The following is a 72,089-nucleotide window of genomic DNA, read 5'->3' on the forward strand; positions in this document are numbered from 1 at the left end:
GTGACACAACTTCTTCTCTCATTTTTTACCAAACCGTTGATTGACGCCACCTTGTTTTGTGAGCTTACAATGTTGTTGCAGTAGTATAAATTTCATCCGAATTTCGAAGTGAGATTCAAAATTGTAGTACTCCCTCCTTTTTCTAAATAAATGGTGTTTTAGGCTTTTCATTTTATTTAAAAATAAGTGGTGCTTTAGGATTTTAAAGAGAAATTAACTTTATTCTTCGAAAATTACTCTTATTTGTATAATTAAGAATCATTAAGTAACTTTTCTAGGAATGACATAACTTAGAAAAAGGGAAAATTTAATTAAGGGTAAGTTAGTAAAAATACTACTAATTTTTTAGGAGTGAGCAATTTCTTAAGGGGTGTGCATACGCTAAAAACATCATTTATTATGAAATGGAGAGAGTATTAAATTTGTTTGAATATTGTATGAAAGTTGTATGCAATGTTGTTGTAGTTGTATTAATGTCACGACCCAGCCCCGTGGGCCGTGACTGGTGCCCTACTTAGGCACCCAAACGAACTCGCGAACCAAATCAGTATAGTACCACATAATCAGATGTAACAGACGTTACTCGTACCGATAATCACAAGCAGACGTCATACAAACGCGATCCTAAGCGGTCACCCGTGTCAAACATCACATCAGAATCAAGTTGGCGGAATGTACATCGCCCAGACACACTCATGCAAACATGTGGGCCATATCGCGCGGAAGTAGCCTACGGGGCCGCTTAAGGACGCAAATCGAATCATATACGATACAAACCGAGTCACATACAAACGGACCGGACCACGACCCACAAATATGACTACGAGCCTCTACAAACAGAACCAAACATACGAACATATGACGGGACGGGGCCCCGCCGTGCCGAACAAGAGTAAAATGTACAGAATATACAACAGAAAAGGGTATATACCAAAAGTATGAGCTTCGGATCGAGGGAGCACTCCAGACAGCAGAACAGAGGTCCTAAACTGGTGGCGTACCACGCGATGCGTCTGTACCTGCGGGCATGTAGCGCAGCCCCCGAGGAATAGGGGGTCAGTACGAAGGAAATGCGAGTATGTAAAGCGGGAGATACAATAACTCGAATCATACTGGATTCAGGAGATACAGAAACAAATACAGAAGTAACCGATCAAACCTGTGCGAAATGCAAATGTACAGAATGCAAATAAAAATCATGCATAAAGCTCAGAATACGTGGTCACCCCCGATGCTGGTGCCACAACACATCATACTCCAGAAGCTTTCAAATCTCCGTACATCTCCGAACACATCATAACATCACACACATCATATCATCAGAATATATCAGAAGCCATATCACATCATAACACCATAGACGGTAACCGGCCCTATGGCCAGGTCTCGGAAACCGTAACACATCATACTGCCGAATATGTCATAATGCGCACGATCACAAAACCGGCCCGGGCACCGGCGAACGAAACCATAGTAATTGGCACGAGCGGAGTAGTGCGTAAACCATATGCATATCAAAAGTATGTTCCCGGACTCGACACATAATTTCATATACATATACAATAGCCTCGTAAGGCTTAAAACGAATATCGAGTAAATCTTAATTAGTATACAAAAGTTCGGACTTTTAAATTATCAATTTTTCTCAAAACACATTGTAGGTCGTTCTTCGGAAAATTTATTATCATTCATAGCACCGGCGCTCAAATAACCTTATCGAACATTTTAAACGGACCTTAGCATCATAGGCAAACATTTCTTTTTCATATCGGACGGAAAAGAGTCAAACAAACCAAATAAGGGAGTCTCGGGACTTGTGGGCCCACCTCGGGTCAAGCCAAGGCGGCGAACATAAATTACAGACATTAGGCTCCATAGAGTTATTTATGAAAGTTTCGAAGCGATTTGGATTCATTTGCGAAAGATACGAAAGTCTACGCATTCTTATATCCAAAGGTAAGCATTTGATTCAATTGCGCTGAATGAATAGTAACCAAAATCAAACTCAGATTTCTAGGAGCAAAATTAGTCCCGAGGTTCTGTTTTCGGCCTAGTAGGTCTAGGACATGCCATATGAAGAATAGGTATGCTTTACATACCTTGCGGACGTCTTACGCTCGCTTTATCTCCAATCCCGTTTCGTCAAAAATCTGTAAATGGTCACCTTTACCAGTAACTATTCATGAGAATTAACATTTCAATCTTAGGTTCACGTTTGACTACCGAAATTTCGGCAGCACTTCCCCCATATATATAACATCCCCGAGAATCATCTCGGCTCAAATATCAACAACAACAACCCAACAACATCAACAACCATCATAAACTACATTATGGCACAAAAAGTCTCCCTTCTACATAGTTCAATAATTTCCATCCAAACTTCATATAATCAAACTAATACCAACATTTTCCATATTCATTAACTACTTCAATATTATTCCAACATATTCCAATAACGTTCCAAACGATATTCATAAATTCAGGCATTCCCACCAATTTCCATATTCTATCCAAAGCTTCTACAAATGCAACAACGCTTCCAAATCACATTGTTTTCCTTCCAAACTCATCAACAACAATCATAATCCACATCCAAGACTTTAATCCCATACTTATATAAAAATCATATAAATTCACATAATTTCTCATAATCACATACAAGCAATTCCAAGGCCAATTCAAATTATTAAACCTTTATTTGCATTACTAAGATCACAACAACACAACTAACAAACTAATTGAACTTGAATTCATTCTCTTCCATGTCAACATGGATCACGGCCAACATGCTTTTCACACACACACACATGCCATGCACACACACACACCACACTTTCATAATTCTCATCTAATTCTAATCATCATAACATATAAATTCATTCCATAACTTCAAACATAAAATTCATACCTTTTCTTCAAATTTCAACTTTCCGCAAACGTCGCTCGTTTGCTAAACTAATTATGCCACGTTGAAGAGCGTCTTGAACTTAGTAAGAATTCAAGAAGAAGGGAATTTTTGGATCAAAGTTTGTTGGCTTGAAGATTTTTTTTTTTTTTTGTTTTTTTTCTTTCTTTGGCCGATTGGCCTTGTTTCTTTTTCTCTCAATTTCTTTTGATTTCTTGAATGTTCTAATGGATGAGTTTGCATGGATTCATCCATTTATTCTTCACAAGCCACATGCAAAGCACATGACTAATTAATAAAATCATGGGCTTGGGCCACTATGTGGCCGGCCACCCCTTACAATTTGGGCCTCAATTTCTTTTATTATTTTGAGCCCAATTTTCCATGGATCATATTTTGCAATTTCCGAAATAAATTTCTAAAATTTCAATTTTGCCCTTAGGCCTTCTCCAATGTTTCCACATTCAAACTTCCGTAACCGGCATACACATACTAAAAAAAAATCCAAATATGGCCTCCTTTCTCATAAGTCAAAATTATTTCGAATTTTCCGAATATGCAAAAATGCCGGATATAACATCCTCCCCCCTTTAGAACATTCGTCCTCGAATGTTAAATTAACCTTATAGTAAATCAGAATAAGTCGGGGAGGTCCTCTCGCCAACTACGTACTCATATTTGATTAGAGCACTTGTAAGGGCATTTCCTTTCCAACTCCTTCCATCATTCTCTGATATTACTGCATTAGGGCTGCTCAAAATCTTTATTAGTCCAGCGGTTTGCATAATCTCAAATAGGACATATGACGAATAGAATCTTTATCAGAACCAGAAGGTCAGGCGGATGTCGGACGGAGTCAGTTCCGGAATCAGAAGTACAAAAGTACGACAGACAGAAGCATAATCCGACGTTATCTTAAGCAGATTCAAAATTGGAGCCAGGCGTACAGAAACATATCGGACAGGCCCATAATTAGCATCAGATGCACTGAACTATATTGGGTAGGTCCGTAATCGGAGTCAAACGTATGGACGTAGACCAGACAAATCCGTGACCGGAGTCAGACGTACAAAAATATATCAAACAAATTTATCGTCAGAGTCGGACGTACAAAAGTATATCGGACAAAACATATTCAGGTTCGGAAGTGCGGAAGCATAGCAGACAAACTCATACTCCGCCATCATATCAAACAGATTCATAACCAGGGCCAAACATACAGAAGTATATCGAACAGATCGTAATCAAAGTCAGACATACGAAGATATATCAGACAGATTTGTAATCAGAATCAGACGTACGAAGCCACGTCGGACAGATTCGTAGCCAGAGTTAGGCGTACAGAGGTACATCAGATAGAAGTGTAATCGGATTCGGAAATATAGAGGCATAATAGACAGGGCTTCATCGAAATCAGAGGCGCAAAAATGTGGCATACAGAATCACTTGCAAAATTTTCCTACCAACGATTTATTACTCACTCTACTCCTTGTAGAGTTTCTAAGCACCCCTCATATTCAAATTTCACTTAGGTTAACCCAAGTTCTCATTTGGCCCTTATTTCCATGTTTATAAAAATTTTCGACATACTTCCCAGGGGGGTCACCCATCCCAGAATTGTTCTGGTCCTAGCACGCTTTACTTCGAAACTTTTAGGCGTTCTGATGCATTACTGCTAGGATAACTGTGTCAACCATCCCACACGAACTTTGTCACGTAATTTAGGGCAGGTCGGTGCCTTAAGAAAATTTTCGAAAAATCTTTCATAGCGGGTCCCACTCCGACCTAAAGGGATCGTTTGCCTCCTGTCTATACGGTCTACCGTCTCGGCCATCCAAATTCCTTATATTCGCCTGTATATATGACTATCTCAAGTGGTTCCACTGATTCGGGTTCTTACCTTACTTTTACCAACGCGCAGAATAAGAAGATCACATAAAACAATGGAATATCGGTCTGTCAATACACACATTCATCAAGAAAGATTAATAATATACCTGGGTCTACGTCTGGCGATGCCTCTGGGTTCTGCCGACCAGTCAAAGCATATACGCGGTTCAAAGGACCGCTAAGATCGAACCCCAAGACGGCCTGCCGCGGCCCGCCGGAGTCGCGGCATACCCTCGCCCCGCAGGCGCATAGCCGAAGGAGTGGATGATGAACCGAAGAATCGAGCCGTCGGGCCGTGCCGCACCACGAACCGCCCACCCGCGGACAATATCGCATAATATGGCCCCCGGCGGCCGCAAGAAAAACAGGGCCGTGGCCGGCCTCCCCCGGGGGTGCGATCTCCCTATGAACACCGGGCATAGGTGGCCTAGTCCGACCTGGGACCTCTACTCGCCTGAGGACCTGAGGCTCTGGAACTGTGGTCTGTCCTGGACGGTCCCGCGCCATCAAATCGCCTACCGGTAGACTGTATGTCCTGACCTGATGGAGGGAAATATCCACCAGACTGATACTGAGGCTGTCCGCCACGGAAATCTCCAGAATATCCGGCAGACCTGGCCCTCTTGGGCGGCCTCCTATCACGATCTCTACTAGGCCGGTCTCGCTCGGTGCTTGGGTCCTCCATCCCCCGAGCGTAGGCTCCGTAACTCGGCAATATCCATATCCGGTCGCGTCGCCATCGATATACAGCGTCAACCAAGTAACGATCCAGCCCGAGCACATACCTGTGCATCCGATCAGCCATGTCCGCCACTATGGTAGGAGCATACCGGGCCAGAGAATCAAATTCCAGATTATACTCACGAATGCTCCGACCCATCTGCTTTATCTGTAAGAATCTATCAACTCTCGCCCTCCGCAACTCTGGGGGCAAAAAGTGGCGAAGAAAAGCAGCCTCAAACTCGGCCTAAGTAGCTGGGGCAGCACCCTCGCCCCGGGACAGCTCCCAGGACTCGTACTAATGAGCAGCAACATCTCGTAACCGATGCGAGGCTAACTCGACCCGACTCGGTCTCGAAGCCCCCGACCGGCCCCAATGCACGCCTCCCCCCGAATAAAGTCTGGGGGTCCTCCTCGGGCTTAGACACCGAAATACCGCGGGGACGCACGTCGAAGTCGCGGACCCTCGACCGTCACGTACGTCATCATCCTCGCCCCTCGGTGCGTCCGTGAGCACGTCCGCTACTATAGTCGTCGATAACCGTACGGCCTCTCCTCAACGTCCGTCCTCAACACCAGCCGGGGGCTGGGGCCTGTGAAGCTAATGGTGGATCTGCTCTCGGCCCCTCCGATAGCGATGCAGTAGAGCCATCTGACTGGGGCACCACATCAGGCATGGTCGGGGCGCGGGCCCTAGTAACCCTCTGAGCTCGGCTAGTCTCTCCCGTCTCTGGCACTGCCTTGCCCTTCTGGGCAGCCGTCGCCTTCTTCGGAGGCATTATTGAAAAATATAACAATCGGTCAGAAAAGTCATCCTAATAGCACAGCTCTATCGCATGATCTAAGATCCAAAGAAAGGTAACACCCTAGATGTCCTGTAGCCTCCTGTTTATAGATGTGGTGCACAACACACCGATAAACAAGACTGCGAGACACGAACGCGTAGACATTCGAGGACGGACTGCTCGATACCACTTTTGTCACGACCCGGCCCGGGTGGGCGTGGCGGTGCCCTACTTAGGCACCCAAACGAACTCGCGAACCAAATCGGTATAGTACCACATAATCGGATGTAACGGACGTTACACGTACCGATAATCACAGCGTACGTCATACAAACGCGATCCTAAGCGGTCACCCGTGTCAAACATCACATCAGAATCAAGTTGGCGGAATGTACATCGCCCAGACACACTCATGCAAACATGTGGGCCATATCGGCCAGAGTAGCCTACGGGGCCGCTTAAGGACGCAAATCAGAATCATATACAGACAAACCGGAGTCACACACAAACAGACCGGACCCACGACCCACAAATATGACTACGGGCCTGCCTACAAACGAACCAAACATACGAACATATGACGGGACGGGCCCCGCCGTGCCGAACGATGTAGCAAATGTACGAGAATATACAACGAGAAAAGGGTATATACCAAAAGTATGAGCTCGGATCGAGGGAGCACTCCCGGAATGCGGAGGTCCTGGCGGTGGCGTACCACGCGCGTGCGTCCGTACTCGTGGGCATGTAGCGCAGCCCCCGAGGAACAGGGGGTCAGTACGAAGGAAGTACTGAGTATGTAAAGCAGGAGATACAATAACTCAAATCATAACTGGATTCAGGAGATACAGAAACAAATACAGAAGTAACCGATCAAACCTGTGCGAAATGCAAATGTACAGAATGCAAATAAAAATCATGCATAAAGCTCAGAATACGTGGTCACCCCCGATGCGGTGCCACAACACATCATACTCCGTGCTTTCAAATCTCCGTACATCTCCGAACACATCATAAGATCACACACATCATATCATCCGAATATATCAGAAGCCATATCACATCATAACACCATAGACGGTAACCGGCCCTATGGCCAGGTCTCGAAAACCGTAACACATCATACTGCCGAATATGTCATAATGCGCACGATCACAAAACCGCCCGGCACCGAGAACGAAACCATAGTAATTGGCACGAGCGGAGTAGTGCAGAAACCATATGCATATAAAAAGTATGTTCCCAGACTCGACACATAATTTCATATACATATACAATAGCCTCAGAAGGCTTAAAACGAATATCGAGTAAATCAGAATTAGTATACAAAAGTTCGGACTTTTAAATTATCAATTTTTCTCAAAACACATTATAGGTCGTTCTTCGGAAAATTTATTATCATTCATAGCACCAGCGCTCAAATAACCTTATCGAACATTTTAAACGGACCTTAGCATCATAGGCAAACATTTCTTTTTCATATCGGACGAAAAAGAGTCAAACAAACCAAATAAGGGGAGTCTCGGGACTTGTGGGCCCACCTCGGGTCAAGCCAAGGCGGCGAACATAAATTACAGACATTAGGCTCCATAGAGTTATTTATGAAAGTTTCGAAGCGATTTGGATTCATTTGTGAAAGATACGAAAGTCTACGCATTCTTATATCCAAAGGTAAGCATTTGATTCAATTGCGCTGAATGAATAGTAACCAAAATCAAACTCGAATTTCTAGGAGCAAAATTAGTCCCGAGGTTCTGTTTTCGGCCTAGTAGGTCTAGGACATGCCATATGAAGAATAGGTAAGCTTTACATACCTTGCGGACGTCTTACGCTCGCTTTATCTCCAATCCCGTTTCGTCAAAAATCTGTAAATGGTCACCTTTACCAGTTACTATTCATGAGAATTAACATTTCAATCTTAGGTTCACGTTTGACTACCGAAATTTCGGCAGTACTTCCCCTATAAGTATAACATCCCCGAGATTCAACTCGGCTCAAATATCAACAACAACAACCCAACAACATCAACAACCATCATAAACTACATTATGGCACAAAAAGTCTCCCTTCTACATAGTTCAACAATTTCCATCCAAACTTCACATTATCAAACTAATATCAATATTTTCCATCTTCATTAGCTAATTCGATATTATACAAACATGTCCCAATAACGTTCCAAACGATATTCATAAATTCGAGCATTCCCGCCAATTTCCATATTCTATCCAAAGCTTCTACAAATGCCACAACGCTTCTAAATCACATTGTCTTTCCTACAAACTCATCAACAACAATCATAATCTACATCCAAGACTTTAATCCCATACTTATATAAAAATCATATAAATTCACATAATTTCTCATAATCACATACAAGCAATTCCAAGGCCAATTCAAATCATTAAACCTTTATTTGCATTACTAAGATCACAACAACACAACTAACAAACTAATTGAACTTGAATTCATTCTCTTCCATGTCAACATGGCTCACGGCCAACATGCTTTTCACACACACACACACGCCATGCACACACACACCACACTTTCATAATTCTCATCTAATTCTAATCATCATAACATATAAATTCATTCCATAACTTCAAACATAAAATTCATACCTTTTCTTCAAATTTCAACTTTCCGCAAACGTCGCTCGTTTGCTAAACTAATTATGCCACGTTGAAGAGCGTCTTGAACTTAGTAAGAATTCAAGAAGAAGGGAATTTTTGGATCAAAGTTTGTTGGCTTGAAGATTTTTTTTTTTTTGTTTTTTTTCTTTCTTTGGCCGATTGGCCTTCTTTCTTTTTCTCTCAATTTCTTTTGATTTCTTGAATGTTCTAATGGATGAGTTTGCATGGATTCATCCATTTATTCTTCACAAGCCACATGCAAAGCACATGACTAATTAATAAAATCATGGGCTTGGGCCACTATGTGGCCGGCCAACCCTTACAATTTGGGCCTCAATTTCTTTTATTATTTTGAGCCCAATTTTCCATGGATCATATTTTGCAATTTCCGAAATAAATTTTCAAAATTTCAATTTTGCCCTTAGGCCTTCTCCAATGTTTCCACATTCAAACTTCCGTAACCGGCATACACATACTAAAAAAAAATCCAAATATGGCCTCCTTTCTCATAAGTCAAAATTATTTCGAATTTTTCGAATATGCAAAAATGCCGGATATAACAATTAAATTTGCAAAAAACCTAACATGAACTTTATACAAAATTTTTACAGCTATATAAATATTTCATTCCATTTTTATACACGAAAAATGAGAAAATTCTAAGCCTTGAGCGAGATATACAAATTTCATACACAAAGTGTTGAACAAAATTTTTAAGCCTTAAAGCGAGATATACATATTTCATATAGTTCTTATACACAAAAATTTGAGTGAAATATTTAAGCCTTGAGCGAGATATACACATTTCATACACAAATTTTTTAGCGAAATTTTGGAGCCCCTGACTAAAAAATTTCGTATATATTTTTCCAAGAAATTTATCGCAATGTTTTGTAAACTTAAAAGTATCGTCAAGTTTTGTTATGTAAATATAAATATAGATATATACGCCACTCTCCCTTTATCAGAATAACTTTTCGTAAAAGCTACGGAGAAAAGCGCATTGTGTTTGACTAATTCCTTTGAAAAGTGTTTATTTCAATATTTAATAAGCAAAACCGTGTTTGACCAATTTTTTCAAAAAATGCTTTTTAGTGTCAAGTCTATATATAATATAAAGCTAGGCATAGACAATCCTATATGACACCTCTTTATGGCCTCCATTGACATTTATCTTCACATTTTTTTCCTTTTTTTGAGATATTTCTCTATCTTTCCATCATTTTGTAATTAATAATTAGTCATCTTCTACCTTATTTAATCGATAAAGTTCTTTAATTACCTTATTCTTTCCTTATCAGTTATATATATCTTTTAGTTTTCTATAATTAATTAGTATCATTTAATTAACTAACCGTTTTGATTTTGGTAAGAGGAGAGTTTTTTCTCTCCTATCTCCTTTCTTACCCTCCCAAACGGTAAGATCAATTCCCCTCCCCCCCTCCCCGCCACTCCAATTGGTGACCGAGCATCTCCTTTCCGTCTTATCCTCAGTCGCTGCCGCCGCTGACCACTGTGGTACATTTTCCAATCGGCCATATCTCCCTCTCTCATTTTCTCTTTTCTTTTCCTTTCTTTCTTTCCTCCTCTACCCTGCAACAGGAAACCCTTCCCCAGTAGGTTTCCGGTTGGATCTGCACAGGTACTCAAGTCTCCGGCAGAGTAAAGCGGTGAACGGTGATTTCGGCAGCGGCGGGGAACAGTATTTTCCGGCGATAAACAGGGATTTTTGGCAGTGAAGAGATTCTTTTTACCTGGAGTTGGTACCTTCGGTAGCCCCTATCCATTCTGTCTTTTAGCCATATAAATTTTGCCTGCTCTACTTTACTGAATATTTGTTTCACTTTCTTGCCTTTAACTCTAACTGGTGCTTTAATATTGACCCTTATTTGTCTTGGATAATCCTTTTACTAGTGTATATTTACGTTAGTGGCTTTAGTGAGGGTTAGTAGACTAAGGTTATGTTCTCGGTCGGGCATGGATGCTGGGGTGGGGGGGGGGGGTTTAGGGAGCTTTTAAGTAGAGAGTAGGGTCTTGGAACATTGGGACTTTAATGGGAAAGTCCATAGTGCAGTTAAGATTCTTAAGAAAAGGAGGATTAATATTTCTTGCGTCCAAGAGACTAAATAGGTAGGACCTAAAGCTAAGGATGTAAACGGGTATAAGGATGTGGACGGGTATAAGCTTTGGTTCTTAGGTATGTCGAGGGATAGGAATGGGGTAGGCATCTTAGTTGATAGTGAGCTAAGGGATCAGGCGGTATAGGTCAGGAGGGTCAATGACAGGATGATGGCGATTAAGTTGATCATTAGAGGGTTCACCTTGATCATTATTAGTGCTTATGCACCGCAAACAGGCTTGGACGAGGAGGAAAAGAGGCGTTTTTGGGAGGAATTGGATGAAGTGGTGGGAGGTATACCGCCTACTGAGAAGTTATTCGTAGAAGGAGATTTCAATGGAAACATTGGATCGGTTTCGAGAGGTTATGATGATGTGCACGGGGGGTTTTTACTTCAGAGCCAGGAACGGAGGAAGAGTCTTACTTCTGGATTTTGTAAAGTCTTTTGATTTGGTGGTAGCCAACTCGAGTTTTCGAAAGAAGAAGGAGCACTTGGTAACCTTCCGTAGCTTGGTGCTGCGACACAGATAGACTGTTGCTCCTTAGAAAAGATGATAAAGGTCTATGTAAAGACTGTAAGGTCATTCCAAGTGAGAATCTTACGACCCAGTATAAGCTATTGGTGATGGATTTGGAGATAAAAAGGAAGAAGAAGAAGAGGGTCATCGTTGACTGGCCGAGGATCAAGTGGGGGAGTTTGACTCTGTCTAGTGCCCAAGAGATAGGGAAGAAGTTGATGGCTTTGGAGGCGTGGGAGAGAAGGGGAGATGCGCGCAGTATGTGGGATAAAATGACCAATTGCATTAGAAAAGTAGCTAGAGAGGATCTGGGTGTCTCAAGAGGTCGCCGTGGTGGGCACTGAGGGGATTGGTGGTGGAATGGGGAAGTCCAAGGTGAGGTGGAAGAAAAGAAGCATGCGTATTCGAAGTTGATAGACAGCAAGGACGATGAAGAGAAGCGGACGAATAGGGAAAATTATAAGATGGAGGGAAAGGACACGAAGTTGGCAGTGTCGGCAGCAAAAGTGGCAGCTTTTGAATGCCTTTATGCAGAACTAGAGGACAGAGGTGGCGATAAGAAGTTGTTCAGGCTTGCCAAGGTGATAGAGATGAAGGCACGCGACCTGGATCAAGTGAAGTGCATCAAGGATGAGGAGGTCAAAATGTTGGTAGAGGAAGCTCTCATTAGACGGAGATGGCAGTCATATTTCCATAAACTCTTAAACGAAGAAGGGGACAGAGACATAGTGTTATGAGATTTCGAGTCCTCTGAGAGGTGTCCCAATTTTGGAAATTGTAGAAGTATAAAGGTTGATGAGGTTAAGGGTAGTGTTCGTAGTATGCGCAGGGTAAGAGCGACCGAACCTGACAAGATTCCTGGGGAATTGTAGAAGAGTATAGGCAAGGCAGGCTTAGTGTGGCTTACTGGGTTGTTTAATATCATTTTCAATACGGCGAAGATGCTCGAAGAATGGAGGTAGAGTACAATGATTCCTTTGTATAAGAATAAGGGCGGCATTCAAAGCTGCAACAACTATAGAGGTACCAAGCTGCTAAGCCACACTATGAAAGTGTGGGAAAGGGTGGTAGAATTGAGGGTGAGAAGAGGCGTGTATATTTCAGAGAATCAGTTTGGATTCATTCTGGGGCGCTCTATTGCTGAAGCCAGCCATATTGTTAGGAGATCAGTGGAGCAGTATAGGGAGTGGAAGAGGGACTTGCACATGGTATTCATTGACCTAGAAAAGGCTTACGACAAAGTGCCAAGAGAGGTTCTATAGAGATGCTTGGAGGCTAAAGGTGTACCTGTGACATATATTAGAGCGATCAAGGGCATGTATGATGGAGCCAAGACGAGGGTAAGGACTATAGGAGGAGACTCAGAGTACTTCCCGGTTCTGATGGGTTTGTATCAGGGATTAGCTCTTAGCTCATTTTTATTTGCCCTGGTGGTGGATGGATTGACGCGACAAATTCAATGTGAGGTACCATGGTGTATGTTGTTCGCAGATGACATAGTCTTAATTGACGAGACTTGTAGCGGAGTTAATGCTAAGCTAGAGGATTGGAGACAGACGTTAGAGTCTAAAGGATTCAAGTTGAGCAAGACCAAGATAAAGTACTTGGAGTGCAGGTGTTACACTCCGCACTTTCAGAGCATAAGCATGACACGTACATCACCGTAGTAATGGAGTATCGGAGACGTCCCATAATGTTTTAGAAGGCACAATCCATGGGAAGTATGTAACAATAAAGTAAAGCATGAATTAGGATCTCGTAAGTCATAATCGGGAAAGACAATTTTGAAACCCAAGAACATGGCCATTATCAAGTATAATAAATGATAAATATCATGTACGGAGAGTTTCGGAAGATTTCGAGATCAAGCAAATTGAAGAAAATAAGTCTGACGATAATTTGAGAAATGTTTGGCAGATTTTTAGTCAAATTTGGAGGGGCATATCTCCTAGTATATTAGGAGTTTTAAAGTGTTTCAAAATCCTAAAATGAAGTTCACCGAGTCTAGTTTCTAACACAACAAACTGCTCATCGATAGGACATTGGAGTAGAGAATTATGAATATTGAAATACGAGTGACAAAGCAAAAACAGGACTGCTACAGTACTGCTACATTACTGCCGACCCAACTCACTATAAAAGGGCTAAAACCCCCCTTTTTCTTCATAAAAAATCCTCCAAATGTTCCAAAATTTTCAGCAAACAAGAGGGGGCTTTGGTGCCATACAAAAGCTTGAATTTTGAGCAAAATTCAAGCTACGGAATACTAATCGAAGTCCGGACAACGTGTAGACGCGATTATGATTTCAATTTGTGTGGAGTTATCTCTCTTATTCCATATTACCTTTAATATTTATATTATGGTGTTATTCATGCCTTACATACTCAGTACATTATTCGTACTGACGTCCCTTCTGGTGGACGCTGCGTTTCATGCCACGCAGGTGTATACAGATGAGTAGAGGATATTGCTAGAAGATGTTCCAGCTGTATTGGCGAGCTCCATTTCCTTCCGAAGTGTTGCCGAGTCAGAGTATCTATGATATGATATATTGATTTATTTTAGAGACTTTGCAGACAGAGTCACGTATATAGCATGTCAGTCTTGCAAGCGGCTCTGCAAGCCGATGTATCATTATGCATTATGTTATAAATTTCATATGATTACAGATTTTACTTGATTTGAAAAAGACAAAAGAATGTTTGTTTTGAAAAGCTTTCGTTATGCACTTCATCTCGTGATTTAAGAGCCCAGTGAGATTATGAATATAATGAGATCCAGCGGGTTCGTTCGGCTCTAGGTAAAAAGGTCGGGTGCCCATCATACCCTATCAGGACTGGGGTGTGACAAATTCGTATCAGAGCAGTTCATCCTAGGATTGTCTGCAAAGTCGTGTCCAGTAGAGTCCTGTTTATAGTGTGAAGCGTGCCACATTTATAAACGGGAGGCTACGAGGCATCTAGGGTGGTTACTCTTCTTTCTCATCTTAGATCGTGCCATAGAGCTAAATCATAGGATATGATGTCCCTGATTCTTACCCCAAATGTTTTGATTATATTGCTACGAGAAAATTGCTTTGTATTGAAGTTGTTCGTTCGAAAGGTATGTTTCCAGTTTTATTAATATGGATAGACGCTGATATAAGAACTTAAGCAGGATATTAGGGGTATTTATAATTGTTTTATGAGGCATTGGATGTATTTTCTGGGCTGTGTGCAGGAATGAGATAGTAAGAATTATAGAGGAAACTCTGTCGAAATTTTTACAAATTGAATTGTTTGCATTCTATAGAGAAAGAGTAAAGGGAAAATGTGACCATCAGCCGTTTGGTAAGTCATTATTGAAGGAACAATTATGGGATGCTTTCAAAGAGAAGTTTTAGAATGATCTTAATTTGATTTAAGGGAGGAATCCTGGAGGTAAAAATGATTAGTAGTTAAGAAACTAGGATGAGTTGCATTCGAGATCTCGAGGATTGGGACCTATTGGAAACATAAAGAAAGTTGACATCAGGAACTCAAATACAGTATTACTATTTATAGATTAGATTGGTTAGTAAGTGATAACAAAGAGATATTGATATGGAAAGGAAGTTATGTGATTGGCGACTATGAGAGGAAGTTTAATAAATTAATAAGGTTGGCCAAGGGTAGACAGTGATGGCATGCGACAACGGACTTGGGATAGAGATATGATTATATAGGAAACAAGATGAATACACGAGAAATAAACATACATACGAGCAAGCTATGCTATCGTAAAGGGAAGTAAGAAATGAACGAAGGAAAAAAGAAAAAGGTGTATTTTGCAAAAATTGCATGATGAGAACAAGAATCGGCAGGACATTAGAAGGATTATGACGCATGATTATGATACAAACAATTAGTTAATAGAAACTATGGGACACTATGAGATAAATTAAGAAAAGGATAAATCGTGAGAATATGAGAGAAAGTACCGACTTTTATTGGTATGATATAAACCCAACTCGGAATCGAGAACCAAGAATAAGAGGAATCTCAAGGGTACTGGGGAAAGGATGTCTATGAGTACTTATAAGTTGATGAAAATGCGATGAAAGTATGATTAATGATATATCTCTCGATATATAGGCTCGGGTGAAGGGCGAGCTTCGATGTAAGGAACTCTTTAAGTGGTGGCTTGACGGATAAGGTATGTAAGGTGCTCGTTTGCTTCTTTATTTGGCACGAACCCAACTAGAACATGAACATGAGCGTCCCGTAATAAACCCACTCCATTCCCATGCTTTGTCTATCAAATCTTAATGTCCTATTATTTGATTAATTCTTGGAAATATTGTTTTACTCATCATCGATTACTCCTTTGGACTCGATACGAATTCCATAAGCTATTTGGGGGCTATCGACCTCATGTCCCTCCGAAAGGCCAAGATCAGATTATTGACATCTCATGCAAAAAAATCAGCCTCAGAACATTGCGATTTCCTTTCGCATTGTGGAAGGAAAGCAAAGTCCTGCTCAGAAGGCCTCAGGACAATGCGCATTTCATCTGCATCACAGAAAGAAAGTGGAAGGTCTCAGAACATTGTGCTTTCCTTCCGTATCGCGGAAGAAAAGCGGAATCCTGCACAGTTTTCTTTCGGTCCAAACCAGTAATGGTATATACATATGAATAAATGTAATGCATTATTTTACAGCTGAAGGAGCACGGTATAGTCAGGCATTATATAAGGAGCCTAACGAATTCTAAAGTCACCATTGATTCATTAACCTAGGGGACTATTAGTCATGAAGGAAGGAAGTGGTTTGAGTTGTGCCCAATATGTGTGGGCATTTGACTTGATACAAGAATTCAATTAGTATAAGAGAAATAAGTCAACCCATGCGATAAAAGTAGCTCCAACATTATATGGACTAGAAGAGTTAAAGGATCGCTAGGGTCGGTCAATTAACTGCCAAAGACGGTCAATACTCGAATGTTATTGGTATATGAGAACCTTTTTAGACGAATTAGAATATTCCCAAGTACAGAAGGAGGAAAGTATCGGTTTGAAGGAGTTAAAATTCGAGATGAACTAATAGAGCAAGGATGTGCTAAAGGAAAGTGGAAATGGACTAAATACAAGTATATTGTGAGACAGACATGGGAAAGGAGGCATAAAAAGATAGTGAAGGTTTAGCAAATTAGGGAAATAAGTTTTGTCAATGCAATATGTTGTATTCCGGGCTATGATTTTAATCGCACGTACCAGAGAAATTTTTGTTATAGTTAAATATGCAGCAAACGTACTCCAAAAAGGTAACGGAGGAAGTGAGAAGGCCTACAAGTGATCAAGGATAAGTATCAGGGACAGACGGGGTTACTCAAGAAAAATCGCGGCGTTGGAAGAGATGAGAGTTTTAAAAGAGGAATATTTATAGGAATCTCTATGATCATCAAAAGAAAGAAAGACAGTATGCCTATGGATAGCACGACAGCAGTACTACCTGAGATTTGAAAATATCTCCTTGCGTCGGGAAATTATAAGTCACCGTTTGTATCAAATCGTGAGAGTATATGTCATGGGACCATATAAATAATCGTCCTGATAAAATGGCTAGTAAAATGGTGTGGAGACAACAATAAATATTTGAAAAGGAATGGAAGCTAGTTAAGCCTCAATTAGCCACTACTATAGGAGAACCAAGGACTTAAAGAGGGAAGCACACTTGTATTGAAAGGAAGTTGTAATTAAGTAAGATTTTATTTTAGTCTCATGCTAATGAGTTATTTTGTCATGATGTTAAGATTAGAGAAGAGAAAATTGGAGGAAAGATTCAAACAAGGATTTCAAAAAAAAAATTAATAGTGGATTAGTATGTTGTAAGTATAATCTTGTGATAGGGGACAACAACGATGATAAGAAAATGTTGTATACAAGAGTATAAGGAATGGTGCTGAGGATTCTTGTATGGGTCGAATGGAGTCCTATTTGAATATAGATCCCGCGGCTATGGTATTTTTGACCCATTGGATGAATAATCTGAAGTAAAGTAATTAATGAGAATAATAAGCCATTGGCAAGGAAATGCTATTGCAAGCCATCGGGGCGCTACCATAGGTGGAACTATGATGACATTGTAAGGAATTAAGGAGTTTGACGAAAGCAAAAAAAAAAAAAAAAGGAGATGGAATGATATGAATATAAGATCGATTAATACTAAGCGCATAATCTAAAGTAGCACTAGAAAACCAAGCAAGGGAAAGTGTCACAGCTAAATAAGAAAGTTGCCCCCTAGTAAAGAAATAGAGGGTTGCGAAATAGGACGAACTAAGTCAACGGAAGGTGAAGTCGTGAAGACCAGATCGCAGGAATTAAGAGATCTGCTTGATTGGTAAATCGAAATGACAAATAATTGCGTCAAACTAGGGGAAAGACTTATTAAGTGATAAACGGGCAAAGGTTAAAAGAAGAAGGAGAAACCCAAAGCAAGTGATCAAAGGATATTGCGTGAGAGTAGATCAATCGGGTGACAATAAAACATCGTAGAACAAGCAACATGATGGATATTATTGGAAAAGGAACAAATGAAGGTTACAGATAAAAGGAAGAATGAAAATATCCGAATTCGCCGCATGATTAAGAATCTTGGTTATTCTTCGACAAATTTCTGAATTCATCTCTAATTTATTAGTCGAACTAAGGATCAGAAACTTTAAGAGTAAATTGAAGGAAATAAATCATTAAAGAAGAGATTTGAGAAGTTTTTGATATAAGTACAAGAATTACTGATAATTGAAGGAAAGAGAAATTAAGCAAGACATTTCCGTGTTATACTAGTTGAAAGATAAAATATCGCAAAGATTAATTTGACTGCTATAGAAGGCAAAGGATGCCAAAATTTATCCAGTCTCGAGGTTACCTTAAGGAAGTAAGAATAAGAATAAGTCAACTCCAAGAAGACAAAGGCTTAGGACATCTGTGAAACGTAAGAAAGATACGTGAAGATCGTAGAAAACAAGAAATTCTGAATAAAAAGAAGATGAGATCAAAATTGGATAAAAGTATGTGGTAAGTACGGGATGAAAAGGCATACAAGAATGTAAAAAACGAAGGCTGAAGAGGCAATGAGAATGATAAAGCATAAAGAGTTAGTAGCCAGACAGATAATAAGAAAAGAGACGACCTTGAGTACCGGCGTATGTTTTGGTCACAAAAGAAGAAGAATAGACTGCGTAATTTGGATAAATTCGATTTCAAACGAGAAAGTAAGTAAAGTAATTACTGACAAATACAGGTAAGAACATTGATATCTACCTAGGAGCGAACTCTACCTTAACATTCGAGGACGAATGTTTTTGAAGGGGGGAGAATGTTACACCCCGCACTTTCAGAGCATGAGCATGACACGTACATCACCGTAGTAATGAAGTATCCGAGACGTCCTATTATGTTTTGGAAGGCAAAAGCCATGGGAAGTATGTAACAATGAAGTAAAGGATGAATTGCGATCTCGTAAGTCGTAATCGGAAAAGACTATTTTGAAACCCAAAAAAATGGACATTATCAAGTATAATAAATGATAAATATCATGTATGGAGAGTTTCAGAAGGTTTAGAGATCAAGCAAATTGAAGAAAATAAGTCTGACAAAAATTTGAGAAATGTTAGGTAGATTTTTAGTCAACTTTGGAGGGGCATATCTTCTAGTATATTAGGAGTTTTAAGGTGTTTCAAAAGCCTAAAATGAATTTCGCCGAGTCTAGTTTCTAACGCAATAAACTGCTCATCGATAGGACATCAGAGTGGAGAATTATGAACTTTACAAACTGAGCTGACAAAGCAGAAACAGGACTGCTACAGTACTGCCGACCCAACTCACTATAAAAGGGCTAAAACCCCCCCTTTTCTTCATCAAAAATCCTCCAAATGTTCCAAAATTTTCAGCAAACAAGAGGGGGCTTTGGTGCCACACAAAAGTGAGAATTTTGAGCAAAATTCAAGCTACGGAATACTAATCGAAGTCTGGACAACGTGTAGACGCGATTATGATTTCAATTTGTGTGGAGTTAGATTGGGAACAAGTAGATATGGAATATCTTGATACCTTAGTAAAAATAAGATTATGAGGCTACGAATAATCTTAAGTGAATTGCAAGACAGGAAGTAAGTTGGAAGTCGAGAAATTATCTTTCAGGTATGTTAAGGCTAGTCCCCTTCTTTCTAACGGCATGATCCTTTCGTTATAAACCTTTGTGTCATACCATAATATCATTGGTTCCGCAAATGCTAGAAGTCCACGAATTTCATGATCCTTATGATGTTATTGAGCTTCTAAAGCATGATTCTTTTCCTACCAAACCATGTATGAATTCCATAAAAATTTTCATTTCCAAGAATGTTAGATATTCATGACTCTCAAAGTTTTTATGATGGTAAAGATGAACAATTTTTTTTATGATAACCATGATGATGATTATGAGGGATTTATTTATCCAAGCTCCAAGGAATATGGATTTCATGTTATTATGAGATGATTTTTAGTCATAGAGATTTCCATGTACATGAGCTTTATACTATTATGAGGTGATTGAGCTTACTTTGTAATTTCTTAATTTCCTTCATTGTTGGTAATCTAACCTTATGACGCTTGTTCCTTCAAGGTGGGATAAACTGTTATATCCCGTATTTTATACGTTCGGATATTTCAAGGTAGTCGTGGCAAAGTTAAGGGAGTGACCATCTTCCAAAATTATTTTAATGTACAAGTTGGTTATGAATATTATTTATAAACATTAGTATTACGGAAATATTGAGAAGAGGCTAAGGGTAAAAAGGAAAATTCGCAAAGTGGCCCATGGTAACATTGTGGAAGGCTAGGAGTAAAACGAAAATTTCACAAAGTGTTCAAGAATGTTCTTGAAGGACCAAAGTGTTCAAAAAAATTCATGAAAGGTCCATTTGGCCGTGTGTGTGTGTGTATGTGGGACCCACTCTTTTATGGCCATGTGATGAATATATATGGACCAAAGTGTACATGGCAAGACAATTAAGTCATCTTTATTTTTAAGAAAATTCTACAAAAATGGAGAAAGGGCGTCATGTGTCTATACTCTTATTTGAGGGACTTAATCATAAATATGGATAAGTGGTGAAAGACACACACACACACACACACACACACACATATATATATATATATATATATATATATATATATATATATCATTTTAATTCAATAAATTTGGAGAAAGAAAGAAAACAAAGAAGAGAGGGAGAAGAGAAGGGCCATTCGGCCATGGTAAGGAAAATTGAGGGCCAAAAATCTTTAACAAAAAAATTATTTCTTCTAGTATTCCAAGCAAGTTGAAGGCCCTAATTAACATGGAGTGGTCATTGGAACAAGGAAACCATTCATTCTTGCAAGGCACAACTCTAGCCAAGTTGAAGAACTAAGTGGAAAAGGTAAGGTTTCAATCTTCTTTTATATGTTATGGATGGTTGGTATATATTGTAGAGTGAAGAAATGGACGAAGTATATGAAAATATGTGTGTTGGTGTGTGGCCGTATATGTATAGTGTTGACTGTGTATGTGTGATGTTGTGTAGAAAGAATGGATTAATTTTATGTAGTATGTTGGTTGTTGTTGTAATGTATAGAAATGGATGGAAAATTCATGAAAATATGCATGTATTTGTTGTGGCCGAATGTAAGGGTGGTTTGGAAAGTTAGGATGAATTGATTTTATTTGATATTTTAGTTGTTGTGTTGTGGATTTCATGATGAAAAATGACGGTTTGATAACTTGAAATGAAGTTGTAATCGTTATCGGAATGTTGAAGAAGTTAATGCGACATTAGCTTGAATTCTTACATTGCATGAGTAATATTGTTAATGCATGGTTGTTGGTATGGATTGTGAACCTAGAATAAGAAAAATGTGTGGTTAATACTTTTGTTGAAGTTGGAGGATTCGGTTAGCATTGGATCATTATGAATATTATAGTATTGCTAGAATAATTGTTGGTATTGTTGTTGATATGTGGCCGAGTTCCATTCTCAGGTCTATTGTTGAATTGGCCGAGTTAGATTCTCGGGGATGGTGTATTTACAGGGGAGATGCTGCCGAAATTTCAGCAGGTTATAAATGAATTTTTTTGAAGGATTAAGATAAGTATATGGTGATGAGTCTAATGATTATGTCAACTCTCTTGAATGTAGACTAACAAGTTTAGACGAATAAGCGTAGCTAGTAAGGCGCGACACAGGTATGTTCAGGCTCGTCCCTTTCTTTCAAAGGCATGATCTTGATGTTATGATTTCATAAGTGTTTCCATATTTTCCTAGTTTTCAAAGTTAGATGTTTATGATTCTATGGCATGATTCTCTTCCGTTAACTCGTAAATGATTTTCCAAGAGTTAGCAAATTATGATTCTTAAAAGCTTCCTATGATATTAATGATGAGATATTTTCTATGCTGCGCATGATGACAATGATTTTGATTCTAGAAGTTCCAAAGCTTATGATTTCAATACTATTATGAGAATATCGAGTTTGTTGTATGATTTCCTTGAATTGCTCATTGTTGTTGATCGCACCTCATGAATTGTCCCTTCGGGGTGCGATATATTGATGATGATTATTCCATAATACGATCGGAGGTTACCGACCTTACGTCACTCCGATAAAGTTATAGCGTTTGGTTGGGCTCTTATGCATGCTTATGATGGCTAATAACACCGTGTCTATATGGCACGGGCAGTCACCGCTAAGGCGGGCAGCTATGGATATTACACCGTGCCTAGTTGGCCGGGCAGTCACCGCTAAGGCGGGCAGCTATACGGATACACCATGACCTTTTGGCATGGGCAGACACCACCAGTGGGCGGCTATGGATGATTACACCGTGTCTATATGGCACGGGTAGTCACCGCTAAGGCGGGCAGCTATATGGATACACCAGGCCTAGTTGGCCGGGCAGTCACCGCTAAGGCGGGCAGCTATATGGATATGTATACAGGAAAGTAAAAGTGAGCATGCATGATTCCGCCTTAAGAGGCAAGCAGTCACAATCGTCCCTTTTCTTATACCTTCCATATGTTCCTTACTATGTTGTTGTTCATGTTCTGTCCATTTTATTATGTTATCATTTATGCCTTACATACTCAGTACATTGCTCGATCGACTCTTCTTCTATGCGTTTCATGCGAGCGCAGAGACCCGCATTATTTGAAGCTATTATAGAAGATGTTCCAGTGAAGTTGGCGAGCTCCATTTGGTCCTGGAGTGTAGCCGAGTCAGCATACTATGCTATGATGTCTTGTTCGAAGTTAGAGACTTTGCAGACAGAGTTGTGGTTATCGGTTGTCAGTCCAGTAAGCGGCTCCACCGGCCGATGTGTCATATGTGTGTTGTGTTATAAGTTTCATACAATTGCAGATTTTGTTTGAATTGAGTACAAAAAAATAAAAAATAAAAATAAAAAATAATTTTTTTTGAAGGTTTTACTACGTTTTCATTTCTTATTACTGTAAGAGTCTAAGGAAATTAAGTACGCAATAAGAGTCAGCGGGTTCGCTCGGCTCCGAGTATGGGGTCGGGTGCCCATCACACCCTAGTAAAGTCGGGGTGTGACATAAACGACGATGATTGATCCATAATATAATCGGAGGCTACCGACCTTACGTCACTTCGATATGGTTGTGGCTTTTGATTGGGCTCTGATGCATGCTTTATATATATATATGTATGTATTTTATCACACCACGCCTTGCTATAGTCGGCCAGGCATGGCACATAGATGTGCACACCACTGCAGTGGGCATGTTATGATATTGCCCCGAACGTGGGAGGCCCGAACTCGGGCTTATGATGATAACACTGAGCCTTAATGGCCGGGCATGATACTATATATATATATATATATATGAGATCGAGCTTTAATGGCCGGGCATGGTACTATGTATATGTATAGAAATATTTTTTTTAAAAGGCTAAGCATGCATGACATCCGCCTTATGAGGCATTTAGATGTACATGTTATCTCTCTTATTCCATGTTACCTTTCATATTTATATTATGGTGTTATTCATGCCTTACATACTCAGTACATTATTCGTACTGACGTCCCTTCTAGTGGACGCTGCGTTTCATGCGACACAGGTGTATACAGATGAGTAGAGGATATTGCTAGAAGATGTTCTAGCTGGATTGGCGAGCTCCATTTTCTTCCGGAGTGTTTCCGAGTCAGAGTATCTATGTTATGGTATATTGATTTATGTTAGAGACTTTGCGTACGCAGTCACGTATATAGCATGTCAGTCTTGCAAGCGACTCTGCAATTCGATGTATCATTATGCATTATGTTATAAATTTCATATGATTATAGATTTTACTTGATTTGAGTCAAAAAGAATGTTTATTTTGAAAAGCTCTCGTTATTCACTTCATCTCGTGATTTAAGAGCCCAGTGAGATTATGAATATAATGATAACCAGCGGGTTCGCTCGGCTCTAGGTAAAAGGGTCGGGTGCCCATCATACCCTATCGGGGCCCGGTGTGACGGCGGGTTCGATGGCTACCTCATGAGGCTGACGTGGAAGTGAGGCTTGATACCCAGGTCATCCAAAAGAAAGGAAGTTTCAAGTAATTCGTTGGAACAAAAGAGGCCCGGCTGGGTACTGACCAGGCCAGGCCATGAGAATAAGATGGTCCTTTCGAACAAAATCAAGACAAAGATAGGGATATTGACGATGATGTCACACTTCATATTGGTGCAGGATGGATGAAATGGAGGTTCGCTTTCGGAGTGCTGTGTGATAAGAAAGTGCCACTAAAACTTAAGGGCAATTTCTACGAAGTGGTGATTAGACCGACTTTGTTGTACAGGCCAGAGTGTTGGCCAGTCAAGAAATCTCATGTGCAGAAGATGAAAGTCGCGAAAATGAGAATGATGCGATAGATGTGTGGGCACACTAGGAGAGATAGTATTAGGATTGAAGACATCCAAGATAAGGTGGGAGTGGCATCGGTGGAGGACAAGATGCGGGAAGCGAGGTTGAGATGGTTTGGGCATGTGAAGAGGGGAGACACAGATGCCCTAGTGCGGAGGTGTGAGAGGTTAGCTATGGATGGTTTTAGGAGAGGTAGAGGTAGGTCAAAGAAGTATTGGGGAGAGGTGATTAGACAGAACATGGCGCAGTTTCGGATTACTGAGGACATAACCTTAGATAGGAGGTTATGTGTAACACCTCGTAGCTTCGAGCGAAAGTTTGACTCATAAGATGACAATATAATGGAACCAATATGAGGTTTATAGGAAGTGTTTTGAAAACCAATTAAGTCATAAGAAATGTCTTTGGGCAAAGCAAAGTTGAAAACCACTCTACGGGGCATGTTTGCAAGTGAGTTTGTAGAAGGTCTTACTTCCTATGATCATAACCCCTTTAAATATTTAGAATTTGGGAAAACTTCATTGATGAAAGTTGTATATCTTTGAAATACCTTTCCAACGGTAGGTTGCCCAGCCCAAACGAAGCTACGTACAAAAAGTTATGCCTATTTTACTGAAGCCTATCTTCACTGGAAATTTAGTGAATTCGACGGAAACGTCGATATAATCGACGTTTCGTCGATCTAAACGACGTTTCGTCGATCTGATCGACGATCCGTCAAATGAACCGTCAATTGGGAAGAAAGGAGAGGTGTCTCACTGGAAATTTGGCCAATTCGACGGAGAAGATCGACGTTTCGTCGATCTGATCGATGAAACGTCGAATGAGCCGTCGATTGGAAGTACGTTTTCGGGTGATCTAAATTCGGGAGGCCATAACCCTATTATGAGTTGGGAATTTGGAAAAACGTATAACATAAAGGTTGTAGATAATTGAAATAGCTTTCCAACGGTATATTATAGGCCTCCAGGAGACATCGGGTTAGGGAGATATGGACGTTTTAAGATAGAAAGGTCAAGCTGGACAGTGGACTTGGTCCAACCCAAACTCAAGTCGGGTCAGACCCATTTCCACTTAATATTTAAGGGAAATGTCCAACCCTAGCAGCCTCCTTCCCTCATATTTTCAGATTTTAGAGAGAGAGAGAGATAGAGAGAGAGAAAGGATAGTTAGAGAGAGAAAGGAGAGGATCCATCAAGTTGAAGGTCTCAAATCCCAAGGCTCGTAAAAGATAAAGTGTAGTACAAGTTCTTGCCGTCGTTCTAAGCTACAAATCAAACTTGGGGTGTTGATTTCGTGGTGGATGCTCATAAAAGGTAATATTCCTACTCTCAAATCATTTATAGTTGAGAATTGATGAATTCTTGGGAGAATAACAAATGGGTTTGATAAAGGAAATTATATGAATTATGCTAGAGTTTTGGATTGTTGATTTGGGATTATTGTATTCATGTGGGTGATGAAGAATGATGTTGATTACACCTAATTGAGATTGTAGAATCACCAGAAGTATATGGGAATTGGGTGAAGAAATCACCATTAATGGAAGGAGCTTCATGCCCACTAAGTGTTTGATAAAATGCTTAGATGAACAAAGCATGAATATTATTGCTAATATAGAATCCCTTTGACTTGTATTGATATAGATCAAAGTTGAAAAGGTTGACGAACATTGTATTACGCTCAAAGGCTGGAATTAAGGTATGTGAGGCTAATTATCTACGTTTGGGAATATTTTTTATTCTCCCTACGCCTCATTCTTCATACTTAAAAAAGTTTGACTCTTTAATATAGTTTAGCCCTAGTGTCATGATATGATATAGAGAATCGTTATCTTCTAGGGTTGCGGTTATAGAATTGTTCATGGTTGTCACTTTGAATATCATGAACTCGGGAAGACGTAATCTTTATAGACTTATGCATTGTTATCACATGAGTCTCGGTATAGTGTATAACCCGTTACTTGCATGAGTCCCAAAATCGAAATGATTATCAAAAAGGTATAGCCTCTTGTTGTAAATTGTTGATGTTGAACACCTATATCTGTACTTTTGGGCCCCAGGCCACAGTTTATGCATACGTATTGCTTGGATAAGCTTTTATGCACATTATTTGGGCCCCGAGACACGTTTATATTTACGATTTACAGTGATTCTTCATCCGAAGAAAACTTCGCTTCTTGCTTTCCGTTTGTTCGTTCGGGAAGTTCTAGTATTTTAGACGTTTTACATAACAAGACAATTCAAATGTACCGACGTCCCTTTTATTGCTTGGGGCACCGCATCTCGCGATGCGTGTAACGACACACAAAGTTGACGACTCGGCTAACCAGAGTGCACGTGTCGCCCCTATGGTGAGCCCCACATTCCTTCGGGGCGTTGTCGACTATCCGGTTATTTCGTTTATAGACAAATTTCTATTATTCAAGTACTCTTAGAGGCTTCATAGACAGATTCGGACAATCGATATTTATTATGTTAGCCTTGTTGAAGTCGTTCGATTGTTTGGTTTAGCCATGTTGGCTATCGTACATATGTTCGATTGTCTAAGTATTTCCGCATTATGATAATGAGACTTTTAGTTAATCGACATGTGTTAGTTTTATTTTATAAATTAGTTATGTTTCGGTACCACATGTTGATTAAATATTTGCTTGGTTCGCTCGGTCGCATGGATCGAGCACGGTGCCGTGTTCGTCCGAGCCCGAGTTCGGGGCGTGACAAAGCTTGGTATCGCAGCCTAGGTTCAAGTGTCTTAGGGAGTCTATGAAGCCGTGTCCGGTGGGGTCTCTTTTATATGTGTGAGGGCCCCACACATATAAACAGTTGACCACCAAGACATTCAGGATTTGTTTCACTTCTTTCATACTTTAGATCGTGCAGTTAGAGCATTACTCTTAGGATTTCTTTCTAATTCGTGCAAGTACGTATTTTTAGAAAATGCCTTACAAGAGGAAGTACAAGAAGAGGAACACAATACCAAAGAGCTATTCAACACGAAGAGATTCTGTTCCGAACAAAATCCCCTCATCGCTCCTACTTGCTACACCTCCTGGACATGGATATAAGAGGAGCTATTCAGCTACTCACTCAAATTTTGGCAAATCAGGCCCAGCGACCGGAAACGGCCCCTAGCTCAGGTGCTAGTAGTGGGTCAAACGATTCTAGGACTCGGGGAGTTTAAAATGTTGTTAAAGAGGTTATAAGACCCCAAAATTTCATTGATGGACTCAAAAAATATTTCATGTGATGGGTACGACGGCGGGGTCGGGGCTTTCCAGCTACAAGATGTAGCCCATATTTGGTATGAGACATGGGAACGGTCCCGAGGGGAGGATGCACTTTCCGCTATTTGGGATGTATTTGCAGACGCATTCATTGAGCACTTCATGCCAATTGAGGTCAGAGAAGCCAAGGCTACAGAGTTTGAAAATCTAAGGCAGAAGGACATGACTGTTCAGGACTATTACCTCAAGTTTGTGTCATTGTTGCACACGCCCCTCACCTCGGTTCCCGATACGAGAGCCGTGGTCGAAGATTTGTACTTGGCTTAAACCCCGAGTTGCACAAGGATGTAAGGTTGCTCGTAACGACAAGATGACTATTTCCAAGAAACCGGCATTCGTAAAAACGAGACAAGAATAAAGGAAGAAGAAGGAATGAGCAAAAAGATAGAGAGTTTAGCAAGGGCTAAGTTTGCTGGTAATTTCAGTCATGGGGGATCTCAAAGTGATGGCAACCGTCAGTTTTTCAAAAATAGGTCATCAAGACCTGCTCCCTCAACAGCTAGTGCTCCCTTTTAGAGGTCCAAGTTTGACCGTAAAAGGCGGAACTTCGCATCGGCAAAGTTCACATTCACGGAAGCCGTGACCGACCGTGGTTTTCAACACCCTACTTGCAACACTTGTGGTAAGAGACATTCAGGAGTATGCCGTTCGGGCATGTGGATGGTTGTTTTGGGTGGTCGGCCGGGTCATTTTTTGCGGGATTATCCGTCCGCAAGACGGAATACCGGAGGTAATAATGTCGCTCGGTCCACAAATTGGCGAAATTTCCAATCGGCAATGAACCACAAAGCCCGTGTAATACGGCGGTGGTCGAATCGTCCGTATGCACTAGGTCGCCGGAAGAGGCTCGTGGAGATGTTTAAGTGGTCTTTACCTTCGATGTGTTCGCTCTTATGGATCCAGGATCCACTCTATCTTATGTAACCCCATATAGCTAAGAAAGGATAGAAACGAAAAGTTGCAAGAACCTTTCGAAGTATCCAAATTGGGGATATTAGGCGTATCTATAGGGGTTGTCCGGTGTTAATCTACCATCGCAGCACCATAGCAAGCAGACTTAATAGAATTGGAGATGGTAGATTTTGACGTAATTATGGGTATGGATGGAGTCCCGTTATGCCTCCGTGGGTTGTAGAACCAAAAACCGTGACATTTGATTTTCCCGATAAACTTATAGAATGGAAAGGAAATGTAGCACCTAGGGGTAGAGATTTCCTACCTTCGAGCCGAAAAGATGATCTTAAGCGGGTATATTTATCACTTAGTTCGGTCGTGACGCAGATGCCCAAACTCTCTTCCTCGCCCGCACGCTGTCGCTGAATTTTAGTCTTTCCAGATGGCCTACCCGGAGTCCCTCCTGATAGGGAGATTGACTTTGGAATTGACCTACTTCCTGGCACTAAGCCGATATCTATTCCGCCGTATAGGATGGCCCCAGCAGAGTTAAAGGAGCTAAAAGTTCAGTTGAAAGATCTTCTTGATAAGGGATTTATAAGGCCAAGTGTCTCACCTTGGGGCGCACCGGTCTTGTTTGTCCGAAAGAAGGATGGATCCTTGCGTATGTGTATAGACTACCGCCGTATTGAACAAGGTCACCATTAAAAACAAATATCCTCTTCCCAGAATAGACGATCTATTTGATCAACTTCGTGGTGCTCGTTGTTATTCCAAGATTGATCTCGGATCGAGGTTACCCGCTAAAAGTCAAGGAAGTTGACATTAAGACCGCTTTCAGAACCCGTTATGGTCATTTTGAATTTCTTGTCATGTCGTTTGGGTTGACGAATGCACCAGCAGCTTTCATGGATCTTATGAACAGAGTATTCAAGCCTTATCTTGATTTATTCGTCATTGTGTTTATTGATGACATATTGGTGTATTCCCGTGAATGAGACGGATCAAGAGCATCTCGAATAGTATTGCGGACTCTCAAGGATTGTGAGCTTTATGCAAAATTCTCAAAATGCGAGTTTAAGCTCGGGATGGCCTTCCTAGGCCATGTAATTTCAGGTAAGGTGTTAAGGTGGAACTTGTAAAATTGATGTGTCAAGAATCGGCTCACCCACCCTCAAGATCGGACATCGAAGTTTCTTAGGCTGTGAAGTTATTATAGGCGTTTTGTTGAGGGATTTTCCTCTAAGCTCCGCCGACTAAGCCGACTCGAAGAAAATCAAATTCCAATGGTCAGATGCTTGTGAGCGAAGTTTTGAAGAGTTGAAGAAGAAATTGACTTCTGCTCCAGTTTTGACGAAGAGGAACCGAAGGGTTCGTGGTTTATTGTGATGCTTCGGGAGTTGGTCTCGGATGTGTCTTAATGCAGCATGGTAAGGTTATAGCTTATGCATCTCGTCAGCTCAAGGTTCACGAAAAGAATTATCCGACTCATGACTTAGAGTTAGCAGCTGTAATTTTTGCACTTACGATATGGCATCATTATTTGTATGGAGTGCATGTTGATATTTTCACAGATCATAAAAGCCTGCAGTATATCTTCAAGAAAAAGGAGCTTAATCTTAGACAAAGGAGATGGCTTGAATTGCTTAAGGATTACGATGTGGATATTCTTTATCATCCGGGGAAGGCGAATGTTGTGGCTGATGCTCTTAGTCGGCGTTCACGGGAAGTCTAGCCCACGTGGACATAGATAAGAGAGTTATGACAAAGGAAGTTCACCATTTGGCCAATCTTGGAGTTCGACTTATGGACTCGAGGATGGTGGTATAGTTGTTCGAATAGTGTCTTTCCTCTTTAGTCATGGAAGTCAAGGAGAAACGGTTTAACGATCCCTACTTGTTGCGGCAATGAAAGAGGGATTCAAGATAAGACGACGGCTTTCGAACAAGGGGGAGATGATGGTACCTTGAGGTATCGAGGAACATTATGTGTTCCGGATGTAGATGGACTTAGAGAGCGGATCATGTCAAGCTCACAAAGTATTCCATTCACCTAGGTTCCACTAAGATGTATCATGATATTAGGAGATTTACCGGTGGAACGATATGAAAAAGAATGTGGCGTATTTTGTAGCTAAGTGTTCGAATTGAGCAAGTGAAAGCCGAACACCGAGGCCTAGTGGCTTGACTCGTAACATTGATATTCTGTCCGGAAATGGGAAATGATCAATATGGATTTTGTATCAAGCCTCGGCTAGGAGACATGATTCTATTTGGGCGATCGTTGACCGGCTTAGTAAGTCGGCGCACTTTTTGCCGATCAAGACCACGAGATTCGGAGTAGAAGATTATGCCAAGTCGTATGTTAATGAGATTGTCGGATTGCATGGGACACCGAGTGTCCATTATTTCGAGATCGTGGTGCTCGGTTTACGATGCCGAACCGGGAAATCATTTCAAAAGGATTGGGTACCAAAGTGAACCCCCCTTTTTTCCATCCGCAATTGGATGGCCAAGCAAAGCGTACAATTCGAACTCTAGAGGACATGTTGAGGCATGCGTCTTGGATTTCAAAGGTAATTGGGATGACCATTTACCTCTCATTGAGTTTTCTTATAATAACAGTTATCATGCTAGTATTGGGATGGCACCATTTGAGGCTCTGTATGGGCGAAGATGCAGATCACCAATCGTTTGGTTTGAAGTTGGTGCGAGTTGTTAGGACCGATTTGGTTTATCAAGCTATGGAGAAAGTCAAGTTAATACAGGAGCGTTTGAGAATGGCTCAGAGTCGCCAGAAGTCTTACGCAGATGTGAGGCGAAGGGACTTAGAATTTTCAATTGACGATTGGGTGTTCCTTAAAGTCTCACCTATGAAGGGTGTTATGCGATTTGGCAAGAAAGGGAAGCTCGGTCCCGGATATATTGGACCTTGCTGAGAATTTTACGAAAGGTCGGTAAGTAGCTTATGAACTTGAGTTGCCACAAGATTTGGTTCGTACACCGGTGTTTCATGTATCCATGTTGAGGAAGTGTGTAGGAGACCCATCGTTAGTTGTTCCCGCTAATACTATCATTAAGGATGGCCTCACCTATGAGGAGATCCCCGTAGCCATTCTTGATCGTCAAGTTCGCAAGTTGAGAACTAAGGAAGTAGCCTTAGTGAAAGTCCTGTGGAGGAGTCAGAAAGCTGAGGAAGCTACATGGGAGGCTGAGGAGGATATGAAATCCATGTACCCGCACTTGTTTCAGCCCGCAGAAGAGATTTATGATGAAGCACCAAGATTTTGAGGTATGTAGGCTTTCTTTTCATGCTTTTGGGTCATGTGTGGCCACTTTATAATGCTATTGTGATGTAGCCTTGTGAGGCAATGATATTATGGGTTATTGTGACAGGTTGGTAGTGCCTTATTACAAGGGAAATTCTGGCGAAATTTTTGTAGAATCCCGAATGCTTATCATTCGAGGACGAATGATCCCAAGGGGGAGATATTGTAACACCTCGTAGCTTCGGGCGAAAGTTTGACTCATAAGATGACAATATAATGGAACCAATATGAGGTTTATAGGAAGTGTTTTGAAAACCAATTAAGTCATAAAAAATGTCTTTGGGCAAAGCAAAGTTGAAAACCACTCTACGGGGCATGTTTGCAAGTGAGTTTGTAGAAGGTCTTACTTCCTACGATCATAACCCCTTTAAATATTTAGAATTTGGGAAAACTTCATTAATGAAAGTTGTAGATCTTTGAAAAAGCTTTCCAATGGTAGGTCGCCCAGCCCAAACGAAGCTACGTACAAAAAGTTATGCCCATTTTACTGAAGCCTATCTTCACTGGAAATTTAGTGAATTCGACGGAAACGTCGATATAATCGACGTTTCGTCGATCTAAATGACATTTCGTCGATCTGATCGACGATCCGTCGAATGAACCGTCGATTGGGAAGAAAGGAGAGGTGTCTCACTGGAAATTTGGCCAATTCGACGGAGAAGATCGACATTTCGTCGATCTGATCGACGAAACGTCGAATGAGCCGTCGATTGGAAGTACGTTTTCGGGTGATCTAACTTCGGGAGGCCATAACCCTATTATAAGTTGGGAATTTGCAAAAATCGTATAACATAAAAGTTGTAGATAATTGAAATAGATTTCCAACGGTATATTATGGGCCTCCTGGGAGACATTAGTTAGGGAGATATGGATGTTTTAAGATTTAAAGATCAATTTGGACAAAGGACTTGGTCCAACCCGAACTCAAGTCGGGTCAGACCCATTTCCACTTAATATTTAAGGGAAATGTCCAACCCTAGCAGCCTCCTTCCCTCATATTTTCAGATTTCAGAGAGAGAGAGAGAGATAGAGAGAGAGAAAGGATAGTTAGAGAGAGAAAGGAGAGGATCCATCAAGTTGAAGGTCTCAAATCCCAAGGCTCGTGAAGGATAAAGTGTAGTACAAGTTCTTGCCGTCGTTCTAAGCTACAAATCAAACTTGGGGTGTTGATTTCGTGGTGGATGCTCATAAAAGGTAATATTCCTACTCTCAAATCATTTATAGTTGAGAATTGATGAATTCTTGGGAGAATAACAAATGGGTTTGATAAAGGAAATTATATGAATTATGCTAGAGTTTTGGATTGTTGATTTGGGATTATTGTATTCATGTGGGTGATGAAGAATGATGTTGATTACACCTAATTGAGATTGTAGAATCACCTAGAAGTAACAGAATGGGAATTGGGTGAAGAAATCACCATTAATGGAGACTGTGGAGCTTCATGCCCACTAAGTGTTTGATAAAATGCTTAGATGCACAAAGCATGAATATTATTGCTAATATAGAATCCCTTTGACTTGTATTGATATAGATCAAAGTTGAAAAGGTTGACGAACATTGTATTACGCTCAAAGGCTGGAATTAAGGTATGTGAGGCTAACTATCTACGTTTGGGAATATTCTTGATTCTCCCTACGCCTCATTCTTCATACTTGTCAGCAGTTTGACTCAGAATATAGTTTAGCCCTAGTGTCATGATATGATATAGAACTGTTATCTTCTAGGGTTGCAGTTATAGAATTCGTTCATGGTTGTCACTTTGAATATCATGAACTCAGCACGTAATCTTTATAGACTTATGCATTGTTATCACATGAGTCTCAGTCAGTGTATAACCCGTTACTTGCATGAGTCCCAAAATCGAAAAATTATCAAGATCAAAGATAGCCGGTCTCGGTATTGTAAAATTGTTGATGTTGAACACCTATATCCGTACTTTGGGCCCTAGGACGGCTTATGCATACGTATTGCTTCGGCGGAGGCACGGCTTTTATGCACGTTATTTGTGCCACACGATTATATTCTGATTTTACGTGTGATTCTTCATCCGAAGTGAGTACTTAGGCCTTTCTGCTTTCTGTTTAGTTCCCCTTCGTCCGATTTCGCTTCAGTTCTAGTATTTTATTGCTTCAGTTGCTTTACATACCAGTACAATTCAAATGTACTGATGTCCCTTTTTATTGCTTGGGGGCCTGCATCTCGCGATGCAGGTAACGATACACAGGTTGACGACTCAGCTAATTAGGAGTGCACGTGTCAGCTTTGGTGAGATTCCTTCGGGGCGTTGTCGCTATCCGCTATTATTTCGGTTATAGACAGCTCTATTATTCGAAGTACTCTTAGAACATAATGGTTCGGGCAATCGGATATTTATTATGTTAGCCTTGTTGGCCGATCGTTGTTGTTTGGTTTAGCCATGTTGGCTACTTTCAGATATGTTACGATTGTCTAAGTATTTCCGCATTATGATATTTCAAGAGACTTTGGTTAATCGACATGTGTTAGTTTTATTTTATAAATTAGTTATGTTTCGGTACCACATGTTGATTCGGCGCTGATTGGTTTGCGGTCATTCCACGATAGACACCGGTGCCGTGTTACGTAGCCTGTGTTCGGGCGTGACATTATGGAGGACTCAGATTAGGATAGAAGATTAGTAAGTAATCTCGCTTTTTCTTTCGCACTAGTAGTTGTAGTTTTTCTCTATCGTTTATTGCCCTTTGATTCCTGCTTTTATGTATTGGGTCTTGTCTTTCCAGGCTATTTTATCATGACTTCTTCGCTCTTATTATTTCTCATTTTCGCATTGCTTTGATATGCTTGTCCTTATCTGACTATTTTTCCTTGTTTTCCCTTTTTTTCTTGTGAGTCGAGGGTCTTTCGGAAACAACCTCCCTACCTTCCAAGGTGGGGGTAAGGTCTGCGCACACTTTACCCTCCCTGGACCCCACATTGTGGGATTCTACTGGGTATGTTGTTGTTTTTTGATTTTGGTGAGGCACATCCGAAAAGAATAAGAACTAAGCATTTTGCCAATTTCAACAACTTCCTTCTTCTTCCTTCTTCTTGATCTAATAGTGCAAATTCCAAGAATTGTGAAAAAGGAGTTGATCCAAAAAAATAAATTTTAGAGGAGAATGTAGATGGAAATTGATCTGAGGAAGCATATATACTGGAACTCTGGAAGTATATGGAAATTGATCTGATGAAGCATATATACTGGAAGTTGGTTTGCTATGGGCTCAAGCTATCTCTATTCTTGCTTGTATTTTACACTGTATTTGTATTTCTTCCTTTTGAATTTTCGCGGTTTTCTAATAGGTGTGCAATTTGATGGAGTAAGAAAGCTTGAATTTGGTAAAATAAACGTTGAGATGTACGCTTTTGAGAGGATATTTTCAAAGTTTGTTTATTAAAATGAATTTGTATTATGCGAAGTAAATAGATCTCCGAATTTGACTATATTATTGGTGATTATTTGTTTTTGAGATAATGATGTTCCTTTCAAGGTTCGCAGATGTTATTTTCAAGGTTCACATGATAAATATTCTTATCTTCTGATATTTTATTTTTTGTAATTTATTTATTCATTTACTCGTGTGAGTAAACTCTATTGTGGTTATAATGGACCTACTTTTCTTCTTTTTACATATTTATTAGTGAATGATGACGTTTTTTATTATTTGATGTAGAATTTGATGAAATGAGTTATCTTCTTGTGGATGATCTTCATATTGGCCAGCGCTTCTGCTCTTACGGTTTCCGGTCTAAAATTATTGATGTTTTAGTCTTTAAAAGTTAGTCCAAAGTAATTGATATTCACAAAATCAAGAAGCTATTTAATCAAAGCGCATTTTAATTTTTAGAAGTAAGTGAATTTCTTAATTCATATGCCAGATTAAAACATTATTTATTTTGGACCGGAGGGAGTATCGGTTTATTTTGGGACTCTGAAGCTTTTTTCCTTGATATTGGTCAATTTTGTCCTTTTATATTCACGTTGCTATGGTGTTTCTTTCTTTAAAAATAATCTTGATATGCTTTCGTCTTCTTTAATATTCTTAAGAAAAAAATTGCTCTTTATATCTATAGTGCCTAATTCTATTGAATTCCTTAGAGGAATACTTTGCTGAAATATTATTTCGTTTTCTTTCTCTCATTTTCCCATTAAATCGCATGGCTTAAATGTGAATTTGGAAAGACCAAGCTGATAGACTTAAGAATTAATTAACTTTAGTGATGTGTTGGTTTCCAAATATTACCGTTTCTTCATATTTGTATATGATAAAAATTGGGGTAAAAAGTTATGACCTTCCGACGATAGGTCGAAGCAAAATAGAAATGTGGACTTCAAAATGTGACGTTGGTTTCAGTTCGGTGATTCGGATGAAACGAAGCCCGAGGGGTCGTTAGTCCGTCGGGCCGAAGTGATGCCAGTTATCATAAACGCGAGAAATTCGTGATGGGTCGCATTTCTCACCGCCCATCCCGTCGTCCGTTACGCTATAGCTGTTGTGGCACCATTAATAGCAGTAATTAACATATTTTTACCATATTTTGGGGGAGCATTAGGATTTTAACTCTTGTACTATAAAAAGATGTAAACCCTCTCATTAGGAGGCATCTGATTTTACTTTCACACACTTTGTAAAATTTCACACTTAAGTTAAAGTTCTTTAGCAAATTGGCTCGGGCACATAGCCTGACACTCTGCACCGGACCAATTTCTCAGTGTCAAGCAATAAATGACTCAGGCTATTTCTATCTTTGTTTGTTACATACAATTGATTGTTATTCCATATTTCATTACGTATTTCATATTTTGTTACGTTAATGAAAAATTAAACCACGTATCCTTTAACCGCGCCTAAATTCAATTATTACCTTTTAAGGGATAAACAGTTTGGTGCCCACCGTAGGTCAAGGATAATAGTGGTGACTTGTTTACAACCCTACTTTCACGTGTTCTCTTGAAGTTTGTGATTTCAGGTTAACCTCGAAATGTCAAACAGCAGCCAATCGATTCACTTGAACAATAACGGTGAACCAGGCCACCACTGCGAGAACAACAACAATGGGGTACCAGTCAATAATTTATCCCAAGATCCGAATGGCCCCGCCGACTCAAATACTGTCAATTCGAATGACGATGTCGACCTGAATGTTGGCAGCAATCATCCCGTTGATCCGTTCAATAGCAATAACCCCATGATTTCACCTCAAGCATCTATACTAAGGACACCGGGTGATGCGGGAGAAGAAATTAACTTACGCTTAATATTTGATATGTTATAGGAACAATGGGCGGCTATAGCGCAACTCCAAAAGAAGAACAGTGGCGCAAGTGCGGAGGAACCGAATCAAATCGGTGAACTGGTCCGTGGGGAAGATCAAGTCGCTGACAATGGCAATGAATCGACCTCCTATGGGTCATCCAAGGTCCTGAAAATGTTTGAAGCATTAGCCAAACGGATCGACATCAATGAGAAAAAGGTGAAAATTTATAATTCTCGAGTGGACCAGATCCCCCGAGCTCCGCCGATCTTAAGAAGGCCGGATTCCAAATGGTACCGTCAAAGGTGTAACCCTCTGAGCGTGGCCCGCCCCAAAGTTGATCCCAAAGAGGTTTAAGATGCCGAACATTCCTAAGTAAGACGGAAACACGGATCCACAGGAACATATGACTTCCTATACTTGTGCCATAAAAGGCATTGATCTCGAAGAGGATAAAATTGAGTCGGTGCTGCTAAAGAAGTTCGACGAGACATTGTCCAAAGGGGCAATGACATGGTGTTCTATGATTCCTAAAAATTCTGCTAACTCGTTTAAAATGCTTGCAGATACTTTTATAAAGACGCATGCTGGAGCTCGGAAGGTCCAAGCAAGGAAGGTTGATATATTCAGAATCACCCAAAAGGGCAACGAGTTACTACAAGAGTTCGTATCTAGATTCCAAAAGGAACGGATGCTTTTGCCCCCGGTTTCGGAGGAATAGGCAGCATAAGGTTTCACCAAGGGGCTAAACCCTCGGAGCTCTGCCGCCTCATTCAAACTGAAGGAGAACTTGTTAGAGTACGAGGCGGTGACATGGGTCAATGTCCACAACAGATATGAGTCCAAAATTCGAGTGGAGGATGATCAACTCAAACTTCCACCAGGTTCAGTAAGCTGAAGCAAAAATGCAGATAGACCAAAAGGGGCAGTTGAAACAGAGTTGAAGTCATCAAAACATAGGTACCAGCCATACGGTCAGTCGAAAAGGTCTAACTTTAGGACAGACAGGGGAAGAAGCGGTCACAATCATCACTTGGTCTGGAATGATGGGCGAAATGATCACAGTTCGAGTAATTGAGGTTTGTAATTTAGGAATGATACCGGTGGGTCATCCAACAGTGGTGAAAGCCCAAAGTTGTCCGAGTACAATTTCAATGTTGATGTTGCGGGTCTTGTTTCAGCTATTGGCCATATTAAGGACGCGAGGTGGCTAACACCACTTCGGTCTGATCCTACTCAAAGGGATCCGAATGTGATATGCGACTATCATGTTACTCATGGTCATCGGGCTGAGGACTGTCGACAACTGAGGGATAAAATAGTTGGACTATTGAAAAATGGGCACTTGAGTGAATTTTTAAATGACCGGGCGAAAGGAAATTACAAAAACAGAGAAGCAAATAAGCAAGTTGAACCAGTGGAGCCTCAACACGTGATCAATATGATTATCTGTGGGGCAGAAATTCACCGAGGTCCAATGATGAAGAGGACAAAGGTCTCGATCATTCGGGAAAAATGAACCAGGGATTACGTACAGACGGGTTCCATTTCCTTTAGTGATGAAGACGCGGAGGGCATTATTTAACCCCACAATAATGCTTTGGTAATTTCTGTCCTCATTAATAAATCTCAAGTTAAGCATTTATTGATTGATCCAGGTAGTTCAGCCAATATTATCCGTTAGAAAGTGGTAGAGCAGCTAGAACTGTTGGACCAAATTGTGCTGGCAGCTCGGGTTCTCAATGGGTTCAACATGTCATGTGAAACTATGAAGGGAGAAATTACTCTGCCAGTGAATATCGTCGGGATGGTTCAGCAAACAAAGTTTGACATCATTGAAGGAGAGATGAGATACAATGCATTGTTGGCAGACCGTGGTTGCATGACATGAAGGCAGTACCTTCGACATTGCACCAAATGTTGAAGTTTCGAACCCCGAAGGGTGTAAAAGTGGTTCATGGGGAATAGTCGGTGGCAAGGGAGATATTTACAGTTGAAGAAGCAGCTCTAGTACCGAAAGCACTACCATTAAAGGTTGTAAAAGAGTCGATCAAAGGCAAAGATGCTAAATAGCAATCATAGGATTTGGGCCCAGTCAGCCCGAAGATAGAGGAAGAAACGACAAACCTTGAGAAATAAGATTTCGATGTTCCTAGGTCATTTGTGCTGCCGGATGATTTGGACGCAACCAAATGGACTGTGGAAGAATTAGAACAAATCATCTTGTTCGTACATCTGTCGGATAGAAAGGTATACCTAGGCACGGGGTTAACCTTGGAGCTCAAGCGTAGATTAATTGAATTTCTTCAAGCTAACGCTGATTGTTTTGCATGGTCTCATTTAGACATGACAAGTATTCCAATTCCTAATTTATTACGTAAGCAAAACTTTGGGGATTGCGGAAAAACGGTATTCTCATTTAGAAAAATTGGCTCTAGCTTTGTTAAGTACATCTAAAAATCTAAAACTTATTTTCAGTGTCATCCTATATGCGTAGTAACCACATAGCCATTAAAAATGTCATGCATAAATTGGAATTATCTGGCAGGTTAGCAAAATGGGCAGTAGAAATTAGCGGTTATGACATTGAGTGTAAACCCAAAACAGTTATAAAGTCTCAAATTTTAGCAGACTTCGTAGCAGAATTTACACCCGCAATGGTTCCCGGGGTGGAAAAAGAACTCTTGTTATTTTTGAGAAAAACTTCGGGGGTCTGGACCTTACACACGGATGGAGTATCAAACGTGAAAGGGTACGGACTGGGAATCGTACTTAAGGCTCCCGCAGGTGATATTATTCGACAATCAATAAGGACTTTAAAATTGACTAACAATGAAGCCGAATATGAGGCTAAGATTGCAAGTTTAGAGCCGGCAAAAAGTTTGGGAGCTGAAGTCATCGAAGCAAAATGTGACTTGTTTCTAGTCATGAACCAAGTTAACGGGTTTTTCAAAGTAAAAGATGAAAGGACGCAAAGGAACTTGGGAAAATCAAAGTGATTTAACATCGATTCAAGAAATGGACCATGCAGAAGAATTTAACTCTGGTATAGTCGTTCAATTGATGAACTCTGTGGTAGAAAATGGCCATGACGAGGTAAACACAACAAGTTTGACTTGGGACTAGCGTAATAAGTATATTGACTATCTTTAAAATAGGAAGCTGCCATTGGATCCTAAGGAGTCTAGAGCTCTTCGAACCAAACAGTGATATTTTGCTTGATCGATGGACAATTATATCTTCGATCTTTCTACGGCCCTTCGGCTAGATGTTTGGGATTTGGAGAAACAGATTATGTGATGCACAAAGTCTATGAGAGGAGTTGTGGAAATCATTCGGGAGCAGAGTCAATGGTCTGGAATTTGATTAGGGCCGATTATTACTAGAATCAGATGGAAGAAGATACAAAGAATTTCGTCCAGAAGTGCGACGAGTGCCAGAGGCATGCACCGATGATACACCAATCGGAGGAATTGATGCATTCGATCCTGTCGCCATGGCCATTCATGAAATGGGAAATGGATATTGTCGGACCTTTACCTTGGGCTCTTGGTAAGGTACGGTTCATTTTATTTATGACTGACTATTTTTCTAAATAGGTTCAAGCGCAGGACTTTGAGAAAGTCAGAGAAAAGAAGGTCATTGGCTTTATTTGGGATCACATCATCTGTCGGTTCGGTATTCCCACCGAGATAATGTGTGATAACGGCCGACAGTTCATTGGCAATAAGTTTAATAATTTCCTCGAAGGTTTGAAAATTAAGAAGATTTTGTCAACTCCGTATCACCCAAGTGCGAACGGGCAAGCGGATTCAACAAATAAAACCATTATTCAAAATCTAAGGAAGCAGTTGAAGGAACCTAAGAGCAATTGGAAGGAATTTTTGTCGGAAGTACTTTGGGCGTATAGAACGACCTCAAAGTCGAGCACTGGTGAAACACCATTTTCCCTAGTTTATGGTGAGGAGGCCTTAATTCCTGTAGAAGTCAGGGTGCTGAGCTTAAGATTCCAGTACACAACGGATGACTTGAATGACGAGGCTATGGCTGTAAAACTTGACTTAAAGGATGAACTTTGTGGGACTGCGTTGGTCCATTTAGCAGCACAAAAATAATGGATGGGAAGACATTACAATCGAAGAACGAATCTTCGGCACTTCCAAGTTGGGGACTTAGTTTTAAGGAAATTTACCGCTCACACAAAAAATCCCAATGATGGGAAGTTTGATCCGAATTGGGAAGGACCGTGCAGAGTAGCCAAAATAACTAGTAAAGGCTCGTATCAACTAGAATATGAAGATGGACAATAGTTGCAAAACAATTAGAACATGGCAAACTTGAAAAGATATTATTGCTAAGGTACAGACCGGAAAAAAATTTAAAAGGTTAGAATTTGTTCTGAAAATACGTGTTGCACTCTTTTTCCTTAGCTCGATTTTGTCCCGAAGTGGGTTTTCCGGTAAGGTTTTTAATGAGGCAACAATGTACAATGTGTTACTTTCATATCGAAGGCTAGCTAAGTGCTGGGGACTGCCTAGCATTGATTTATAGTGTTTGACTCCTCCTGCTTTGAACACAAACACTAGGGGATTACCATACCCTCGACAAGTTTGAGGTAGCTCAATGAAGCCTCGACAAGTTTGAGGTAGCTCAATAAAGCCAAATATTTTTTGCACTTTCTGCACTGGGATCTGTTGTAAGGGCCAAACAATCAAATGAGTTGTGCCCAGCTAGTTTATTTGCTACGGCAAAGGCAGAAAAGTTCTAAGAAGTCTTGCCTCAGTTGTTTGTACGAGACAAATGTTTGAAAGGAGAAGAATACTTCGGTTAAAATTCGTGTCAATAACACTTGTGTGAATGTGCACTTAACATCCCTAAGAAATTAATCTTTGAAGCGCATAGGCTACCCTCGATTGGGGACTATTGTCACAAAATAGACGGAACAAAACGAAGGCATTAAAGTCATAGTGAACTAAGCCTAATTTGTAAAGACTTTAAATAGTCTAAAAAGGTTAGAAGTAATTAAAACTTCAACTCATATGCCCGAAGTGATTTGGAGACGTTCGAATTCACAAGCATAAAAGTAAGGCCCTTACACATGTCTTCAAAAGACAATCACCGGCAGAAAAAGGCATGGTATAAAGTGAACCTAAAACTTTCAAATTCCGAACCTAAAACTTTCAAATTCTTATAGTTAAGTTGGTTGGAAATTTCATTAAGGCGAAAACTCTTAAAGATTTACTCAAGGTCAAGCCTAGTTCATATTCGGACAGAGTAACGTTAGTAATGTTATCCGATTAAAAAGTCATTCGTTTGACTTAAATCCTATTTGGGTAAGTATTGAAAGCAGAAAAATGCTCGAAAAGCAAACACCGATGGAATAAAGTCGAACCCAAGCTTTCATTTCATATAAACAGAAGGCCAAAGATTGACCTTGACAAACAAATAAGCCAAAAAGAAAATACAAAGGCTTTCTAAAAGCCTATCCAATCCTTCGAAGAGGAATCCGAGCCATCAGAGCCAGAGCTTTCGAGATCATCCTCTGAGCTATCTCTGAGGAGTGCTTTTTGTTTTTTATCCTCGACTACCCTCGCTTGCTCAATCTTAGAAGCAATATCCTCAATTCCACCCCGAGCTGCTTCCAAAGTAAGCCTCCGAGAATTCCATCTCATGTGGTCGGCCTTTAGCACAGACCGAGCCCTGGACGCATCAACGTCAGCATGGGCCTGGTTTCGTTCAGCCAAATCTTGCTACAGTTAGGCCATCAGTTTGGCATTTCTTTGACTTAGAGTGTCGAGGGCACGGGTAGAAGTTTTAAGCTCACCACTGAGCTCTTCGTTACCTTTGGCCCGATTTTCTACCTTTTCTATGGAACCCTTAAGATCTTTTTCTCGGAGGCCCTCTCAGCTTCAATCTGGGTAAACATGTCCCCGATGTTGACAGCCTCGACCTTGAGAAAGTCTATTTCTTCCCTCAGTTGGGCGATGGTTGCCTCATGCTTCTCGAACTGCTTGGCAAAGACAGAGGCATCCTAAATGAGCTTCTTGTTGTCTGCCTCAAGGACCTCAATTTTCTCGGTCATATGCTCGATGTCGTTCTTGGCTCGGAGGGTTTCTTTTTTAGCCTCATCAAGCGCAACTTTGAGGATTGAAGGATCACCAATTTGCTGCAGCTAATCCTTTTTTTGCTGCAGGAGAAGTTTGAATTTCTCGATTTCTCGGCCTTGGGTGTCCAATTGGCCCTGCCGATCGTCCATCTCCCGCATAACTCGAACGAAACCTTCATTCTCAAGTACGATAGACTGCAAAAGGAAAATAAAGTTAAGAATTAGCAGACCGTGAGAATTACTCGAAGCAAATAAAACTTTTGAAAGAAGGGAATGTTTACCCGATTGGCAGCATTTATGCTCTTATTAAAGAGACATTACCAAGAGACTCACCCCATCTTCTCCCTATTGGATTCCGACACGAGGGATCGAAGATAGCTGGCTACCCCGATTGCCCGCGAGCTTTCATCACGAACCAGATTCAGATTTCTTAGAGGACCAGGTAGACTTTCTAGGCCTTTGTGGAATAGCGAGGGGGCCGAACTTGGAGGCATCCACTATGACAGCGGATGTGGTAGAAATCCCTTCATCGGGGAACATATTATCGAAATCTTCCTGCCCGAAGGTATGGGCAGAAGGTGAAGAAGGAGTTGACATGATCTGATTGGCCCTCTTGGCCGCAGGCTCCTCTCCGAAGACGTGCCATCCTCAAAGATGACAGTATCCGCTTCATGCATGATGACCTTTAATGGAGTAAGGTGTTGGTGGGGTTCGACGATGGGGACAGAAAGATTTTCAGCCGTGTCATCAGCAATGGGTTCGGTCAAACCAGCCATGACATTCTCCTTCGGAACATCAACCGGAGCGGCTCTCGCCTCGGCGACAGTAGTAGTGGCGGTGTTATGCTTCTCTTTTACGCTGGTTAAGGCATAAAAGTTACTACGAAGTTGTTAGTGCTCTAATTGGATTTTTAGTATTTTTAGAGTCGCCACCTAATTTATTTATGAAAAACTAGGAAAACCAGGTTTAAAGATTTTTTCCAAAATAAGTAAAAATCTTTTGGACCAAAGTTCGAGGTAAGGGTTCTGGTGATCCCCTAGGGAAGGTTTGACGCACCTTAGTATTAAAGATTCATAGAATACGGTTGACCTACGAGTTTCAATGTGTGATTAATGTACTTATTTGTTTAAAGTGTTTTATTTTCAGCAAAAATGTCATTTACATCATATCATAATTTCAAGAAAAAATTTGGCAAAAAGTCCCCTTTATAAAATGGGGTTTTGGTTTAGAAAATTCGCGTAAGTGTTCGACTCACTTTGTTGCCCGAGTAGAGTCATTACTATTCTAGTCCTAACAGAATGGGTTTAGTACCTATGAGTATATATGAAAATATGGAGTATACCTCCGTTTTGTACTCATATATATATATATATATATATGTGTGTGTGTGTGTGTGTGTGTGTGTGTGTGTGTGTGTGTGTATACACATATATATGAAAAAATATAAGTTATAAAAATTAGTTCTATTTTTATTGTTGAAGCCCATAAGTCAATAGTACTCCAAGTCCAAATCCATCTTATCCTCATAACTCGCTCCAAATAATTTTTTCTCTTGAAATTTCAGTCAAAATACGCATCGTGGGCCTCTGAGCCCAAATAATTCCCTTACCTAGAAATTTTGTTAAGTCCAAATTCATTTTTTTGAAAGGGCTGTCCAAGTTCATCCTAAATCCAGAATTTGTCCGCTAAATGCGTACACATTTTTAAAAGGCCATTGCACTTCAGAAGTCATTTTTGTTCACAATTAAACAATACATAGCGGTCTATTACATTTTTTCTCACGGGCTTGAGGCCCAAAATCTATTACTTAGTGTTTTGAAAACGTTCTTATTGATATCAACTTGAATCAATGTAACTTGAGCCAAATCCATTTTTTCATTCCTTCTTTACACTTAACCAAAGTCTTTAAAAAAGTTTTCTCCTCAAAATGTTTGTTTGTAAAGCTCGCAAGAAAATAGTTATGCCCGAGTTTAAAATCAATTTTAGTGACTTCCCTAAATTACTAAGTTATTTCCTAAATTCTACATCCATAGGGTTCCAATATTTAGCACATTCAGTGTATAAAATATACATACATGCCAGATATCAAAATAAGAAAAAAAGGAGAGAGTAGAAAATATTTGTAAAGACAGATGGGCCTACCCAAGCCCATCAGTGCCATTTTCACCCATTGGCTGGGCCTTCCATAGATATCAGCTTCCCTTTCCATTTTTCAGCGGACTCGATCAAGAAAGGGAGGTTAGGCCTTAGGCCCAATAGGTTTGATGCAAAAGAGCAGCCCAAATGGCCCACGATGTTTCCATGCCAATGCAAAGGGGTAAAAAAGAAGTTGAGGATTAGAAAGTATCTGAACCATCTTAGGAGACTAAAAAGAAATTTAAAGACTAAATAAACATTAAAGTAGACATGGGTACATAGATACACATACACAGTTCATATATACCCTTAGCAAGTTTCAGACAATAGCTAGTGCAATTTCTTCAAAAGCCCAAAAGAAACAGATGTGACTAGGCCTAAACAGGTCAAGCATTGAAGCTAAGTAGTATTAAAATCATAACAGGCCCACAAAGTGAATACTTAAAGAAGGGGAGGGGAAGATTTGGCCCAAACTTAGTATAAACAAACATGTCTCAGCAGTTGTTCGAAGGGTATACGTAATATACTTCTTTATCTACACCAGGGTGTACACAAGTTAGGTATACTTTGTATACACTTAGCATGGAACCACTCATAATATACGGAGCAACATAAATGAAGTCTAAAAAAAAAAGCAGATTGAGATAACTCAGATATTAAGTAGAATTGAGTTGCATATCAAGCCTTTAGGACTCAACTATTTATCCACTTTCATAAGTGTGAACCAAATCCAAAAGGTGGCAAATATGAAGTAAACACTTACTCAAATCAGACTAAAAAAAGATCAACAACAAAGCCATACAGATCCCAAACTAAAATAGTTGAGTGGGCAAGTCTGGATTATATCAATTAGAAATTATACTTTCTAATTCTCTTTAAACCAAACCAAAAATAGAGTTTATGGAACTAGAGTCTAAATAGTTCAAGCAAAACTCAAGTCAGACCAAGCTATAGTAACTAGAATGGTTTAGATTAGACCAATCACTTTACACATCAAAGAATCCTTTAGGAAAACAGCGAAAAATGAGAAAACACCTTCCCAGTTTTTAGAAATTTTCATCACAATTTAGAGTAATTTATTCAAAGGATCTACAGGTTCATACTACTTAGTAGGGTCCCATAAAGGATATTCTAGCATAGGGAAACCCCAGTATATCAAGAAGAGGATGACTAGGTTGAGTTTGACAGGAAACTGAAAGCCTAGTCCACTCTTTCTTAAGATCTAGGTGAGTCACACCTATGGGTCAAACATCCCCTTAAGTGACACCTTTAGTTAATATACCCTATAGGTTCTACTTTATTTTTATTCCAAGTAAAAAATAAAATCCTTGTTTCTGTCCAAACTAAATGCAGGTATAGGCAACAACAGATTCCCAAGGGAACAACCCTCCAAAATCTTAAATAGAATAGGGGCATGGATATTTTAGCAGACCATAAATGAATGCCAACAAGAGGCTCAACACCAATTTTCAACAAAGCATGACAAGCCATTAGTGTTGTTTCCAACCCAGATTCTAGAAAATATAATAGTGCACATGTTGATTCACATGGTGCAAGCAAATATTCATCAACACTTTAAAGGATGGGGCCAGTACAAGCACACAAGAAACACAATCAACAAGTTTGGTCTGGGGTTAATTAGAGGAACATGTAGGACATATTTGAATAAAGTTATAAACTCAAATTAATGAACACGACTTAGCTATTACTAAACACACATGCATTACTTAATTAACTACGATCCATGTTTTGTCAAACTTGAGTAAAACAGAAACATAAGCTAAACAGTCCTAGGCGGTCTGTCAAATATGTGAGCTTCGGTTTTTTATTAAAAAAAAAAAAGAAATCATGAACTAACTGGCCTAAAAGATCAAACAAAAACATGATCTATCAGACTAGAGGTCAACTGACCCCAACGCAGGTAAGACACTACTGTTTTGACCAATAAAAGAAAACTTATAAGTTACATTAATCCTAAGGCAAGTAAACATTTAGACATGATTTACACAGATTATAAGCCCTTAACCCAACTAAACATCTAGACATGGTGATCAGAAACCATAAACACTTAGTCTAGTTAAGCACATAAACATGATTAACTAGTCATTAATCTAGATCAATGATCATAAGGCAATGTATGAACTCTAATTAGGTAAATATGATTAATCTAAACTAATAAGTAAACATGGTTGACACTAGAGCCATAAAAACAAAGCAAAAGAGAAAAGCTTTTAATCTAAGATTAAACCAAGCACAACTATAACTTACATATCCAAATAAGAACAGACTAGTTTTAACATATAGGCATCAAAACTACATAAAGCCTAAGTAAAAACCACACAAAGTAGGAAATTAGACTAACACAGAGCAAATTAAAAAAGGCAGAAAAATAAAAGAGAGGGGAATTACCTCTTCTTTGTGCAACCATGGTTGAGATTCGAACTTGGAGACCTTGTTTACCCCTCAAATGCTCAAACCACAGAACCCACAAAAAGGCTTTTAAAATTTTTAAACTAACTCAAACTCTTAAAGATTTTAAGCAAATTCCCCAGAAAAAACTTAGGTATTTAGAGTGTGAAGACTTTCTGATAATTTTCAGTGTTTAGGAAAATAGCTTAGGGTCCTTTATATAGCAGACCCAAAAAAACCCCAAAACCCCAATCAGGCCGATGTGGGATAACTCCCAAAGATGGGATTTCCTCCTCACATCCGATGTTGTAGGATAGAGATTAAATCAAAAATAGGCATCAAAGGTCGGATTTCAACCAACAAAACCCAATCCAAAAAGCTCTTCATGAACCAATCGTATTGCGGTATTCAAAATCGAAAACATATAAGAACAATTAAAGAAAATATAGTGTTGACCGTTAATTCGTAGAAAAGTAAAGGAAAAAGGTAAAACACAGAGATTTATACCGTGTTTGGAGGTGACGCTAGGTGAGAAGGAGCAAAACAATTAATGTTTGCTCGATCTGGTTGTACCACACCCTGAAAAAGCATCATGAATCTGAAACTTTGCCAAAATGGCCATGGTGACGAGGAGAGAGGAAGGGGAAGGGGTGGCGGCGCCTAAGGTTTCATATGACTCTTTAAAAGATAGCAAAAAAAAATATTGAAAATGCCTATTGATTAAACCTTTTCAATTATGACCAAAATTTGTCAATACTGTCACACCCTAATCTTGATCAGGGTGTGATGGGCACCCGACCCCGTAACTGGAGCCGAGCGAACCCGCTGACTCTTACTACGTACTGAATTTTTTTTTTTTTTGAACCTCTAAGTCAAGCATATACAATAAGATTACTAAAATATTCCTTTATTGCTTTTAAACCAAATAAAATATGTAACTGTATAAAACTTGTATCATAATACAAACTAACTCTAGAAACCCACACCGTGTCTCGCAAAGTCTCTAACTTTAAACAAGACTTCATGGCATAGCACTCTTTCGATTCGGCGACACTCCGAACAAATGGAGTTTGCCAACTTCGCCGGAACGTCTTCTATCCGGCTTCTATCCGTCCGGGTGTGCACCGCGGCATGAAACGCGCCCCCGAAGAAAAGGGGTCGGACGAGCATTGTGCGAGTATGTAAGGCATAAATGATAACATAATAAAATAGACGGGACATGAATAGCATATAATAAGAAAACATGGGAAATAAGAGAAAAAGGATCGATCGTATCGCTTGCCTTTCGAGGCGGAATTATGCATGCTCACTTTTACCTTTATATATATACATCCATAACTCGACTGCATCACGTGATATCATTAGCCCGCGTCGGGCCTCCCGCGTCGGGGTAATTATATCGGTGCGGCGCCACTAGTGGGGGTCGTGCCTTTTTACCATGGCCAAATAGGCCAAGTGTAACTATATGCACCACTACGCCTACCGTAGTGGCGGTCGTGCCCGACCTTCTAGGCAAAGCGCTTTTCCTTTATGTAACATCCATCATAAGCATGCATTGGAGTCCAATCAAGGGCTATAATTTTATCGGAGTGACGTAAGGTCGGAAACCTCCGATTATATTATGGAATAACCATGGGCGCTTTGCCTCACCTTGAAGGAACTAGCACTATAAGGCGAGACTATCAGTAGAAAGTAACATTATGAGAAAACATAGAACAGGATCGTAGGGTGTCGTTTCATATACTTTGGAACCTTTGAAATAGTCATTATCCATACATAGGATTAAGAAGATCAAGAAATAGCTTCATATTTTCATGTCATCATATTCATAGTAGGAACACATTCTCGCCATATTCATCATAGACATTTTCTCATATCGGGTATCCTCGTTGTCATCATAGAATCATATTCATCGTTTTAGTCATAAAAACTATCTAAGACGCAAAACTTGTATTTTGAAGAAAAATGAATATTTTTGAAAACATTTATAAACTTTTAAGAAGAAGAGTCATGTTTTGAAATCATAATTTCTAACTTTGAAAATAAGGACGTTATGGAAGCAATTTAACACATCTCAGGTATGAATCATGCCATGGAAAGAAAAGGGCTTAGCCTTAACATACCTGCGGCGCGCCTTACTAATTACGCTTATTCATCCAAGCTTGGTTCCGCTAGTCTACATTCAAGAAAGTTGATACAACCATTAGATTCATTGACATATGCTTGTCGTAACCTTTCAAGTTCCTTCACTTATGGTCTGCCGGAATTTCGGCAGCATCTCCCCTATAAATATACCACCCCCGAGGACCCAGCTCGGCTTATTTTAATTAACAACAACAATCCGGGAATTTAACCCGGCCAAACCATCAACAATACCAACAACTATTCTAACAATACTTCAATAACCAATTTAATTCAATTCAATTCACATAATATTCCATCGAATCAATCGACATACTACTTCACCCGAAACCTTCAAATTTAACAACAACCATACATTTCATTATCATTCATATTCATTAACTTCAACCACACTCTTTATTCAACATCACATAATCCATAACAACAACCACTAGAATATCGAATTACATCAATTTACACTAACTTACCAAAACACGTATTTCGACCATAATCTCTCCTTACATGTCTTCATGCATTTTTACTCATTTATATACATTCCAACAATAACAACAACATATTTTCCTCTTTCAAATTCAATCACCATAACCCAACTTTCAATCCTCTGAACCATTAAATAAATTCAATCCATTTTTCTACACACACACTATTCCATTCGGCCATACACACACATGCATATTTTTTCATGAATTTTCATCCTTTATTTACATTACAACAACAATCAAAACACTAAATAAAATCATTGAATCATTGTTCCATTAACCATGCATACATCCGGCCACAATGCCATCTCACGGCCACACAACAACCACTAACATCACAATTTCATGCTTTTCATTCATTTCCATCATAAAATACATAACAACAACAATTAAAATACTACATAAAAATTGATTCATCATTCACACACATAACACCCACACGGCCAAGCTCCAACACCTACAACTTCATGAATTTCATTCACTTTGCATACTACAACATACATAATCATCCAAAACATGTATAAGAACATAAACTCTTACCTTCTTCCTCAATTCCTCACTTGACTAGAATTTTGTAACTTGCAAGAATACGTCTCCTTCTAGCTCCAACAATTATCTCATGTTAAAGGGGACCTCCCAATTGCTTGGAATGCTTGAAGAAAATAATTTTTGGCAATCAATATCCATGGCTTCCAAATTTTTTTTCTTTCTTTCATGGTGGCCGAATGGCCTAGTTTCTTTTTTTTTTTTCCTCTTTGTTTTCTTTCCTTTCTTTCTCTCTTGAAATAAGATGAAGACTCCTCTTGTATCTATATATATACATGTCTTCCACCCCTTTTATATATTTATAACTAAGCCCCTCAAATAAGAATATGGTCACATGTCCCCCCTCCTTTCCTTTTTCTAGAGATTTCTTCTTTTTTCATGAACTTTCTTAAAATTAAAGATGACTAATTTCTTATTTTGTCATCACTTCCATCCTCATGCATGTATATTGTTGCATGGCCTTTACAAAAAAAATGAGCACATGGCTCTTCTCCCTTTTTTTCTAGAATTTTCTTCTCTTTTTCTTGAATTTTATTAAAATTCCACAAGGAAGACTAAATGTCTTCTTAGGTAAGCTTTAGTCCATATGTTTTCATCACATGGCCAATATGCCCTTTTTGGAACCTTCATGAACCTTGTGTGAAATTACCATTTTGCCCCTCGACTTTTCTCAATATTACCATTTTACCCCTAGCCTTCCACAAAGCTTCCATTGGTCATTTTGCAAGTTTCTCTTTTTACCCATGGCCTTTTTCAATATTTTCATACTACCAATGTTCATAAATAATATTCCTAACAACTCGTACATCAAAATAATTTTTTTGAAAATGGTCTCGCCCTTAACTTTCCACGTCAACTTGAAATTTCCAAACGTATAAAATACGGGCTATAACATCCTCCCCCCCTTTAGAACATTCGTCCTCGAATGTTCAACTGACCTTATGGGGCGTTATAATACTTCGGGAGGATTCCTTTTATAGCTGCTTTTTCCTTTATGCCCGTTCCCTATTCTTTACCTTATTTTCCTCATAATCAAACTCCTTAATCCTTTTCATGAATCCTTGCTCCATGTCATAGGTTTTTCCGAATTCACTATGTGAACTCACTATCCTCGTCCTCCAAGTCATTTCTATTCCGTTATTGCTTCGTCGCCGTGCCTTAGCAGAAACCATATCTTTGGTATACAATCTATACTTATCGATCTGGTGTGACTACAGATTACTCTTTTATCCTCATGTCTGTCTCTTGGTTCACCTATTATCATTTCGTTTCTACTTCCCCCAGGTATTCTTGTGACACGCCGACATATTTTGAACTCTGATTTCAAGCTAGTAAATTTCCTTTTCTAACACTTGATAGTGTTACAATTCCTTTTATTTAGGTCTAACTTGATATGGTCTCCCCCCCTTTAAGGGGCTCCTTATATGCTAACCGCCTTCGAGTACCTTCCTTCTCTTGTTATTTCTCCATATGGGTCCTAAGGATTGTGAACTATTCCTTTCTAACACATAGACCTTGTCTTATCCTTAGGTCATCCTTTCAAAACAACTCTTCCATATCTGTGGCTACCATACTAGTATGGCTATACATTTATTCCTCCATATACCTTTCAATACCATAGTTGTATTATATCGACGTTAAACTTAGTCATCCTTCCCTTACTTCACATGTTCCTGACCCTTCAATCTCCTCGTCTTGCATTGACTCACCCTCTCTTCTTTCCAACTATCACCGTATTAGACCCTTCAGTCTTAATCCGTAATGGAACAGTGATAGCTTACTTTGTAACATCTGTATCTTTTACTTTTCTTTGTCATTTGGGCTTCGATTCTCTTTTTTGACTAATGCCTTCTATAACATAGCTTCGGTTGCTGGGACTCACATGTCCACCAATACAATTATATGTGAAATATTTCATACATTCATATATATATAACTACTACCAACTAACCCACAAGATACTTCCAAACGCTATTCAAGCCTATCCAACTTTCCGGAACTGGGACGCGTTCCCTGTCTCTTCTCCAGTCTAACCTACCTCGTTTTATGTGACCCCATATAGCTTCCAGCCATCCCGTATACTCTGATTTCCTTAGGTTACTATTAGCTTCTCATTTGTCCCTTATATCTCAATTTGTCTCATATATCTGAATATGCAGAATTTCTTGTAAACTTCCCAGGGGGTCACCCATCCTCCCACCTGAGCACGCTTAACCCCGAAACTTCGACAGAATCTGGTACCTTAACGCTGATATAACCGCGTCCATTTCCTCGCGTAACCTCCTTTACATGTTCTGGAGCAACTCGAAGTCGTACGGATTCCGAGATATTTTCGTAACACGTCCTTTCTTTTGTAATTACCGTTTTACCCTTTTCTCTTCTCAATATTCACTTTTCGCCTGGTGTATATCCATTTTCCTATCTGGCTCCTAGCCTCACATAACAAAACAAATATATTCCTCCAGTCTTACCTCTTTTGACTTCCATATCATCACTCGCCTCTTTCCACTAGTACTGGGCGCCTGCGGAATTCAACGATTAGTATAGGGGATCATATTTCCTATGACTTGGCTCTATCGCACGATCTAACGACAGAAAGAAGGTCAACCATTCCTAGATGCCCCGCAGCCTCCTGTCTATAGATGTGGCCGGCTTCACACCCATAAACAGGACTCTACCGGACACGAATTTGCAGACATCCCTTAGACCGACCGCTCGATATCCACTTTGTCACACCCTAATCTTGATCAGGGTGTGATGGGCACCCGACCCCGTAACCGGAGCCGAGCGAACCCGCTGACTCTTACTACGTGCTGAATTTTTTTTTTTTTTGAACCTCTAAGTCAAGCATATACAATAAGATTACTAAAATATTCCTTTATTGCTTTTAAACCAAATAAAATATGTTACTGTATAAAACTTGTATCATAATACAAACTAACTCCCGAAACCCACGACTGTGTCTGCAAAGTCTCTAACTTTAAACAAGACTTCATGGCATAGCACGCTGACTCGGCGACACTCCAGAACAAATGGAGTTTGCCAACTTCGCTGGAACGTCTTCTATCCTGGCTTCTATCCGTCTGGGTGTACCTGCGCGGCATGAAACGCAGCCCCCGAAGAAAAGGGGTCAGTACGAGCATTGTACTGAGTATGTAAGGCATAAATGATAACATAATAAAATAGACAGGACATGAATAGCATATAATAAGAAAACATGGGAAATAAGAGAAAAAGGATCTGACTGTATCTGCTTGCCTTTCGAGGCGGAATTATGCATGCTCACTTTTACCTTTATATATATACATCCATAACCTGACTGCATCACGTGATATCATTAGCCCGCGTCCGGGCCTCCCGCGTCCGGGGTAATTATCTGGTGCAGCGCCACTAGTGGGGGTCGTGCCCGGCCAAATAGGCCAAGTGTAACTATATGCAGACCACTACGCCTACCGTAGTGGCGGTCGTGCCCAGCCTTCTAGGCCAGTGTAACATCCATCATAAGCATGCATTGGAGTCCAATCAAGGGCTATAATTTTATCGGAGTGACGTAAGGTCGGAAACCTCCGATTATATTATGGAATAACCATGGGCGCTTTGCCTCACCTTGAAGGAACTAGCACTATAAGGCGAGACTATCAGTGGAAAGTAACATTATGAGAAAACATAGAACAGGATCGTAGGGTGTCGTTTCATATACTTTGGAACCTTTAAAATAGTCATTATCCATACATAGGATTAAGAAGATCAAGAAATAGCTTCATATTTTCATGTCATCATATTCATAGTAGGAACACATTCTCGCCATATTCATCATAGACATTTTCTCATATCGGGTATCCTCGTTGTCATCATAGAATCATATTCATCGTTTTAGTCATAAAAACTATCTAAGACGCAAAACTTGGATTTTGAAGAAAAATGAATATTTTTGAAAACATTTATAAACTTTTAAGAAGAAGAGTCATGTTTTGAAATCATAATTTCTAACTTTGAAAATAAGGACGTTATGGAAGCAATTTAACACATCTCAGGTATGAATCATGCCATGGAAAGAAAAGGGCTTAGCCTTAACATACCTGCGCCGCGCCTTACTAATTACGCTTATTCATCCAAGCTTGGTTCCGCTAGTCTACATTCAAGAAAGTTGATACAACCATTAGATTCATTGACATATGCTTGTCGTAACCTTTCAAGTTCCTCCACTTATGGTCTGCCGGAATTTCAGCAGCATGTCCCCTATAAATATACCACCCCCGAGGACCCAGCTCGGCTTATTTTAATTAACAATAACAATCCGGGAATTCAACCCGGCCAAACCATCAACAATACCAACAACTATTCTAACAATACTTCAATAACCAATTTAATTCAATTCAATTCACATAATATTCCATCGAATCAATCGACATACTACTTCACCCGAAACCTTCAAATTTAACAACAACCATACATTTCATTATCATTCATATTCATTAACTTCAACCACACTCTTTATTCAACATCACATAATCCATAACAACAACCACTAGAATATCGAATTACATCAATTTACACTAACTTACCAAAACACGTATTTCGACCATAATCTCTCCTTACATGTCTTCATGCATTTTTACTCATTTATATACATTCCAACAATAACAACAACATATTTTCCTCTTTCAAATTCAATCACCATAACCCAACTTTCAATCCTCTGAACCATTAAATAAATTCAATCCATTTTTCTACACACGCACTATTCCATTCGGCCATACACACACATGCATATTTTTTCATGAATTTTCATCCTTTATTTACATTACAACAACAATCAAAACACTAAATAAAATCATTGAATCATTGTTCCATTAACCATGCATACATCCGGCCACAATGCCATCTCACGGCCACACAACCACTAACATCACAATTTCATGCTTTTCATTCATTTCCATCATAAAATACATAACAACAACAATTAAAATACTACATAAAAATTGATTCATCATTCACACACATAACACCCACACGGCCAAGCTCCAACACCTACAACTTCATGAATTTCATTCACTTTGCATACTACAACATACATAATCATCCAAAACATGTATAAGAACATAAACTCTTACCTTCTTCCTCAATTCCTCACTTGACTAGAATTTTGTAACTTGCAAGAATACGTCTCCTTCTAGCTCCAACAATTATCTCATGTTAAAGGGGACCTCCCAATTGCTTGGAATGCTTGAAGAAAATAATTTTTGGCAATCAATATCCATGGCTTCCAATTTTTTTTTCTTTCTTTCATGGTGGCCGAATGGCCTAGTTTCTTTTTTTTTTCCTCTTTGTTTTCTTTCCTTTCTTTCTCTCTTGAAATAAGATGAAGACTCCTCTTGTATCTATATATATACATGTCTTCCACCCCTTTTATATATTTATAACTAAACCCCTCAAATAAGAATATGGTCACATGTCCCCCTCCTTTCCTTTTTCTAGAGATTTCTTCTTTTTTCATGAACTTTCTTAAAATTAAAGATGACTAATTTCTTATTTTGTCATCACTTCCATCCTCATGCATGTATATTGTTGCATGGCCTTTACAAAAAAAATGAGCACATGGCTCTTCTCCCTTTTTTTCTAGAATTTTCTTCTCTTTTTCTTGAATTTTATTAAAATTCCACAAGGAAGACTAAATGTCTTCTTAGGTAAGCTTTAGTCCATATGTTTTCATCACATGGCCAATATTCCCTTTTTGGAACCTTCATGAACCTTGTGTGAAATTACCATTTTGCCCTTCGACTTTTCTCAATATTACCATTTTACCCCTAGCCTTCCACAAAGCTTCCATTGGTCATTTTGCAAGTTTCTCTTTTTACCCATGGCCTTTTCCAATATTTTCATACTACCAATGTTCATAAATAATATTCCTAACAACTCGTACATCAAAATAATTTTTTTGAAAATGATCTCGCCCTTAACTTTCCACGTCAACTTGAAATTTCCAAACGTATAAAATACGGGCTATAACAAATACTTAATTAATTAATTAGAGACACGGCCAATGGCATAAGGGGACTTTTAATTGCAAACATAGCCTTAATTGGCTTAATTTTAAAGACCATGCTATTTTATTTATGGCCTTATTTCCAATTAGCCGTCTTAGGATAACATTTGCAAAAATGACCTTAATTGCTTAGACCAATGATTTTGGCCCTTTCATATAAGGTTAAAATTAAACTAAATAACAATTAAAAGGCTAATTTTGCAATAATGACTTCAAATAAGGCAATTGATTTTCAATTGGGTCATAATTGGACTATTAATTGATAATTTCAATTATAGTCATTTAATGGGTAATTTACAGAACAAACCACAATTAAACACTCAATTAATTATGATAAAATCTATAAATTGATTAAACAAGGATTGAGGGGTATAATGATATATTTATTTAATTAGCGTATTTCTTGCATTAAACAGAGTAAAATCTTTGCAAATTGACATTTTAACAATTTAGACAATTAAGTGAATAATTGTGGTAAATTATTTTCTCTCTTAGCAAAAGTATTATAATTGTAAAAATACTTAAATTAATTTATAATATTATAGAAATTATTTTATCAAACAAAATTGGTAAAATATTATCTAACTAATTTTATAAAATTATTCAACTTCTAAAAATACATATTTCACTCTGGTTAATACTCAAGTACTCTGGGTAATTAAAACAAATTATGGGAGGTCAAAAATTTGGTGTCAACAAGCGACACCGGTGCTGACTTTTGCTATTAGAATATCATCATCCGGGAAGTCTTTTAAACCCCAAACTCGTGAAGGGCCGCCAGCAACTTTGGAACTTTTCTTTCTTTTTTGACCCACTGAAAGTGACTTCGGGGGCCTGGAGGATTTGGCATTCTTTGTCTTCTTCGCCTCAGCAATGAGCAGTGCTGAGTCCGATGGATCAAACACCGAACTTGGCGCGAGAGGGGCATCCGTTGGTTTAGGCCTTAGGAGTGACAAACCCTTCAACAGACCTGAAAAAGATAACGCCGAAGTTAGGAAAAAGGATGAGCGACAAAAAAAAAACACTAAGCAAAACAGGAAAACGACACTTACCATGATTTTTTGCTATCCACTTCCTGTTGGATAGATCTTTCCACGTGCTTAGTTGGTGCTGGTATTGGCATATAATGTTCTCTATCCAATCGAGGAAGTTTTCTATTTCATCCGGGATCCATGCAATGGTTGAAATATAAGAAAGAGTTAGATGCATAATTGAAAGCATGTGGAGAAAATAAAGAGTTCTACGATGCTTACGTTTCATGTTCCACCGCTCGAAAAATGGCATGGATCTCGCCGGGATTATCTCCGTGGTTTTAACCGCGATGAAATGTTCTGACCAACCTCGGTCTCTGTTCTCATCGACGCTGGAAAGGATGGGGTATTTCTCTCATTTATAGAGCTTTACAACCCCACTGCGAAAGATCTGCGGACTGTATAGCCGGATCAAATGTGTAAAGTAAATTCCGCTTTGACATTATTTTCCAAAAAGCGGAGAAAAGTTATAGTTCGCCAGGGAGAGGGACCAATTTGTCCGAGGCAAAATTCGTACGTTTTGCACATGTCAAGGATGACTTGATCCATTAGAGGGTCAAGGTTGAATGTGAAGGGATAGGTGTATACATTTGAGTATCCATCCCCTGAAGGTGGTAATGTCATCATCCCGATCCGGAACAGCGATCTCGAAAAGTCGGGTGGTCTAGCCACAATTAGTTCGGACTCGTGTGAGGTCCTTTTCCTTGATAAAAAAGGATAGCATCTGACATCAGAGCCTCTGTCAGACTTTTTTGAGGACTTCTTCGAAGCTTTCTCAACCGCGAATTTGGTGTTGAAGTGATAGTTCGAGGTAAAAATATATTGAGCTCGGGGTTTGTAGAGATCGGCTTGAGCACTAACCTCGGGGCTAGCAATGACGTCGGTCGCCGGAGGTGGAGAAGCGGCTGGTGAAGCGTTTCTGGAAGAAGATCTGGAGTTTGTTGCCATTTCTTATGAAGATTTGAAGATTGCGATGAAGATTTGAAGGTTGAGATGAAGATTTAAAGATTGCAATGAAGATTTGAAGATTGATATGAAGTTTTGAAGGTTGGCAGATGAAGATTTGAAGGAAAGCAAGAACAAAGTTGAAGATTCAAAGAAGTTCGAGGAGTAATTGATCGAGTTGTAAAAGGTGAAAAGTGAAAAAATCGAACTTTTATAGCGGAAGAGTAATAATGGTGAGACGTTCCAATTCGAGAACCGAAGGGGTGGTCCAATCAGGAAGATATACGTGTCCGAAGTCAGAAAGACGTGATGTGAGGGGATGTCTGATTTCCCGCCTATTTTCGAACAGAAGCTTACAAGAGAAGATACCGAGGTTATCATTCCACTTCTTATCACTTCGACAAACTCCGATCCAGGAAGTGTGAGGACTATCTGTATACGGTAAAAATCGGGGCAAAAAGTTATGACCTTCCGACGAGAGGTCGGAGCAAAATAGAAACGTGGACTTCAAAATGTGGTTCGGTCATTCGGATGAATAAAGTCCAAGAATTGTTAGTTCGTTAGGCCGAAGTGATGCCAGTTAGCATAAACGCGAGAAATCAATGATGGGTCGCATTTCTCGCCGCCCATCCCGCTGTCCGCTACGATACAACTATTGTGGTGCCGTTAATAGCAGTAATTAGCATATTTTTACCATATTTGGGGGTGCATTAAGGTTTTAACTCTTGTACTATAAAAAGAGGTAAACCCTCTCATTAGGAGGCATCTGATTTTACTTTCACACACTTTGTAAAATTTCATACTCAAGTTGGGTTCTTTAGCAAATTGGCTCAGGCAGATAGCCTGACACTCTGCACCGGACTAATATCTCAGTGTCAAGCAATAAACGACTCAGGCTATTTTTATCTCTGTTTGTTACATACAATTGATTGTTAACTGTTTGTTATTCCATATTTCATTAAGTATTTCATATTTCGTTACGTTAACGACAGATTAAACCACGTATCCTTTAAACCGCGCATAAATTCAATTGTTACCTTTTTAGGGGTAAACAATATTTATTTAAAATAAATTTTATGCATTATATATAGATTGTGATGTTTAATTAATTCTGATTGGCTAGAAAGTAATTATTTGGAAGTCACGGTCATTTATATGTGTTGACAATTCTAAAAAACAACGTCATGCCATTCTTCTATTTCAATTTGTTATATATATATATATATATATATATATATATATATATATATATATATATATATATATATGTGTGTGTGTGTGTGTGTGTGTCTTGCCTTAAGTTAAATATTTCTTTTTCTTCGTACTTTTTATGTATTTGGAAGAGGTTTTTGATTAACAAGGAATTTCATAATAAAAAGTAGATATATGTAATTTTTTTTATTACTCTCTCCTGTCCCTTTTAAGTGTTTTTAAGGCTTTAGTATATCCATTAACAAGAAAGTCATTTAATAGGCTATTTTATTAAAAGATACTTTATATCTCCTCAAAACTTTTCGAATGACTTTGTAAAATTTTGTTGAATCCATTTATTAGTCAAGGAATTTTATAAAAAATAATTAATACTTCTTGATTTGTTAAAAGAAAACTTATTTTCGACCAAATTTAAAAGGCTAAAAGTTTACTTATAAGTATTTTTTATCGTCTTAGACCGTGTGAAGTGCGGACAACTTCACTAGTTACGAAAAAAAGACAAGTATTGAGACAAATTTACTGTTAAGATTAGTTTAAAGAGAAATCCTTTTAATATATCTGTTATGAAAAACTTTAATTAAGTTTGTACTTTTATTTAATTAAAATAAGAATACAGATTAAACTTTTTAATCAATATTATACATAGCTAAATTAAAAGAATATTAAATATTTAAATAAAATAAGAATACAAATTAAACTTTTTAATCACTATTATACATAGCTAAATTAAAAAGAATATTAAATATTTAATATAATATTAAAATGTAGAAATCAAACGAAAAGGAAATCGTTATTTTATAGTTAAACAATTAATAAGAGATATACAACTTGATAAATAGTAGTAGTATGTATTTTAAAGATAGATATTTTAGCTTGTCCCCTCTACTCAAAAGCACTTAAGAAAAAATCAATTTCTAAGAGCTAAAATAGTTGTAGTATGTATTTAGCTTGTTCCCTCTTCTTTGTCTGTTTCTAATTTCTCAATTTTCAATTAGGCATGAGCAAAAATCAAACCCGAATTGAGATAGTGTCTACCATTTCCACCACCATAGCGAATTAACACTGAACAATCAAAACATCAAATATTAAATAAAGAAAAAAACTAAACCTATGAAATATTAAATAGAACCTTGTTTTCTTTTCCAACTGTATTTTCTCTTTTCCACTTTTGGGTTAACATTGATATGCAGGGAAGCGAGAAAAGAAAAATGAAAAATAAATACTCCAATAAGCTGTGCTATTTCACTGTAAGAACAGAGAACTTTGTGTTGGAAAATATAGGCGGCAATGTATTGCGAGCTGATATACACCATGTTTGTTTTAAGTGCCTTACCCTGCAAAAGCTTATTAAACTTACTTAAAAAGGTAGTAATCAACATAGTGCTGAGATTATCCCAGAAGAATAGAGCAGTTTGTTTTTATTATAGAGAACATGAATCTGAAAGGCAGCGATGCATTCCATTAGCAATAGTCAAAATCCAACTATTTTTTTTTTTTATCACAATTGCTAGGTCAATTCGCAAATCTATCCAATTTGGGGTTTATGTCAAAATCCCCCCATTTTAATTAGGGAAAATAATCCATATATACGGTCCGCTCATCTAGTTTGCAGCCGATGTAGCCCAATATATCATCGGTGTATAGATAATGTACATGTTCTGTATAGCTATATACAAACATTACATATACTCTGTATATATAATGTATATGTTTTGTATAATTATGTATAAACACATGAAACCAACTCAAATTACAGTGTATAGATAATGTGTCTGTTTTGTATAGCTATATGCAAATTTCCCAAATCCTGCACCTGAACCACCCCCACCTCCCTCGAGCTCCCTCTTTCCAAGAAAGGCAAAACCTTCGTCTAAAAAATCGCTATTGTTCACTATATACCAAATCTGGCCCTTCTTCGCTATCGCGATAGTCCACCTCGCGACCGAGATGAGTCATCATATTGACTTCGCGATCACGGCTGTTCTAGTCCGCGAAAAATTCCATTGACAGGTCAACCCCTCTCAGCTCCTCTTCGCGATGCACCAGACACCAGTAGAAAACCTGAGGCCTTGGGTTTCCACCCTGACTATCTCGACAAGTCCCAAATAGATATGGACTTATTCAAAACTTCAAAACTATAATCTAATCATGTTTTAACAAAATTAGGAGTCGGGTTGTTACAGTTCACATGAATTCCTTTTTTCTCTATCACCCACTAGAGGACCTTTTCTTGGTATTCATATGCTATCTCTAAGTCAATGAACACCATATGCTATCTCTAAGTCAATGAACACCATATGTAGATCTTTCTTCTTTTTGGCTTATGTCACACCCTGGTTTTATTAGGGTGTGATGGGCACTCGACCCCGTATTCGGAGCCGAGCGAACCCACAGACTCCTATTACAAATATAATCTTTCGGACTCTTAATGAGACAAAAATGACAAGTACAGCAAATATATATATTTTTGAAATATATTTTGTAATATACAAACCGACAGAACTTATAATCATATGGAATTCATGGCATAATACAGAATAACATGACGGCTGATGGAGCCGCCTACAAAAATGACATTCAGGACCCACGACTCTGTCTGCAAAGTCTCTAACAGATAATCAAAACACAGAACATGCATAATCTGACTCGGCAGCACTCCAGGAGCAAATGAAGCTTGCCAATCCGCTGGAACATCTCCTACAAAAGCCTATACTCATCTGGGTGTACCTGCGCGGCATGAAATGCAGCCCCCGAAGGACAGGGGGTCAGTACGAAATATGTACTGAGTATGTACAGCATAAAACACGATAAACAGAATAATAACTGAACAGAGGATACAGAACATAAATGCAATGGTCGGAGTATCAGAAATGCTTACTCATGAACCATAGGCAAATGCATAACAAAAAAGATGCCATAGCCGGCCCCATTACGGGACTCGGTAAACAGAAAGTGGTCGCCCCCGACACTGGCGCCACAATATATCGGATCATATCAGGATGTGCACATATCATAGTGTACCAAATGGCCATATCATATCATATCATATCAAAGTGTACATGGCACAGCATACTCCACAACCCATGTACATATATACCTGCCCCCTCACATCGAGGCACGACGAACAATGCAGTGGAAAACGCTTGATAACATATCCTGGCCCGGGCTCAGTGAAGGAAGCATTGAGGCATCCACGAATAGAGTAGTGAGAAACCAAATGCAATATCATATGTACATCATTTACAGAGACTCGATGATCATAATCCGGATGACAGATCTTATAGCAAACATTTGATAATAATCAAAGCATAAGTCCTTCGGACATCAGAACGTTACGTATCAGAATAATCTTTCCGAGGTAGTCTCAAATTTCAAAGTAGGTCATAAGACTCAAATAAATAATAATAACAGTGATTCTGTAGAAGTTATAAAGATAGCCAAAAACTTTACTTAGTTTTTATTTCAAAGTAGTTCAAACGGAATAATAGGAAAAATTCGGACAAAGTGGGTCCACCTCGGTCAAATGAGGTGGCGTATGTAAATTACGTATATTAAACTTCATAACGTCATTTATAACGATTTTAAGGTAATCGGATTTCATTTGCACAAATTCTAGGTGCTTAAACAATCTTTCTAACTATTCATGCAATATTCGATTCAGTTCTACTGAATGAAAATGGGGCGTTTATGGACGTAGATTCCGAAGAGTAGAGTTATCCTCGAGGTCCAAACTCAAGCTTAGTACATCTAAGACATGCCACGAGAAGAAATGGGAGAGCTTTACATACCTTTCTTGCCCTTTACGCTTGCCAAAACTCAAATCCCGTTTCGTCCAAAACCTACAAATGGTCACATTTACCAATTTACTATTCATAAGACTTAAAATTTCAACCTTAACCAATTCTTGTTTATAAAAATTTGGGCAGCATATCCCCTATACATACAACACCCCCGAGATTCAAACTCGGCCAAAACAACAATAACCACACCAACAACAATATATACAACATCAATAATCGGCTAGGAACGCATTCTAGCGTAAATAGTCTTATTTTCCAAATAATGCAAAAACTCCAAATCCAACTTTGCACTTACAAACCAATATCAATATTTCCATATTCACATACTAATTTAAGATCATTCAAACATAAACCAAAAGCATTCCAAGCTATATATCCAATTGTCAACAATTCCATCAATTAACATATTCAATCCAAAATTCTTATATATGCAACAAAACCATTCCAACACATTTTCTATTTACTAATTCATCTCTAACAACCATAATCTACACTTTAACAACTTCATTATCTTAATATCATAAAACCACATTAATATGACATAATTCTCTACATTCCATTTTCATGCCAACTTAACTCATATATCCTTCATATACATCGTGAAGATCACAACAACACAACTAACATGTTAAACAAAATAAATCCAACGTTATCTCATCAACACATACCACACGGCCAACATGCCAATTTTCCAACTTCATCCAATTTTCATTCAACTTCCATTTCCAATATACATTCCACAATAACCACAACTAGAATACAACTTAAAATTCAACTCATTTCAACTACACAACATTCCATACACACGGCTATATACATATATTCATACCCACTTTGCAAACTTCCATATTTCCATAAGTTCTACTCATTTCCATAAACTACAACACAAACAAACCTTCATAACATAATAACAAGGAATTAATTCTTACCTTTTTCCCCTTAGTTCTTCACTTGTCCAAAGTGTGAGATTGAAGAAACTATTGCTCAATCTTCCAAAATAATTACACTAAGTTGTAGAGGAACCTTGAATTAGTAGGAATATAACAAGAAAGTAATTTTTGGAACAAGATTTTGAGGGTGAATTTTCCCATGGGCAAACCGAAATGCCTTCTTTTTTGTTCTTGTTTTTCTTGTTTTTCTCCTTCTTTTCTTTGTCTTGAAAGTTCTATGGAATTTGGATGATTAAGTGGTCTTTTATTTATTGACCACATGACTTAATTCCATGGGCTTGGATCTTTTTTATGGGCCATGGCCGAATGGCCTCTATTGGGCTTCATCTTCTCTCTTTTTTTTTCCATGGGCCTAATTCGGTTGGCCCCGAGTTGGGCTAGTCCACTGACCTTTCGACCTTAAAACGTCCATATCTCCTTGTACCGATGTCACCTGGGAACCCACGACCTATGGTTGGAAAGCTAATTCAATTATATACAACTTCTATATCTTGGTATTTTTCCAAATTCCAAACTTATAATACCGTTTTTGCCCCTCGAATCCAGGTCACCCAAAAACGTTTTCTTAAAAATATTCGTTTGGAGGGCTTCCACTTTGATTTGGCCCAAGGGTCCTTCATGAGTTGTGTTTAACTTCACGTATGTGATTCATATAACTTGTCACATGTCCGAAAAAAAAATCTCGATGTGCGGGCCCCATCTCAACTTACAAATAATCCAGCGTACAAAAGTACGGGATACGATACTATCAACGAGAGTTTAAATTACGTAGCTACAACATGATTGTCAATTTTGAGGAAGCACATGTCACGCTCATACTCCAAAAATGCGGGGTATAACAAAATATCATGGGCATGGAATATCGAGGACAAATGTGGAATTTAGAAGTTTCTACTAGTTCATGAATTTTTGGAAAAAGCCAATGTGGCCGTGGGTCCCACCTGTGCCTTGGCCACTTGTTGCAAGCCATGCAATAAATTATGTGTTCATCTTATGCTTTGGTGGCCAAAAACATATTGTGGACAAAGATGACAAGGCTAGAATTCATCTTTTATCATTTAGAAAATTCTAGAGATTTGAAGAGAAAATTGGAGGGAAAAGAAAAAAAAAAGAAAAGGAGGGCACATGGCCGGCCATGCTTGGCCATGTGATTGGTCATGTGCCATATTAATATAAATATGGAAGGATGGTCAAAGAAGGTAAGTATTCATCATTTTGGCTCTAGAAAATTCAAGAAAAATAGAGAAAAAAGAAGGAGAAAAACGGATGAGGGCTAGCCGAAACCAGCCCCTCAATCTTGATCATGGAGAATTATTTTCTTCTTGTTTTCCTACTAATTAGAAGGTCCTTATGATCATGGAGTAGTTGTTGGAGAAAGAAAACCATTCGTTTTGCAAAGAACCAATCCTAGCCGTGAGTTGGAGGCAAGTAAAAGAGGGTATGATTCAATCTTCTTTCATGTGTTATGGATGGTTGTGAATATTGTAGCATGTAGAAAATGATGTAATTTATGGAAATAGGGAAGTTGTTGATGTGGCCGAATAGAAGTAGTGTTGTGGAGGTGTGATGAATTGATTTTATTTTGGTAGTTTGATTGTTGTGTTGTGAAATCCATAATGTAAAAGGAATGAAAAACCATGAATATAATATGTTGGAATGGTAGCCGTTTGGAGTAGTGTTGGCCGTGTGTTATGTTATATGTGTTGTGTCGTATGAGTTGGTCGTGTTGTGTTGTGTTGCATGGAAAGAATGGATTGATTCTATGTGGAATGTTGTTTGTTGTTGTAATGTAAAGGGATAGATGAAAATGCATGAAAATATGTAAGAAGTGGTTATGGTCGGATAATAGGAGCTTTGGTAAGTTAATGTAAATTGATATTATTTGACATTCTAGTTGTCGTCGTTATGGATTATGCGATGATGAAATGTATGGATATTGTTGAGGTTGAAGGTTTCGGATAAAGTATTATGTTGTTTGAGTTGTTGGAAGATTATGTGAATTGAATTGGATTGAATTGAATATTGAAGCATTGTTAGAATAATTGTTGGTATTATTGATACTTTGGCGGGTTGAATTCCGGATTGTTATTGTTGATTAAAATGAGCCGAGTTGGATTTTGGGGATGGTGTATTTACGGGGGAAGTCTTTGCGAGAAATTTCGGTAGCCAAGTTTCATTTAAGAATCCAATTCTAAATGCACTAATCAATGTTTGGTAAACATGACCAAATTGTAGATTTTGGCGGATTTGCAACTTGAATTTGGAGTAGCAGAAGGAGCAGAAAGAGGTATGTAAGGTTTCACTTTCCTTCTCTGGCATGTCTTAGATGTAATAGGCTTGAATACGTGTCTCGGGGACTACTCCAAATCTAGAAATCCGAGCTTGAACTTGACTACTATTCATTCAGTAGAATTGAATTAAATGCTTATGAATAGTTGAAAGAATTGTCTAAACACTTTGGAACTTGCATGAATAGGATCCGTTTACCCTAAGACTCTCGTAAGTCATGCCATGAAACGTATTATACGTCAATTGTGTACGCCGCCCTCATTTGACTCGAGGTGGGCCCACTATTCCCTAATTTCCTCCTATGGCTCCATTTGGCTTATTTCCGTATTACGGTTAAAGGAAACTTTTGGACATCATTCCGACTACTAAATAATATTTGTTTTAACTAATCCCTCGATTCCTGAGCATGATTTTCTTCATGAAAGTTCCTAAATGCTTTCCAAAGTATTCATTTTTCTCCAAATCCAAGTTGTACGGTTTTGAAAGTTTTCATGACTAAAGCAATGACTATGATTCTATGATGACAAAGATGATGCTAAATATGAGAAAATGTCTATGACACGATATGCTATGACATGACACGATATGCTATGATATGACACGATATGCTATGACATGATATGACATGATATGATACGGTACGATATGATATGTTCTACGCTCTCTTAATATGTTATCCTCCGTTGGTAGTCTCACCTTATAATCATTGGTCCTTCAAGGTGAGACAAAGCGACCCCGATTACTCCATAACGCGATCGGAGGTTTCTGACCTTACGTCCCTCCGACGAGTACATGACTTTCTTTGGGCTCTCATGCATGCCATACCTGTATATGGGTTGGGGGATGGGATACATGTATATGTGGGGAATGGGAAGGAGACATGTTTCATTGCCACGGGTCGGTGGCTTATCATCCGGACGCGGGATATATGGGCGAGCCGACGTATTTCGGCGCTATGTGGGGCGGCGACTTGTTCGGCACTATGATGCAATATGACCGGACAAGCATGCATGGCATCCGCCCCAGGGGCACTCATATGCACGTGTGTCACGGTTTTACATGATATGTTCCATACGTACGATTCTGACTTTACATGATATGTTCCACGTATGCAGTTCTGACTTTACACATGATATGTCCTTTATGTACAGGTTACCTGTTCCATATGTATAGCTTACTCCCTTACACATGATATGTCTCATATGTACAGGATGCTCTCTCACATGATATGCTCTACATCTCCATATTGTTATTGCACATGATTACGTTTCTTTCTATGTTACCGTATGCCTTGCATACTCGGTACATTGCTGCCGACCCCTCTTCTTCGGGGGGTGCGTTTCATGCGCGCGGGTGAACTCGGATGATTCGAAGTTAGCATAGAAGATGTCCGGCGGGGTTGGTAGTCCTCCACTTGTCGGAGTGCTGTCGAGTCGAGCATATGTGCCATGATGTTCGTGTTCGGTGTTAGAGAACTGCGAGACAAAGTCGTGGGTATTGGTTGTCATGTGTAAGCGACTCCAGTAGCCGATATGTTATTATGTTTCGTGTCACGAGTCTTATATGATGTCAGATTCTATTTATGGAAAAAAAAATCTATGTATGCATTTCTTACTAATTCATAAGTTCATATGTGTAGTAAGAGTTAGCGGGTTCGCTCGGCTCCGAATACGGGGTCGGGTGCCCATCACACCCTAGTAAGACCGGGGTGTGACAAGTTTCCTCTATATATCTTACTATCTCAAAACACACGCGCGCGAAAATACCAACAATGCCTCACAGGGCCAACATATATATATATATATCATATCATATCACGGCCACACGGGGCTCCCAATATCAATAACGGTATGAAAATGATGAACTTACCTCGTATGTCAACTCGAATCGCACTTTTCGTTACCCTTTCCTGTCTACTTTTCCCTTCCAACTTTTAACTTTACATTTCAATTGTACCTCAATACCTTACCCGACATATATCTTTCGTGCCTTTGCTTACCTGCGTGCTTTGTAACTTCAAATATCGTCAATCACTTTCTTCTGTCGATGTCATCCTTCTACTGAAATCAAAAGTTAGTGTAGGGAATCTCATTTCCTATGACTTGGCTCTATCGCACGATCTAAGACGGAAAAGGGTCACCGATTCCTAAATGCCGTGACCTCTCGTTTATAAGTGTGGCCGGCTTCACACCATAAACAAGACTCGTGGGACACGGTACGTAGACACTCAGAGGATGAGCTTCCGATACTACTACGACCGACCCCCCCGTAGGCCGCGACTAGTGCCCGAGCTGCACCCGTACACACTTTGTTAACCATAATCGTACAAACGACTTATACATATACAAAGGTCGGACGTCGGATCATCGGCGTATAACTTGTATTTTTGTACATACGGAAAAGTGAAACGTCGCCCCAAATCGTCACAAATATATATACATATGAGATCACAACTTTCGGAGATGATATCGCACGTAAGTCGACAAAGGCTGTCATAACACGGGGGACGTCCAAAACACAAATCACACGGACACAACCAGGAACAAAGTAACTACCCATAACCCACACATATGTCTACGGACCCTAAGAGCAATAACGAATCATATGACGGGACGGGGCCGCCGTGCCCAAGGAATGTACATATACATATGCATCGAAGAGTCCGTACCAAGACATAGGCTCCGGAACAAAGGAGCGCTCCAAAATAGCTGAATGGAAATCCTAAGCTGGCTGATCACCAAAATGGGTATCTTTACCTGCGGGCATGAAACGCAGCCCCCGAAGAAAGGGGTCGATGACGAAATATGCGAGTATGCAAAGCATGAAATATAGTAAACAGGTTCATAATCGGAACAAAAGTACAGAAAATAAGTGCAAAATCCAGAATACCAAAATGCTTACTGATTAAAACACAAATCATGCATGGGGCTCAGAGAATATGGTCGCCCACCCGTCATTGGCGCCATAACACAGCATAACACCAGAGGATTTCATATCTCGTAACCCCGATATATCACATAACACATCATAACGCTATAACACATCATAACACCATAATATATACGGAACCCGGCCTACAGCGAGGAGCTCTCGCGACCATAACACATCATACTCCAAAATACGTCATAGTGCGCACGACTACATAACCGCCGGGACTCCGCGAAAGAATGTAACAACCATATGCACGAGCGAGTCGTGTGTAACCATATGCATAAAAAAAATCATTATTATAGACTCAAAGATAAGTAAGTAATCGACGCTCGGAGGTCGGGATGATAGCCATATTCGGTTCTTTCAAAAGTCGTCGAAACTAGCAAAGGAAAGTCGCGGGGACCACGGACAAGTATCAACCCAATCCGGGCCCACCAATAAAAGTTAGAGTCATATACGCTGCAGAACCTTCCACGAGCATATCGAGGCGATCCGGTTCTGTCTACGAAAGTTACGGCCATTATTAGACATAGAATCCTTTAAGAACAAAAAAATCTTTATGCAACATTTGAAATCCAATCATACCAAAACATAAGGACCATAATTCTACTACATTAAGAATGCCAACATTAAGAGGTGAATAAGAATCGTAGACATGCTCGGATCGCTAGGAATAGAGTTACCCCCGAGGCTCGTTTCATAGCCTACTTACAACTAAGACATGCCAAAAGAACGAAAGGTTAGGCTTTACATACCTCGTCCGCTTCTAAGCTAATCCGAATTTAAGTCTCGCTTCTCAAGATCTACAATAACATCATTTGGCACCAAACATTAGTCACAGGTACTTAGGAATTCAATCCTAAGCTATCACTTTATTCACGTAAATTTAAAGATTTCCTACAAATTCAACAACCCCGAGATTTCAACTGGCCAAATCACAACGTAAGAATACCAACAATCATACTAACAACATCAACAATTAATTCAAAATACATTCCCGACGTTAGTAACTCTTTTCTACATAATTAGACAACCTTCCATTTACATTCAACTCAACTACCTACATTCAAACCAACATCAACGCTCACACATTTAAGTACTAATCCAAAACCATTCAACAAGATTCAAGGACATTTCAAACAATCCGACAACATTCCAAACGGCCCAACCACTTACAACATTACCCGAAACCTTCCAATTTCCATAGGAACAACAACAACACATTTCTTTCTTCCAAATTCATGAACTATACCAATAATCTACACGTTAACAACATCATTCTCATAAATTCAAGAAACTATAATAAAATCACATTAGCTTCTAAAAACAGCCCACACGATTACAACTCCAACTTGGATCATTAAACCTTCATTTTCATCATACAATCCACAACAATCAACAAGCAAAACACTAAGTAAAATTAGTTCACCATGTTCTACAAAACAGCCCACTACACGGCTCAACTTCAACATGCAAGGTTTCATGAATTTCACCCATTTATACACTCTACAACACACATAAACCATCCATAACATATGAAAAGTTAAGATTAAACCTTACCTTTTCCACTTTGTTCTTCAACTTGGCTAGGGTTGTGCTTGCAAGAATGAATGGTTGGCTTACTCCAACAACCACTCCATGCTATTATACACCTTCTAAGGAGTTGAAAAGCTAGAAGAAATTATTTTTTTGATCAAGATTTCTTGGCACCAATTTCAAAATTTCCACCGAATTCTCTCTCTTTTCTCCATGATTCTCCAAGCTTCTAAGGTGGAAAAGATGACTAAATGACT

General features: G+C 39.2%; 1 long non-coding RNA gene across 1 annotated transcript; it reads left to right on the forward strand.

Annotated features, from left to right (window-relative positions):
- The first annotated feature begins 33,030 nt into the window (after positions 1–33,030).
- Positions 33,031–34,262, forward strand: LOC132044335 (uncharacterized). Its single transcript, XR_009412106.1, has 3 exons — positions 33,031–33,191; positions 33,532–33,586; positions 34,211–34,262. It is a non-coding gene; the product is annotated as an uncharacterized LOC132044335 (long non-coding RNA).
- Positions 34,263–72,089: the final 37,827 nt, after the last annotated feature.

This window comes from Lycium ferocissimum, unplaced genomic scaffold, assembly GCF_029784015.1.
Source record: "Lycium ferocissimum isolate CSIRO_LF1 unplaced genomic scaffold, AGI_CSIRO_Lferr_CH_V1 ctg418, whole genome shotgun sequence".
Taxonomy (NCBI): Eukaryota; Viridiplantae; Streptophyta; class Magnoliopsida; order Solanales; family Solanaceae; genus Lycium; species Lycium ferocissimum.